A 72,089-nucleotide genomic window follows, 5' to 3' on the forward strand; every position below is an offset into this window, starting at 1 on the left:
TCATGAGATGCTGCTTCTGATGTCTTACCTCAACCCGGAGCGGACCGAGAGGGTGGTCTTTAATGCTCCTGCCATGTTCTGTGCTGGCCTTGCCTTGATGGCTACTTCCACTACCCGGTACTTGAGTTGTGGTGCTATCGCCACTCGGCTAGTTGAAAAGCTCGCCTCCTTTGAGGCTTCTTCTGAGTATGTTCCTCTGGCTACACCGGTGCCTATTATGAACCGAGACTACTACCTCGACCTGAAATGGTTGAGAACTTTAGCTGATGGCAGCCTAGCTTGGAGGGTGTGGGGCATGAGCTGGATGAAGATTCCGGCTCCTGAGCACCTTCCACCGACAGAGCCCTTAGACCCGGTGGTTGTAGTTGTGGACTCCGATGAGGAGGAGGAGGATGATGATGGACCTCGACAGTTGAGGACGTACCTCATTGATGACACAATCCTCCAGGTGATGCCCGAGCCCAAGAAGGGGGAGAACGCGACGGTAGTGGAGGAGAGGCCCAGGTTGGGGAGAGGACCCCGTCGAGTGAGGGAGAGGACCACTGATACTAGACCACGACCGACAGCACCACCGCAGCAGCACCCTTTTCCTTGTTACCCCTACCTCGACACCCCGGAGACGCGTTCGAGCTACTTGGCAGAGAGAGTGTCATCCACCTTGACACTCCAGAACATGCATAAGATGGCGTATGCTCAGGGGATTGGCACCGAGGGACCGCATCCGGTGTGGTGGAGCGGAGTTGGGGACTATAGTGGGGTTTTCCACTCTTACGGGGTGGATTAGTCAGCTTAGGGGACACCTCAGTCCTTTGCTTTTGGTGGCTTGACCCCATGGTATGTGAGTCCTGGAGCTGGAGCGGGGGTTGATGCGGGTATTGGGTCATCGGGAGCGGGCACCTCGGGAGGAGGTGGTGGTGGAGATGAGCTGATGGAGGAGCAGCAGCAGCAGGAGTGATACTCCTATTATTTATCCTTGTTTTTAGTCGATGGTGTTGGATGTTGGTAGTTGTTGTTGGTTAGAACTTTTATTTTGGATCTGTATGGATGGCCATAAGACCGGATTTGCTAGTTTGACTTTATTGCAGGGTTTTGGGAGTCGGGAAGACATCCCGACTCACGTTATGTGACATTTATATATACATATATGTGGGTTATGACAGGTATTTTCCAAGATTTTGACCTGTAGGTACTCGACATAGTACCCCATACTCGGTCGAGTAGCTGCAGGTGTGACAGAAATAAGGCATTCTGATCTCAGGGCTACTCGATCGAGTAGCCATGACACTCGATCGAGTAGCGGGCACTCGATCGAGTACCACTGCATACTCGATCGAGTACCACTGTTACAGGAACTTTTCACGAATTAAAATTGTTTGATGATTATATAGTTACATGTTTTGATGTTTAACATGGTTGTTGATGATTAGTAGCATGTTTGAACTGTTAATATCATATGTTGGAGGTCGTGCTTGGTTTTTAGAGGCGTATTTGTAACGAATCGTGAAGTTGTAATTGTTTCATTGCATTCATTTTACATCCGTAGTGTCTACTAGTTATATTTCACCGGGAGTGCGTCCTTCCATATATATACAAATGCAAATGATACACACATTCCTTCTTTATGGTGGCTAGTTATTCGAATATGGCTGCATATATCTTTATGGTTTACTGGTTGACTGAGTAATATGAGTAATGTCAATAATGAATAATATGGTTTGGATATATGTCAAGATGTAAGTAGTAAGTAAAATATGTGTAGTAATTTGATGGTGAACTTCGGGGACGAAGTTTCTTTTTAGAGGGGAAGAGTAATGTCGCAAAATAAAAAGACCGATTTTGAAATTATGTTGTTGTTTATTTATACCGTTTCCTATGACTTTAGTCACATCTCTGGTATGGAAGTATAATTTTTTGCACTTGTTAGTGGAAGTAACTTGTATGTTGAAGTAAAGTTGAATAGTATACTTAAAAGGCGGTCATAGAAAGATAGTCATGAGGTCGTGTGTTGGAATAGAATTATATTGTTGAATACATTAGTGGTGCTAAAGTGACATGTTTCGCGTTGTTGGTTATTGCTAGTGAAAGTGTAACCTCGTAGTGTGTTGGGTATTTCAAGTAATATTTTGTAGGAGTGGGTCTATATGGAGTGTTAGACAGTTGATGATAATGACATGGGGGAGGGTATTTCCGGGGAGTGGTAACCTTGGTTGGGTGAGTTGAACTTCGGGGACGAAGTTCTTTTTAAGGGGGGAAGACTGTAATACCCGCCCTTTTAGAGACCCTTTGACCAGCATTGACTGACCTTGGGAGCGGTAATAGTCCTTAGAAGTGCGTGCCAAAGTTACCTTGGGTTGCGAGTTATGTGTGGTACTCGATAGAGTAGAGGCTACTCGATCGAGTAGCTTGGATACTCGATCGAGTAGGGGGACACTCGATCGAGTATGTGGGCGACTCGATCGAGTAACGGGTTTTCAGCGAGGGTTTATAATCGCGTTTTGTTAAATCCGCAAATCATTTCCGCCTCATTCCTTCAGATCCTTAGGTCACCTCTTTCCCTTCCCTTCACCATATAACCTCCATGGAAGCCTTTGAAGGTTCTTGTGCCTTAGGAGAGCATAACGTGAGTCGGGTAGCGGTCTTTTGCCAGGTTCCTTCTTGTAGGTATGTCGTCATCATCATCCGTATCCTTGTCTTTGCAGTTAGGGTTTGCTTGTTAGTGATAGATGATTGTGTTATGGATATAGGTGTTGCTTGATTGCTGGATATTTCGTATGTTGGCATGGAGTGGTTGCAGTTGCTTAAAGGTAGGTTCGCCTACTCAGTTTCAGTGGATAGTCTAGTGTGTCGATCGTCGTGTCATTATTATTGTATTGTGGTTGTGTTTGTGTGGCAGCGTATATATGTAGTCGGTTGGTATATACATTTGTTGGTTGTGGTTGTATTGCAAATGCCTGATTGTTTGTTTGTCTCTGGTTCTCCCGGTGCGTCCTCGGCTGAGTGGAGTCACTTGCGGGAGTGGCTTCACGCCCTAGTTTCGCCCTCCGTGGAACCCGCCACGGGAGGGGATGTGCACATTAATGGGACAGGGTTATCGCTCGGTATGATGAGCGGGGATTTGGTGGGTACGGCTGCGGTCCCCCATCGCGTGGGTGTCCAAAGGACGATCGGTGACGGAGATTGATTGGAGTGGGTGTGCTTGTGTGTGTGACTGATTGTGTTGTGTCGTGTTGATAGATGTTGTTGGTTTTGTCATTTTTTATCTCAGTACTGACCTTGTGTGGTTGTCTTGTTGTTTTATGTGTCTGCCGTGATCCCTTATGGTGAGCAGTCTGTCTTAGCAGGTGTTGATGTCGTTGATAGCTGGAGTCCGGGCAGGGATGAGTCTTCACGAGATTTGATAGTAATAGAGTGTAGCCAATGAGTTGTATCTTTATTTTGTTAAGTTGGTTGTAACGCTTGTAATATAAGTATAAGTGTTCTTTTATCGACTTTTGATGATTACTTACCTCGGGCAACCGAGATGGTAACGCCCTTATTTGCTAAGGAAGGCCTAGTTAAGGCTCCTCTGAATATGGGGGTGTTACAGGGAGCTTCTCCACAAGAGCCTTCCTTGTCCAAAGCTTGGACGATCTCTCCAAGCACCAACCATGATGGATCTCTACCATGCTCCATTTGCTCGACCACGTGAACAAGGGTCATACTACCATAACATTTCGGCCCCTCCTCCTTCAAAGAATCAACAAAGAGGTACACATGGACAAGGCAAAAGGCAAGAGCCCTTCTCCTAGCCACCTCCGAAACATTGGCATCTAATCGATTGGAGAAGATGTTGATGAGAGCCAACATGTCCACACCATGTGGAGCAAGAAGGAAGCTGACTTGACTTGTCGACAAACCCAACATGGAACGGAATTTCTCCTTGTAGCACAACCGAGTCGGAGGAAGCACCGAAACACAACCCGGCCACCCACCAATGGCTCCAACTTATTCGGCAAGAGGACAAATTTCACCTTTCGGGAAAACGAAAACATGGTGTTTCGAATCCCAAAACCGAGAACATGCTTCGAGGAATGAGGATTGCACCTTGACCTGACGGAGCACCAACAATTGATCAACTCCCATGCAAATGAGTTGATACTTTTCGGGAGGCGACGAATTCCGGTACCATTGTCGCAACGCATTCTCAAAAGCATTCATAAAATATTTTTGTGGAGGAGGAATAAGAAGTTTTATAGAGACGTTTTTATGTTTCGGATGATGAAACAATGAAGCGCAAACATCACTATTTATACAAAAATGATCAGCGCGTTTTTCAGAAAAAGGGGAGAGCTTGCTCCCATCGCCAGGCTGCTCGCGCCTCTCTAGGCCCTCTCCCAGGATTCCCGCTTTGACTTGTCTCTTTCAGCATGTGTTTTCTCCTGACACCTCAAACCTCCCGCCAGAATGCTCGCGTCTCTTCGGGATGATCCAGGACATTTTGTGTTTCCTCACACTCACATTTCCTTGTTTTTGCGTTTTACGAAATCCAACACGGTTTCCACGACGCAGCTTTAAACATACAGATTTTTTCTTTCATTTTTTTTAAGGGGGGAAGGGCTAGTCGCCCCGATCCGCGACGGATCATTTCCATGTCAATCAAAATTCGAAAATTTTTCGGAATTTCGCAATAAAATCGAAAATTGATAACACGACATCAATTTTCCTCAAAACTCAAGCACTCACAAATTCGAGTCTTGACCTCAAAAAATCAAATCAAATACACTCGTAAAAATCTTTTCTAAAATTCATTCCCTGACGGTTTGAGTTTGGATTTTTCGAGTCACAAATCAATTTCAACAATTTCAATGCAATTTAATTCACGACACGAGTTAATTGCTCAATTTTCAAATTAATTCCTTTTGGGAATCCAAACGTGACGACTTGTCGCAAAAATTTTCAAAATTCATTTCAATTTTCAAAATTCAATTTTAACTTCAAGTCATCTTGGTCAATTTTGTTTTCAATCAAATGCTTTTACGTGTTACGTTTATGCATATGTGCTACCTGTTGCCTGTTTTCTACACTAACGATGCAGGAACTGATGCAAAGTAAAAGGAGAATTGACAGCCGACAGCGCTCCTCCGAAACACGACACAAAAAGCCAAAAAATCACAAAATAAACCGCAATCCAAAAACACATATATACAAACCACCTGAAGCAAAATACATCGACACACGTTTGATACGGAAAACTGACCGTACAAACAGGATCCAGTACAGACATCTATCATACAGACACTGGCCTAAAACAACTATCTATCATACAGGCACTGGACTAAGACAACGAACTGGGGGCTATCCGCCACCCACCGAACTAAGCACTCTCTATCCTCTCAAACGGAAAAGAAAGGGAGCAACACAAGAAATAGAGGAGCAACAACGGAAGCAGAGGTGGTTACCATGACGGTAATAACTCGTTCCTGCTCCACGACAAAAAAGAAGACAGTGTCTCGCAGACTTTGGATGATAAGGAGGCCAAGAACCATGATGCGGCGCACTACCCCGGTACTGACCTCCAATCATCAGCTGTCCTGTCTATGAGCCACAACGAAAAGGACAAACCGGCTACAACAGCCGCTTCCCCTCCTCCACGGATGCATCCTCTACCACCACCTCAGCTTCAGCGGCTTCCCCGGTCACTTCAGCTCCTCCTGGATCATCCTCCTCCTCCAATGCCTCAACAACAGATCCCATAGGGCCCGATCGCTCCCTTGCAATCAAAGAATAAACAAAAAACGTCAGCCGAAATTTCGGCATTATGACGGCGTAAATCGGACAAACCCAGAATAAACAAACAACCTGCAAAGCAAAGCAAGGGCAACCCCGCTCGAATCGAACAAACAAAAAAATAACTCCTCCCAAAAACGCACAAAAAACGACTCGCCCTTCTTTTCAAGCAAAAGACGAGTCAAAACAACAAACAAAAATGGCATCTCAAGACCCACACAAGGTCCGCCAACAACCCAAAATACATTCCCAATGCAATGAGGAATTTTTCTACGGCTCAAAAAGGCAATTTATATGCCAATTTCATCACAAACCGGTCGAAAATTCAAAATACGACCGCAAAGAGGCAAACGTGATTTTATCACACCTCAAGGCGACCTAAACTACCAGTAAGGTCCATTTCAAGGCAAACTGACTCAATTCAAGCTCAAACAGGCGCTTATTTGGTCAGACATAAGACCGTCACAAAAGGCAAAAATTCCAATTTTGCCCACAATACCCAACAAAGGTCCAAAATGGCAAATACGGTCTTTCTCGACTACAATGCAACCTAGTGGGACCCATTACCCAAGCAAATAAACTTGGCATTGTGAGATGAGATAGTTTCCGCACCTCACTCACGTTTTTCGAGCATAAGGAGCGAGAACGGGGACCAAAATGCAAACTAAAAGCACCCCTATACTCCTAAACGGGTTTCTAACCTAATGGAATCATCAATTTCACTCGAAATGGGCTCAATCAAAAACGCCCAAATCGATTTTTTAGGGTAAACATCTCGCCCTAATTCAATTCAACTAAAAAAACAAACAAATTCGAATGGATTCAAGAGGAAATACATACCATGAGATGACATTATTGTTGATAGCACGAATGGAAGCAAACAAAGGTCCAACAATGGCGATTTAAGTTTGTTTTGTCGAAATTTGGGGAAGACGAAGGGATGAATGACAAGCACCCAAGCCTCGCGTCTTTTACAGAAAAATAGGAGAGCCCCCTTCTATCGCCAAGGGGCTCGCGCCTCAATGAGGCTTCCCTTTGCTTTATTCAGCGAAATTTAAGTTTTGGCCCAATTTCCTGCTCAAATTCTTCAAAATTCAACGACGGCAATTAAAACCGTCATTTCAAAATAATAGTGAAATCAAAATTCACAATTTCCTCAAATTTTAAACAAACGGCGATCAAAACCGCCATTTTCCCTTCAAAAATTGTGAAAAATTCAAAATTCACTATTCCTTCAAATTACCATGACGGCAATTAAACCGTCAATTTCAAAAAACAAAATAATAGTGAAAAATTCAAAAATTCACAATTTCGCCAAAATACAATGACAGCACATAAACCGTCACTTCAAAAATAATAGTGAGGATTCCAAATTCACTATTTCCTTCACATGTCAACGACGGCACATAAACCGTCACTTCAAAAATAATAGTGAAGATTCCAAATTCACTATTTCCTTCACATGTCAACGGCGGCACATAAACCGTCACTTGAAACATAATAGTGAAGATTCCAAATTCACTATTTCTATCACATGTCAACGGCGGCACATAAACCGTCACTTCAGTCGTAATAGCGAAATTTAAAATTTGCTATTTCCTTCAAAAAATTCAAACAAACGGGTAGTGGAAGTTCAAATTCACTATTCCTTCAAATGTCAACAGGGGGCTTCCTCGCAGAACCCGCTTATTTCAGAAACGTTGATAGTGAAATTCAAAATTCACTATTTTCACAGCGCCATCATGAGTTCGCTACTTTCAAAACACGCCCATCAGACGCGGCTATTCTCACAGTCAATTAACCGACACCCCATGGCTGGCGAGCCTTACAACGCATCGTGGCTGGCGAGCCCTCCTCAGGTACCACCATGGCTGGCGAGCCTTACTACGCGTCGCGGCTGGCGAGCCCTCCTTATGTACGCCCCATGGCTGGCGAGCCTTACTACGCGTCGCGGCTGGCGAGCCCTCCTCTTGTACGCCTCATGGCTAGCGAGCCTTACAACGCGTCGTGGCTGGCGAGCCCTCCTTATATACGCACCATGGCTGGCGAGCCTTACAATGCGTCGCGGCTGGCGAGCCCTCCTCATGTACGCCCCATGGCTGGCGAGCCTTACTACGCGTCGCGGCTGGCGAGACCTCCTCATGTATGCCCCATGGCTGGCGAGCCTTACTACGCGTCGCGGCTGGCGAGCCCTCCTCATATACGCACCATGGCTGGCGAGCCTTACTACGGGTCGCGGCTGGCGAGCCCTCCTCACATACGCACCACAGCTGGCGAGCCTTTGTCCGAAAACGCGCAAGGATATATCCGAAGATGCCTCAGGTATGACTCCTTCTTATGGCTGGCGAGCCTTTGTACATTGTCTAACGGACTTTAAACGACCCGCGCAGATAGTCGACAGACTCTAAACTGTTTTCGACGACAGGTCCTTGGCTCGTACCCTCGAGTCGTCTTGGCGTCGCCCTTCCCGACGGCAGGTCCTTGGCCCGTATCCTTTCGAGCCGCCTCGACGTCGCTTGGGTCTCCAGGTTGTAATCTTCGATTGACCTGGGGGCTCTACTTTGACTTTCGCCCTGTCCAAGCCTCAGTCAAAGTGGAGGCTCTATAGATACCCAGTATCTGCTGAGACTCCAACAAACACCCGATGATTATCGGACTACAACATGTTTTGGAATCGCGGCGTTTGATCGACAGTTTGTGTACAACTTTACGTCGGAAAACTTAAAATGATTTCAAAAATAAAACATTTCAAAAATACCTAGAGTGTTTAATGCACGACAACGGGGTCGTAATGACACTAACTAGAGTCAAAACCGACACAAGACCAAAAACCGACTCAAAAATTTAAATCCCGACTCCAACAACGAGTCAAACCGAGTCAAACACAAAAAACAAAACTTTCAAAGCCTTCTATGTTAAGGTTTCCCGGAATCTTACATAGTCAAATATCAAACATGTTCATCCAAAAACTAGGATAGAACAAATCATGATTGCACTTGTGTGAAAGTGACAGGACAACTCGAAGACCCACGACGTAGCTCGCGCCTCTTTGAGGAGTCCAGGTGGCCATGTCGCACAAAACTCACACAACCACTCATTTCATATAAATACCAAGTCACAATCCGACGCGTATTTACGATCTACCGATCGTAAATACAAGCCTTACACATTGTTTGGTACCGTTATCGTGCATTAAATCACTTGACCGACCACTTCGACCACTACACCATCACTAATCTTAAAACACTCTTTTTACTTACCAAAACGGTTTTAAACCGAGTCTTTTCCGACCAAACGAGTTGTTACACTTACGTCGGTTTCTCGCCATAACCAAACATGTAAGTATGAGGGTGTAAAAATCCTTCTTTTATCATGTCTTCATTTGTTTCATGACTATAACATGCTAAAACATGCATAACATGATCCAAAACATGGGATAAACGAGCCAAAACTGAGTTTTGGCCTGAGGCAGAAGCCCCTTAATGTGCACAAGGACTCGCGCCTTAATGGGGGTGCCCAGTTCAGAACTCAACCGTGTTTATTCTCGTCTTTCCCCTTTAATCCACTTTCATATTTGTAATCGGTTTTTACCATTCCAAATATTTTCAAACCCTTTTTTATTTTATTTCATTTGTTTTAACCATAAAACATTTTTCACCCTTGGTTCCTCATACCATGACGGTTAAATCCGTGTTTCGGTGATAATATTTGGTTAATAACATTCAAAAGGTATTTTAAAGCCTTTTATTTCATTTTTGGGAGGTATTTTAAAGCCTTTCATCATTTCTTTACATTTTCAAAACAAGCATATTAGTCACCAACACAAAGTCATCCTTGGTTCTACAAACCATGCCGGATTTTAACCCGGGTACGATGATGAGCATCGACTAATTATATTCAAGTGAACTTAAAATAATTAGTTCATAATTATTTTCAAAACTATTCATGTCAAGCTTGTCAAGTCGAACCCGACACCGAATGTCATCAAAATAATGATGATTATTCGAGTCTCGTTCCTCAAATCAACAAATGCGGTCTAAACGACTCTTTCAAACCAAATCGGGTCAAATACCCATTTTTCAATACGTTTTATAAACGTTTTTCAAAAGGTCAGAACACGGCATATAACCGTTGGTCGACCCGCGCCTAAACAGGCCCCTTCTTTCTTATTTCTAAAACCAGGGGAGACCCCCTTGCACTGCCAACAGGCTCGCGCATCATGTGGCCGCCTGGTGTAGGGTCTGTTCCCTTTCCAGCATCAGTCTAGGACGATCTCGACTCCAGTTAGCCCAGATATAGGACGGATCAGACGACTATTTTCTCATCCAAAATCATATTTGCAAAATACTCTACTAAGACAAATGGATCATGTTATGCACCATAAACCTAATACGGTAAATGGATGTTTAATTTCCGTCTTGCATGCAAATCAACCATAAATCCAACTAGACATCTTATACTTGATACTTGGATTAAATCAACCGATAGGTTTAAATTATTGGATGCGCATTCATGCATTTAAACCGTTTTATCAACTTTTGCATTCAACCAACCAAGATCGATCAGTAGAGGCCGCTACCGCGGGCGGGATTGGGTGTCTGATTAAAGGGCTTCCCAATACGTACCTTCACCTCTTACTCAGAAACTTTGGATAGTGGACGACCTTATCCAGGGCGTACGAGAGTCATTCTAGAGATAAGATGCTAAAGAGGGACGATTTCCTTATCTTTAGTACCTATCTCAAACGCTGCTTTGTGCTTCGATTTGACCGAGGTATAAAGTCGATTTCGAACGGGTTCCAAGCATCCCACAAATGCTTGGTGGCGAATCCGAACATCTCTAATCGTTTCGAGACCCTTACCGAGGCGAAACCGACTGATCCAAAACGATCCGGTCGAAAGCATTTTTACGCCGCCGAGCGTGGTCTTTCAAAAGACCGCTGCACGTCCGCAGATTGAACTGGACCTGCAGGTGGGCCATGTCCACAACTTGTTATTTATTTAATAAAGTTTCTTAATTGTAATTCCGATTTCACTGCCTTGGGAAACCGATATGGTAACATCTCCCAGTTACCTTGCCGATTAAGAAGGGGGTGTTACAAAGTGGTATCAGAGCGACGATTTTGGAACCTAAACCAATGAACCAAAATGAACATTGGAGTGTCTGATAAAATGAACCCGACACGAGTACATTAGGAGTTCGGTTTTGGGTGAGAAGGATCCCTTATTTCAAAACTAGATCCTATTATTTCGGTTGGTCACTATGTGGGTGGTTATGAGTCGGGAAGTGTGAATTAAAATGTTGCATGATTATACTTGTGTTACAATTTTGTTGAGCATCTTGCATGATTTACTCACTCAAATGAAATATGACCATGTTTAGAAGTTGGATGAAATAATCGAGGAGCGTGGCATATTTTGGATCGGTTGTTATGTGTCGATGTGTGAAAACTACGTGATATGTGGTGTGATTACATGTATTCTATAACAAGTTGATATGATTGTCTTATGTGAAATGCAATTGTTTGCATGATTGTTGCGTGTTTGAATATGATGAGTGAAAAACCATAAATTGCATAGTTGATAGGATTCTTGCATGATATAATTGTTCATATGGTATGTGATAACATGTAGAAGTTGGATGAAAGTAATGATACATATGTCATGTTTTGAGAATGGTTGTTACGAGTTGGTGTGTAAGGGGCAGTAGCCCCGTCCTTTGGCATGCTAATACCGCATATATGTTTGAATGTCACTAATACTATAGTTAGAGTGTGATTAGTAATGGTTGTTAGTAAAATAGTTGCTAGTGTAAGAAAAGTATTCCTTAGTCGGAAATTGCAAACCATAGAGAGGCACTTAACCGATTGCGAGTTAGTATTCGACCGAGTACCAGTCACATGACCGAGTGAACCCTATCACTCGACCGAGTGGAACAATTTCTAGAAACTTGAAAATTTCTGGAAGTGAGTCACTTGACCGAGTGAAGAGGGCACCCGATCGAGTGGACGACACTCGACCGAGTGGACTCAGCACTCGACCAAGTGCCATCTTATGGGTTGTGAAATTCACGAGATTTGCATTATTACTTTATTTCTTGCATTTCTTTATCGTTTCTCATAACAAAAGTACCAAAATATCTTTAGGATTTTACCAAAACTCCATTGTTGATGTCGGTTGCTTGGACTTAAGCTTTCTATTCCATTTTGTTCTTTTAATTCTTGCTAGTTAAACATTGTGAGTGGTTTTCTCATTGTTCTTAATCTGTTCCAATTTAATTTTGTTTAAATCTACGCTTATTCCTCCAATTTTGTCAATTAATGGCATGTTTTATTGGATTCATGATATTTGTCATCTTTTTACATCATTTATGATGTCAATTATAAAATTCTCATGTCCAATTTTTGCCCAATTTTTTTTATGAACTTGAAAATACATGCTCTTAAATCAATAAGTTGATTTGGTGTTTGATAAACGGTTGATTGTTAACAAGGGCTAGAGTTTGATTATTATTGCTGTTGTATATGTTTGAAATCCTGTCTTGAAAATTTTGTTCCGAAAATTTAATCTTAAGATGTGGCTCAAAATATTTCAAAAAATTCATTTTTAAAATGAATGATTTTGATATTTGTGCTCAGAACATGATTCAATTGTTTCTTGCTACGTAGTTCTTATTGATATTGCATTGTGTTACATTAAACCAGTAGTTTTGCTTTACAAATAGCCTCAAGTTTTGACATCTATATTAGTTATACCGACAAATCCGATTTTTATATACTCCATTTATTTTTGGTTTAGTTATGTCATAAAGATTTAAATGTTGCTTAATGATGTTAGGTATGGTCTTAAAATTTGAAAATTTTGTCCTAAAGTTTTCTTGAATTAATTGAGTAGTAATACTTCAATTTCCGTTAGTAATGCTATGTATTGTCTTAAGTTGGTATTTCCGCCTTAAAATCTTGACCAAATTTTGACTTCCTTCTTTTATCTTAAACTTGGCTTAACGGTGTTTTAAGACAATAATCTTTATGTGTATCACTGTAATAACATGGTTTAAATAAAAAAAATTCCGTTTTAAAAGTGGACCAAATTCCTTTTGAGAGTTCATGATGAGTCATGTAATTGGTGTTGTGTTGCATTTTCCATGTGTGGTTATTGTTGTGTTGTGTTCGAGATCATTAGTGGTGTTACTTGGTGATTGAGGAGATGTAAGACGGTTGGGAGACCGTCTTACACTTGAGTCGTCTCTTGGAGCTTCCCACTCCAAGAGGGATGTGCACATTAATGGCTTGAGTTACGGAGGGACTCGTGTGGTTGAGACACGACATCTGGTAAGGGATCCGGTTGGCTTTTGGACCTGGTACGTCTGGGCGTGTCCCGGTACCTATTTTTGGTTGTTGGCATGTCTGGGCGTGTCCCGATACCAGTGTGGTTGTCGGTATGTCTGGGGGTGTCCCGGTACCGTGGTGGTTGTGGGTACGTCTAGGCGTGTCCCGGTATCGGAGTGGTTGTTGTTTGATATCGTCTCATTCATGTTTTAGTCATGTACACTGTATTTATTTATTGAAACTGACGTTTGTCTGTCTGTGTAATTGTCACCTATTTTCGGGGTGGCGTGTGTCGATTCATATGATATTTCTGATCATATGGGGAGTAGGTAAGTACAGGTTTGCTTGTTGACGTGATCAGGATTCGGGCCGCGCTACGGACTTTGTAGTCGAGTACATAGTCACTAGGTAGATGACATAGTCATAGACGAGTTGTATTTCATTTATTCATTAGTTTATGTTTGTAATAACTAAATTTGTTATTTATTTAATAAAGTTTCTTAATTGTAATTCCTATTTCACTGCCTCGGAAAACCGAGATGGTAACATCTCCCAATTACCTTGGCCATGTAAGAAGGGGGTGTTACATCTTTAGTCCTCTGTGAGTCGTCTGTAGGGATTTCAGGTCATAGTTATATCACTTGTTCAATCACAATCACAACACAATTCACCTCAGTCAATCTGTCAGGATATTCATCTGTCAGGCTACTTTGTTGAATTTATTAAAAATACTTAGAGTGCTTCTAAAATCCTGAAACTTGGCTCAGATTAAGTCACTTATTAAAGAATCTTTCCACAAATTTTCATGAATTTAGGAGATCATTTACTATTTTTACCAAATTACCGAGTTTATTGCATTAACACCTTATCAGTCAATTATCAGTCTAATTTCTTCAAAATAATGACTGTCCTGGGGTTATACACTGCAAAATGGTACCAAGAGCCAGGTTATAACTCAATTCCACCTTTGTGTTAGTCTTGGGTTGAGAGTATTATGAGTTCATTATCCCTAACTACATTAAAAACACAAAATAACCATGAGTGAAGAGAGACTTGTTGGAATAGAGCAGAAAGTAGATCAGTTAGCAGGAACTGTCAATGTGATGGTTAATGCTATGAATGCTGTCATGGAGAGGATCCCAAACCCTGATCCTATAAAACCACCACCAGTCAGAGGCAGAGGCAGGGGTAGGCTTCCAAGTAGGAGCAGGAAGACCACAACAACCACATCATGAGCAAGAAGAATGGTCTGATTCAGATGAGAGCAACATGACTCATGAGGAGATTCCGGAGTACACAGACAAGCATCTAAAGGTAGAATTTCCTGAGTTTCTGGTAATCTCAATCCTGATGATTTCTTAGAATGGATTAGGAATATTGAGAAAGCCTTTGAGTATAAAGGTTATAATGATGTTAAGGCCTTTAAAGTTGCTGTTTTAAAACTAAAAGGGTATGCTTCTCTATGGTTTGATAACCTGAAACACCAAAGACTTAGAGAAGGTAAGAAACCCCTTAGATCTTAGTCTAAACTGAAGAAGAAAATGCTGAGTAAATTTGTCACCAAAGACTACACTCAGGATTTGTTTATTAAACTGTCAAAGCTTAGACAAGATGAGAAGTCTGTTAAGTCTTACTTGAGAGAGTTTGAACAATTGACCTTGCAATGTGAGATAACTGAGAAGCCTGAGCAAAGGATTGCTAAGTTCTTGAAAGGCTTAGATAAGAAGATGGCTAGCAAGGTTAGGATGCAATCCTTATGGTCTTATGATGATGTTGTTAACCTCTCATTGAGAGTTGAGAAAATGGGAAAGACCAAACCAACAATGTCTAAACCTGCTGCTAGGTTTGTGTATAAGCCTTACACTAGTGTCAAGATTGGTAAGACACCTAAACCAGCAACACAACCCACCTCTAATAAAAGAAAAGGGGTCCTGAACCAAACGCCTAACCCAAACCCCAGTGAGAATAAGATCAAATGCTTCCAATGTCAGGGTTATGGTCATTTAAGGAAGGATTGTCCTTCTAAGAGGGTTATAACATCAATGGAAGTGGAAGAATGGGAAAGGGAAGGAATGGTTGAATATGAGCAAGAAGATCCTATGGTGGAAGAGACAGTTTTTGAAGAAGGGATAAGCCAGGATGTGGTCATGGCTCACCCTGATACATGCCATAGTCTGGTTTTATGGAGAGTTATGCATTCCCAGCAAGCACCTTTGGAAAAGGACCAAAGGTCCCTTATTTTCAGGAGCATATGTACCATTCAAGGGAGGGTTTGCAAATTAATCATTGATTGGGGGGAGCTGCAATAATGTGGCATCTGTCACCCTAGTTGAGAAACTGAATCTTAGCACACAAGAGCACCCACACCCTTACAAGCTCAGGTGGTTAAACAAATGAGCTGAGGTCAGAGTTGATAAGCAATGTCTGGTTCCATTCTCAATTAGACATGTGTACAAGGATGAGATCCTATATGATGTGGTGCCTATAGATGCCTGTCACCTACTGTTAGGTAGGCCATCAGAGTTTGACAAGAATTCAGTCTACCATGGAAGAAGCAATACTTAGTCTTTCAAGCAAGGTAGTAGGAAAATTACTCTGACTCCTCTACCTCCTAATCAGAAGAGCTATGGGAATTCCAGTATGACCGAGGGACTTAATTCAAGAGTCTATCACACCCGAAATACTCGAGAGGGGGGGGGGGGGGTGAATTGAGTATTTAAAAACTTATGCCTACTTTTTATTTTATATCAATGATTAATTACTTAAAGTTTATTGATTAAACTTTAACTAATTAACTAAGTGATTATGAACGTAATGAAATGAACGAAAAGAAAAACTGCAAGGACACACGATATTTGAAGTGGTTCAGCTTCACACGTCGAAGCCTACGTCCACTATTCTCGATTAATAATTTAAGTACCTCTCTCCGGATTACAAAATTATCAACCCACTCGTATAACTAACTCTAACTATAACTCAATTTGAATATCACTAGATATTCGGTTTTGACTATCTTAAGTTACTAAGAAAGCACTTGATTGTTCTTCTAAGTGTTCACACAATTGAACGAGTAAGAAACAATATGAAGTACTATTATCTTATGACCTAACCTTAAGAAAAATAAGCAAATTAAAGAACACGACTTTTCGCAAGATTTTCCAAACGCAAAACAATAAGAATAACCAATTAAAAATTAAACTCAATTTTGTTTGCAAGGGATTTTTTAATATTTCGAAAAGCTTAACTTGAATAAAGAATGATCATATGTATTTATAGAAGAGGAGAGAACTAGGTTTTGCACGAAACCCTAGGATGCCGTGAGATAGGCGGTTTATCTCGCAAGAGATAAATCTCTATCTCTTTCCTAATTCAATCCAAGATATATTAGTTTAGGTAAATAAGATAAAAGTGAATCTTATATTTCTATAACTATATCTTTAAGATTTTCAGATAAGTAAACAAATTAAATTATGTATATATTTAAGATAAGAATATATCTTATAAAAAATATAAGCTAGATTTAATTAGATAGGTTACTTGTACTGGAGGACTTGTAAAACCTAAAGGTTCAAAGCCAGCGGCCAAAACCCTAGGCCCGTGTCCATCTAGACGAAAATCCCTCTTCTTGGATTAGGGTTAGGTTAAATAAACTAGCAAATCCTAGGTAGCATGACGACCCATAAGTCGTTTTACTAAGCAATAGAGACATGCAAGTTATCCATTATAACAACCCATAATTCATCTCTACTATATACACATATGATTTCGAAATATGTTTAAACAATTTTATCCTTTGAAAAATGATTTTAAAACTATTAAAATCGTGCTATTAAAATGCTACCCAAAGTTATAGTAGAAACAACTATAACTTTAAGTTTGGTAAGTAAAGTTATAGGTGAAATAGCTATAACTTTACCTTTCCAATATTCTTTTCTTAAGATACCGTCATTATATGAAGACCTATACTAGCTAATCTTCCTGGAGATCTTCAGTGATAGGATCTTCTCTTTATCTTGACCAAAAGCTCTTCATCTTGAACTTATTAAAGACTTGATCTAGCCTTTTGCTTGAGTGATCATCATACTTGAAACTTGTTACAGTTACTATGGCGCTTTAAGAATCTTCAATGTTATATCTTTAAGCTGCTATAACATTACTTGAATGATGCCTCACAAATCTTCAATGTTATAGCTAAGAATGCTATAACATTACTTGCTTAATCTTGTAAACCTAAGTCAATCTTAACAAAGACTAAACAAACGATTACGAGCAAGAGTATATATAATATAAAGCACACACTTGTCATTATCAAAACTTAACATATATCTATATGGTCCAACAAATCCCCCATTTTTGATGATGACAAGTCTCTTATGATTTGTGACTAAGTGAACGTCCCCCCTCAACAAAATTGATCGGTCCGTTTCGTGTTCACAATTAAATAGATGTGGTCGTTGGGTCACGTCCGAATCAAAACACAATTTATAGCTTCACAAACAACTCTACAATTAGTAAAGAGGCAAGTAAAGGTCGGATCCCAAGGGACGGGAATTGAGATGAGATTTCTATTGAAACTAGTGGTGTCTTAGGGGTGTCACAATTTGGGTTGATGTAGAAGGTCACTAACTAGAATAGCAATGGAAATAAACAAGCAAGATGAATAAAAAGGGTTGTAAACAATTGATAAAAAGCAGTAGGGTGTCATGGGGTCATAGGGGATTCATGGGAATTGATCATACAAACATGTTCTCAAATTATAAGAAAGCAATTATTGTTGTGACGGATTGAGTTGGGTTATATCTTACAATCCTAGGAAAGTTTGGGTCCCGGAACCGAATCGATTAGATTGTACAACACCTACAAGTCGACTTAGTCTTCCCTACTCAACAACATGCATGGTCTAATGAGACTCGAGTTGGTTTATGTCTTACAAGTCTCATTGAAAAGATAGGTGATGAGTAAAAAATGCAAGGATTCATAGGCTCACATTTCATCAAACATAACATGTGCATGAGTTGAGATCAAAACAAGCAAGCAAATAAACCATGAAAGCATATTAATTTAAGCATGAATCATTCCCCATGTTGGTTTCCCCTAATTACCCATTAACCCTAGCTAGGTCACTACTCACTCATTATCATGTTGATCATGCTAGCAAGGTTTTCAATCATACCAACAAAAGGAAACATGATGAATAAATGAAAGTAATTAACAATAATTAAAGAGGGATTAAGAGAATTATACCTACTAATGATTCCAATAATAAAGCAAAGAATAAAAGAAGTACTTGATGCTTGATTGAGAGGTTGTCAATCTCCCAATAATAATCCAAATAATCTTCAATTACCCAAAATAAAGGATGAACAAAAGAGAGATTAAGGAAATAAAACTTGTATTAGAACTTGATTAATTGTTGATTACAATACTAAAGAGAGATTTGATTGATATTAACTACTCTAATTATTGATAAGAAGAACATGCTCTTCTAATTAGACTAATGGGGTATTTATAGTGGAAATTAGGTGGATGCATTAGGGTTAACTAAGGGCTAAACTAGTAATTACACTTTTTAGATTGAGCAGGGAGGAGCCGGTATTTTTCGAAGGAAGGGCTTCTTTCTTTGTAGCTTGAGAAGACGAAATTGCGCTTGCATCTTTGGAATCCGTGCGTTTTGGAGTCGGGACGGGCGGATTCTGGCGGTGGAACACGGGCGTCTTTGGAGGAATCCGGGCGGATTGTGGTGGCTGCTAACCCGAGCGTCTTTGGAGGAAAACGCACGGATTGTGCTGTGGAGGACGGGCGGATTTTGGAGAAACCGCACGGATTGTACCTCAGCAACATTTCTTCTTCTTTTCTTCCCTTTTCTTCATAAATTCCTTGGGGATTTCCTTGGGGACTCAAGGATCCTTTCTCAACATTACTCATCTACTATAATATGTACAAAGGCCTTCTAATCTTGTCTCTCCTTGATGCTTGGTCATTGAATTCAATCAATTTAGTCTATTTTTGCCATGAAAATGCAAGATTTGCACTCCTTTCCTACCAAGGGATCAAAATCTCAAAGAATATGCAAAACAAAGAACTAAAGATAATAAATGACCCAAATATGCACTAAAAAGCATGGGAACAAGGCTAATTCGGGGGCTAAATATGCGCTAATTATGGTCACATCAAATATCCCCAAACCGAACCTTTGTTCGTCTCGAGTAAAGAGGTGACAAAGACTAGGACCATTATTTAAACTAACCTAATAACATAGCCGATATGAGACAATTAGCGGGTCTCACTCCGCCCCTTCAACTCACAACAAGACAACCATGAGGTAGGATGCCTTCTTGCAAGGCAAGGTGGGTCTTGCCAAAATGGCGACACATCCAAACATTAAGCACACAAAATCAAATAATTGATGCATCTACAAAAGGAATAGCCACTTCCTCATCAAGTGGCGGAGGCAACTAAAAGAGAGCAAATTTAAGAGCATGTAATCCTTCATAAATATTAGTTCAACAAATTACTAAGGCTAAGAGGATGGCACTAAATCACCTCCAAATGGTGTTAAACTAGACTACTTTCGTCCTCAATTTCCAAATGCTTTCGTCAAGGGCGATTGGATGGTGGTGGAATGATGATCCCTATGATGCTAGTAGCATATGACATGACAAATCTCGAATTCTCTACAAAAGTAAAGGTCATGGATCGTCCCAAGCTCGACAAAGTGGCTTGACAAAAAGGCTTTTTGGGAATGAAATGCTCAAATCTTTATAAATAAGGGTGGATATGACTAGTATTCAAAATTGTCCTCATTTCACTTTCGCATTTCAAAAATTTTAAGATGGGGTTTGTCCCTTCCGGGCTAGTGTCCTTTGCTTTCGCCAATCGCTTATTAGGCAACCGGTTAACCTCTAGACAATAGCTTTTCGGGGTGATAGTCACTCTGTCTCTGGGCGGCCGAATTCACAACCGTGTGGGGGCCCAATTCAATGGATCCCGCTCCAAAGCACATCGAAGTGGTACGCCTCCATCAAAACAGTTAAATTTCTCAACATTTCAACATTTCATAACATTTGAGGTTTCCTTGGCAATAAATTACTTCCACACGACAAAATTCTTGAAATGAGCACTTCAAACTTATTGATAGAAAGTATTTTTGGGTTGCCTTACCACAAGGTCAATCAAGGTGACCTAGACAAGTTAACCAAGTCCACATCGCATCACGGGGTTGGATAGGTGACTCACATGCAAACCCTTGACTAGGCTTTGGGTCATGGGTCAAAAGACACTAGTATGACACTATCTAGGGTGTTTTACAACCATTCTAGTAGGCAAAGTCTTAAGTTGAAAAAGTATTTGTAATGGCTTAGTTGCTCTTGTCAAAGTTCTCAATTAGGCACTTTTCAAAAATGTTTTATCTAAATGCAACTACATGCAATGATGCAACTAATATATACATCCTAATGCAAGTGATTCTATCAACTAATATGACATATAAACTAAATGCAAGTCCTAAATTCACATTGTTATACCGTATTAATCAAAATAAAGCCACATAGTCATTAACATAAAGAGGAAAAAGGAGATTGGAAAGATCATACCATGCGGTCTTCATGATCCTCATGTCTCGGATGTGGCATAGTCAATCAATATGAACAAGGATAGAACAAACACAATATATACAATATATATAATATAACTACACTACAAAAGGAATAAACATGTTTTTGGGTTTTTCAATTTTCAAATTTTTATGGTTTTTCGAAATTTTTCAATTTTTTTGGATTTTTGAATAAAAGTTAAGTTAGAATTCCCCATCCCCACACTAATATGGGCATTGTCCTCAATGGCCAAAATGATGGGAAATTATGCAAAGATGATGCATGATTTCTACACTAAATGCAAGCTACACTAGTCTACACTACATGATGCATGGTTTTTGTTTATGACGGAGAGGAGAATTTAGATTACCTCCCGTTGTGTATGCATTAACTTCCCCAAACCGATCTAGACATTATTGCTAATGTCCAAGGATGGGTGTAGTTCATGCATACACTATGCAATGCATGAAACTAATTTGTCATTTTGGATTTTGAAAGTGGGAACAATAAAATGAGAACACCTCAAAAAGTACCGAGGTGTGAGTCCTCTATGGTGCTAGGACTACTCCAACAATGATCAAGAAAAATAAATAAATAGAACAAAGAGAGAAATAGACAAACCTTGAGAGGGTAGGAGCCTCCAAAGCTTGCTAATCTTCCATCATATCATCACTATCATCATCTTCCTCATTAGAAGTGGTCTCATTGCCACTTCCCTCTTCACTTGCTTCTTCACCTTCTTCTTCACCTTGCTCATCATCCTCTTCTCCTTCTCCACTAGCTTCTTCATCAATGTTATCATCAACTTCTTCATTACCAACAACCTCATTATCACCCGGAACAACCCTAGATGCACTCGGAAATAGGACTTCCTTATCCGCCCAACTAGGCAAAGGACATGATGGGTCAAGTAGTCCTTGCCTAGCTAAGTGTAAGAGGGGTGTATATTGAGCTAAGTAAGCATTTTTCCGATCCTCAAAGGCTTGCTTGTGCATTGCTTGCATGAGAAGAGTCAAATAATCATTTCTTGCTTCAACACCCTCCGGCTTGAACTCTTGGTACTCAAAAGGGTAAGGTGGTGTGAAAATGGAAGATGAGGGTATTTCAAGTTCACCCTTTTGTTGTTGGATAATATACTCGGCCTCTTTTGAAAGGGGAAGTAGATAATTGGTCCGCTGGACACTCAATCGGCAAATCTTTGAAGGCAAAGTGAAAGAACTAGCCTCACTAGTGAGCCATCCATACTTGGTGTCAAGAGGGTTATGGGCAACCCACTTGTACTTGTGTATCATAGTATACAAATCAACGAGATGACCACCTTCTTTCACCTCATACTTGTTATCTTTGTTGAAGTTAGGATAAAAGTATTTAGCTAAGATAGTGACTAGGCCTCCATTCACAATAACGGTAGTGCCTTTATTCCCACAATCAATATTTAACCATATATCCACCAAGAGCCTTAGAAAGTTAAAAGGCTTGGTGAATTTCCTACCAACGTTCAAAGCCGACTCAAGAAGAACAAAATCGAGTTTGGTGAAATGGTTGGTGTCTTTTCTTGCATTGATGGTGTTCCCTACGACCTTGTGCCATACTCTTATGCCCGGATGGTGGACTAAAAGAGCACGACTCGCATGAAAGTCTTCAAATTTCCTTCCGGAAATCGCCTCCCAAAGAGGGTCGGGGTCATATTTTCCAACATTCTTAAAATAACTCGGTTCATCACTAAGACCCAAAGCTTCACCCAATTCCTTAATGGAGATGCGTCTACTAACATTAGCTAGACAAAACTCGAGGTTCTCCATAGTCTCAACCTTGTTAACTTTCAAAGAACTCAAAAATTCTAAGGTAAGGGAGGGGTATGTCAATTCTTTCGATTCAAACAATTTCTCCAACCCCATGGCTTTGAAAAAGGCTATAGTTTGCTCAAGGACACCCAACTTATTTAAGGTATCTTCACAAATAAACTTGGTGGATTGAAATGATTTTCTAGCAAACTTAGCAAAAGTGTCCCTATGGGTTTTGGAAATGAAAATTACCTCCGGGTAGTTTTCAAGTTGATCAATTTCCGGAGTAGTAGATGTTGTTGCACCCATGGGAGGTTGTTGTTGTTGTTGCACTTCCAAGTTTGGGTTTGCTACCACCATAGCCAATGCTTTCTTTGCTTGAAGAGTCTTTTGCCTTAATGAAAGTGTCTTTGCCTTTGGTGCCTTTGCCTTTGTTGCCTTTGTTGCTCCCTTAGTCCTTGCCATTGATGAATTAACCAAGAAAGAGTGAAAAATCTTCAATTTCTAGTGCACCCAAATCGATTTAAAGATGAAAGGCTTTGCCTTTATGAATTCAAAAATCGACTCAAAGGTTGAAGATTTTTTGCTTGGTTTTGATTTTTATTGAAAAAGGAGTGATTGATTTGTTATTAAAAGGACGTTTTGATTTGATTTTGGTGAATGTAGTTGAGGAATTTTGTTTTTGTGATGGAGAGGATGAGGGTTTTGAGGGTTTTGAGTAGTGTTATGAATGAAGGAATTAAGAAATGAATGTGGGAGGGGTTTTATAAAGCCCGCAAAAATTTGAACTACAGGGGCAATCCGTGCGGATTCTGCTCGGTACGGGCGGATTCTGCCTTTTCTGGGTTGGGAAAAACTCGCCTAAAGACGGGCGTATTTAAGGGAAGACGCTCGGATTTGCAAACACGGGACGGGCGTCTTCTGTAGAAGACGGGCGGATTTCAGTCCAGGAATTTTTCTTGTTTTCCTCAGCCAAGAAGACGAGCATCTTCCTTTCAGGACGGGCGGCTTTTTGAAGACGGGCGGATTAGGATGTAGGACGCCCGGATTCACTGACAGTCAAAAATTTCAAAACTTCAGCTCATTTCAGGACGTGCGTCTTCTACCCAACACGCCCGGATTGCTTGAAAACGGGCGGATTCTCCTGAATCCGCTCGGATTCGTCCTCTTTGTACCCGGATTCAGTTTCATCCGTGTACAACGCATATCTCTTGTCATTCTTCCATTCTTCTTCATATCTTGTGTTCTTCATTGTGGGGGCACTACTAAAGCATGGATAGCCTAGGCAATTGACATCCCCACACTAAGCTAAAGCACTACACATTAATTGAAATTATTAATCCCTCCCTCACTTCTCTCAAACATGATAATTATCTTGATCAAAGTATAAAAATCCAAAAATAACAAAAATGCAATACAAGAATTGAAATGCAAGTTAAGGAGTTAGAAATATTTACAAATGGTGGTTTAGGGAGGACTCCACCAAACTCTCATTCTTGATGAGATGTCAAGGGGGCATGTTCAAGGTGTTGTTGATGTTGCTCAACACCTTGAAAAAGTAATCAAAAGCTTGTTCATTATCATGGTAGAGGTCTTGAATTGACCTTGGCCCTTGTTGTCGGTCTTGATCGATGGCATTACCAATGTAGGGATTAAAAATCCCTTCAAATTCGTCGTCCCAAAGACCACAAACTTCATTAAGTTGATCATTTAAAATCTCTTGATTTGATGGAGACAACTTTCCCATTTCCTTTTCTTGGCCAATGAGGCCATCTTCTTCATTGCTTGTCTTTGATGAGCTTCGCAAGCTCTCTTTGTCACAATTCACTTGCTCTTTGAATGGAGCATCTTCAATTTTCTTCTTCCATTGGAGTTCCGACTTCTTCCTTTCATCCTTCCGACTATAACGATCGATCATAAAACACGGTTCATGTAAACGGGGAGCTCTCATAGTCTTGTCAAGATTAAAAGTTATACTCTCATCTCCCACTTCTAGAGTGAGCTCACCATGTTTTACATCAATCACCGCACCCGCGGTGTGTAAGAAGGGTCTTCCAAGAATGATTGGAATGTTGGAGTCTTCCTCCATATCAACAATGACAAAGTCCACCGGGATGAAAAACTTCCCAATTCGCACGGGGACATCTTCCCATATCCCTAATGGTGTCTTCGTCGATCTATCGGCCATTTGGAGTGTGATATTGGTGCATTTAAGCTCTCCTATCCCCAACCTTTTACTTACCGAGTACGGCATAACACTCACACTAGCCCCTAGATCACATAAGGCTTTGTTGATCGTGGTGTCGCCAATGGTACACGGTATTGAGAAGCTTCCTGGATCCTTTAGTTTTGGAGGTGAACTCCCTTGAAGTATTGCACTACTCACCTTAGTGAAGGCGATAGTCTCAAGTTTCCGGATCGACTTCTTCTTTGTGAGGATGTCTTTCATGTATTTCGCATAGGCCGGCACGTGATTGATTAATTCCGTGAAAGGAATTGAGACTTCCAAATTCTTCACAATTTCCATAAACTTTACAAGTTGGTCATCAAATTTGGGCTTGGCTTGACGACTTGGAAAAGGAAGTCTAATCACAATGGGCTCCTTCTCCTTGACCTTGTCTTCATTTTTCTTTGAAATTTCTTCTTTTGATGATTCTCCATCTTTGGAGTTTTGCACAATTTCTTCCTTATCACTAGCTTCCACAACCTCATCCTCAACTTGCGTCTTCGGTGCTTCATACCTTGTACCACTTCTCAAGTGAATGGCATTAACCGTTTCATGTCTTGGGGGATTACTTTGAGGTGGTAATTGACCCTTTTGTCTTTGTGAGCTTGAAGATGCTAGTTGAGTCAATTGTGTTTCCAACATCTTGGTGTGAGCTAGAATGTTGTTGATGGTGGTTTCCTTTGCTTGACTATCTTTTTGCATTTGAGTGAAAAACTCGTTGATTCTTTTGCATTTGGAGGACCGCTTTTTGAACATCAAAACCTTGGTCATTTTGGTGATTGTATGGATTTTGATTTTGGTAACCTTGGTTTTGGTTGTAAAAGGGTCTTTGATTTTGGTTTCTCATGGGAGGTGGGGTGTAAGTTGTTTGAGGATTTTGAACATTTTGGCTTTTGTATGAGAGATTTGGATAAAACTTGGTGTTTTCATTGTAATAATTGGAATAAAGGGTACCACTCTTGTATGCTTGGAAAGCATTCACTTGTTCATTTGTTACCCTACATTCACTTTGGTCATGTCCCAAAGTTCCACAATTCTCACATATCCCACTTGGGATTGATGAGGATGCCGTCATGGCATTAGCATGATGCTTTGGTGATTTTGAGGCTTCTTCAAGTCTAGCCATAGCTTGTTCAAACTTCAAATTGATTGTGTCAATGTGAGCACTAAGTTGAGCATCCAATTGAGTAACGGAGTCCACTTCATGCCTTCCTCCTCTAGTAGCCTTGCGAGGTCTACTATATTGTGAGTTATGGACCGCCATTTCCTCAATCTTGTTCCATGTTTGATTGTCATCAACTTCGGTGAACATTCCATTTGAACCCATGTTGAGAATGTTCCTTGAATCTTCATATAAACCGTTCCAAAATTGTTGTACCAAGAACCATTCGCTAAGTCCATGGTGAGGACATGAGCGACAAATTCCCTTAAACCGCTCCCAAGCTTCATACAAAGATTCTTCATCCCTTTGCTTAAAACCCGTAATTTGAGCTCTTAGCATGTTAGTCTTTTCCGGTGGGTAGAACTTTTTGTAGAAAGCTAGAGCCAACTTCTTCCAAGAATCTATTCCGAGAGTGGCCTTGTCAAGGCCCTTCAACCATTGTTTCGCGGTGCCGATTAGAGAAAAAGGAAATAAGACCCATCGAATTTGGTCTTGAGTCACACCGGTTTGAGAAATCGCATCACAATAGTCACAAAAGGTTTCCATATGAGAATAAGGGTCTTCACTAGGCATCCCCCCAAATTGGCTCCTTTCGACTAATTGGATAAAGGCGGATTTGGCAATAAAATTTCCGGTTAGATGTTGTGGTGTGGGAGTACCATTGGGTAGGTTCTCCTCGGTGGGTAAGGAATGCGATGAAAATTTAGGCATTGTAGGTTGATTTTGTGGGGTATTTTATAATGGGTTCTCCTCACCTTCTCTTGCAAAAGGGTTGATGAACTCAATAGTTGGTTGAACAAGCTCACTAATACCTCTCAAATTCCTCCTAGCAAATCTCCTATTGTTTGTCAAGGTTCTTTCAATTTCACGGTCAAAAGGTAACAAATCACCTTGTGACCTTATAGACATGCAAAATATCAAACAACTCGAAAACAATTAAAACAAACCTTGAGGAGTTTTACTTCCCCAAGGCAAAGAAAGACACAACTAATAACAATAAAAGAAAATCTAAATCAAGTTAACACCGTCCCCGGCAACGGCGCCATTTTTGATCGGTCCGTTTCGTGTTCACAATTAAATAGATGCGGTCGTTGGGTCACGTCCGAATCAAAACACAATTTATAGCTTCAAAAACAACTCTACAATTAGTAAAGAGGCAAGTAAAGGTCGGATCCCAAGGGACGGGAATTGAGATGAGATTTCTATTGAAACTAGTGGTGTCTTAGGGGTGTCACAATTTGGGTTGATGTAGAAGGTCACTAACTAGAATAGCAATGGAAATAAACAAGCAAGATGAATAAAAAGGGTTGTAAACAATTGATAAAAAGCACTAGGGTGTCATGGGGTCATAGGGGATTCATGGGAATTGATCATACAAACATGTTCTCAAATTATAAGCAAGCAATTATTGTTGTGATGGATTGAGTTGGGTTATATCTTAGAATCCTAGGAAAGTTTGGGTCCCGGAGCCGAATCGATTAGATTGTACAACACCTACAAGTCGACTTAGTCTTCCCTACTCAACAACATGCATGGTCTAATGAGACTCGAGTTGGTTTATGTCTTACAAGTCTCATTGAAAAGATAGGTGATGGGTAAAAAATGCAAGGATTCGTAGGCTCACATTTCATCAAACATAACATGTGCATGAGTTGAGATCAAAACAAGCAAGCAAATAAACCATGAAAGCATATTAATTTAAGCATGAATCATTCCCCATGTTGGTTTCCCCTAATTACCCATTAACCCTAGCTAGGTCACTACTCACTCATTATCATGTTGATCATGCTAGCAAGGTTGTCAATCATACCAACAAAAGGAAACATGATGAATAAATGAAAGTAATTAACAATAATTAAAGAGGGATTAAGAGAATTATACCTACTAATGATTCCAATAATAAAGCAAAGAATAAAAGAAGTACTTGATGCTTGATTGAGAGGTTGTCAATCTCCCAATAATAACCCAAATAATCTTCAATTACCAAAAATAAAGGATGAACAAAAGAGAGATTAAGGAAATAAAACTTGTATTAGAACTTGATTAATTGTTGATTACAATACTAAAGAGAGATTTGATTGATATTAACTACTCTAATTATTGATAAGAAGAACATGCTCTTCTAATTAGAATAATGGGGTATTTATAGTGGAAATTAGGTGGATGCATTAGGGTTAACTAAGGGCTAAACTAGTAATTACACTTTTTAGATTGAGCAGGGAGGAGCCGGTATTTTTTGAAGGAAGGGCTTCTTTCTTTGTAGCTTGGAGAAGACGAAATTGCGCTGTATGGAATCCGTGCGTTTTGGAGTCGGGACGGGCGGATTCTGGCGGTGGAACACGGGCGTCTTTGGAGGAATCCGGGCGGATTGTGGTGGCTGCTAACCCGAGCGTCTTTGGAGGAAAACGCACGGATTGTGCTGTGGAGGACGGGCGGATTGTGGAGAAACCGCACGGATTGTACCTCAGCAACATTTCTTCTTCTTTTCTTCCCTTTTCTTCATAAATTCCTTGGGGATTTCCTTGGGGACTCAAGGATCTTTTCTCAACATTGCTCAACTACTATAATATGTACAAATGCCTTCTAATCTTGTCTCTCCTTGATGCTTGGTCATTGAATTCAATCAATTTAGTCTCGTTTTGCCATGAAAATGCAAGATTTGCACTCCTTTCCTACCAAGGGATCAAAATCTCAAAGAATATGCAAAACAAAGAACTAAAGATAATAAATGACCCAAATATGCACTAAAAAGCATGGGAACAAGGCTAATTCGGGGGCTAAATATGCGCTAATTATGGTCACATCAAAAATACTATAAAAGTCATAGTCAGTCGAACGCAAGAACAATCCACTAATATACAAAGTATAGAATCTAAGGACCTTAAGAGATTAAAGGTTCTGACAAGGAGCAAGCTTAGGCAAATACTTAAGTCACGATAATTTTCTTCCCCCTCTTGACATCATTGAAAAGACGAGAAAAGACATAAAACAACTAGAATGATATAGATCGAGACACGTATTAATCATGCAAAGAAAGATTATAAAACGAGAAAATAATCTACATTAAGCATGCCAAATATAAAATAAGAGTACTACAAACCAAAGTAGTCTAATTGCCAATGGGCCGAATAAGGAGACAAGTGATAAAGCCAAATGGGCCGAATGGAAGAGCAAGCCAAAATGGGCCGAATTAGATAATTATTCAAAATAGAAAGTCTAATAAAAAGAAAAGCAAGGTAAGGATGATGACGGGTTAAGGGTAGTCGCGTTCACGACATTTGGGTTCACATAACCGGAACGGGTCCTAAACTCAAGAGAGTCAAGACGATCAAAGCATGAGCGGACATGGTTAGCTTGTGCCGTGAGACACGTCTCGAAATTGAGCACTTTCAATGACAAGGCTTTAGTAGCCTCGTAAACAACCGCATATCCTCATGCATAGCCTTCCCTTCACGCCATATTGCCCCTCCTTGACTAGCTAAGTTAGCCAATGACCCGGAATGACGGACACACTCCTTAGCCGCCCTAGCCGCATCCTTAGCCATAGCATCAACCCGAGCTTCCAACCCATGCAAATAAGACAAGACCTCGGCAAGATCTGAACCCTTCGAACCCGAAGCCCCATTCCTGTCTTGACCCAAACTCGAGACCAATTCCGCAACCATCTTATTTTGTGCATCCATTTTCTCACAAATACTTGCCATAAACGAGTCCAACTTTTGTTCAACAACCGAGACCACATTCGACGATTTCTCCACCACATTCCCTTTCGTCAAAAACACCATAGCTAGAAGACCTAATTATCCCTTTTTGTTCCAAAAGTCGAGAGACCCACATACCATATGGCAAATCCAAAGTAGTATAAAACTTTTCCTCGGTGACGGAAATACTTGTTTGGACGATTTTATGAAACACGAGACGAGGAAGACTAACTTTGGACCCTTCAAGCCACTTAGACATCAATACCATCTTATAACTCGACAATTTATCACGACCACCCCTCCTCGGGACAACCGTGTTCCAAAGAAAATTGAGAAAGAATTTCAATTTTGGAGTGAACGAACCCGCAAGCATATTACTCGACCTCATAGCATCAATATCAAAAGACTTATTAATTTTAAGCTTTTCTTCCTCCGTCACATCTCCCCATTCCGCACTCGGATATATTTCGATCCCATCATCAGGGACCGAAAACAGAGTACAAAAATCGGCAAGGGAGATTTTGACTTCGGATTCATTCACCATAGCATGCAACACGTTATTTCTTACGGAGACAGAAGAATAAAACTGGATTACCTCTATAGGATAAACCGGACCAACAAAGGAACTAACTTTCTTCCATTCTTGAAAATTCAAGAAATCCTTAAAAAATTGTAAAGCTTCAATTTTCCCATACCATTTTTCGGAGTAAGAACGACCACCATGAATACCATACCGCATAACATTGTTGACTCGGGTTCTTTCGTCCGCGGTAAGTCGAAGCTTATCAAGCCCCGATGATGTTGCATTCGGCATATACTCTCAGAACATTGCTCTTTGATGACCTTCTTGAGTAGCTACGATCTCGGTTTCCTCCACCGAGCCTTCAAACCCCACGACCTTCTTCTTCCCCTTATTCAGCTTCCGTCTTTTCCCTTCTAAGTGAGGATCAACCCGGTTATGATCGGGATTAGTTGGTTTTTGGTTTGATGAAGGTGAGGAAGTTTTGAGAAGGGCATAGGTTTTGTTGCAAGGAGATTTGGAGGACCCGGTCCGAGTTGTGGACCGAGTTGAGGGTGAGTGAAGGCGAGTTGAGGAAGGAGTCATGATGATGATTTGATTTTGGAGGTTGAGTGTGGAAAGGTGTAGAATGAAAAAGCAATTATTTAGAGTTGTGTGTTGATGGTGACGGTAGAGGGTGGGGTATTTATGGGGAGTGTTAATTGTGAATTATGGTAAAAGAAGTTGAGTAAGGTAAGGAAAGTGGAGGTGACGTGTGGAATTAGGTAGGTAAATATTCTCTCCTTTTTTTGTTAATTATTTACTTACCATAAAATAATATAAGTGGTTAGGGTAGATAATTTATAAGATATGATAAGATAAGATATGGCAAGTGATAAAATTTTGGTAGAGAATTTCGGTTAAGGAAAAATAAGGAAGCACTTTGTTACGACTTTATGGTTCGTAATAAAACTTAAAATATACATGACTAGCAAATGGAATATTCTCATATTATAAAATAACATTTGACATAAATAAACTTGCAACGAAAAATACGGACACAGTCATACAATCTCGTCAAATCTAGTCAGTCATACGGAGAGTAGAATATTTGTGTAAAGGTTAGTTGCCACCAATTAAACCAATTTCCAACCGTAAAATCTCAAAACGTTCTCTAGCCAATGCTTTGGTAAAAATGTCAGCCCATTGTTTTTCTGTACTACAAAATTCCAGTCTTATGTTGCCCTTATCTACATGATCACGTAGAAAATGGTGTCTAATGTCTATATGCTTAGTTCGTGAGTGGTGCGCAGGGTTCTTAGATATAATTATAGCACTCGTGTTATCACATAAAATAGGTATACACACAACATTAACACCGTAATGACATAACTGTTGCTTAAGCCATAAAAGTTGAGAACATACCAGCCCAGCGGCAATGTATTCGGCTTCAGCAGTAGATAACGCAATGGAATTTTGCTTCTTTGACCCCCACGTGATAATACACGGTCCAACAAACGTGGCTATGCCGGAAGTACTTTTTCTGTCAAGTGAACAGCCTGCATAATCTGCATCTGAATACCCTATGAGATCGAAATTACACTCAAGAGGATACCACAGATATAATTTAGATGTATAGATTAAATATTTCAATATTCTCTTAACTGCAATCATATGCGATTCTTTAGGGAATGATTGGAATCGAGCACATATGCATACACTAAACATAATATCCGGACGACTTGCAGTTAAATAAAGAAGTGAGCCAATCATACCTCGATAAGTCGTCTCATCGACAGACTTACCGTTTTCATCCAAAGTCAACTTCTTCTCAGTACCCATAGAAGTTGGCTTAGAATTATAATTTTCTATACCGAATTTCTTGATTAGCTCCTTGATGTATTTTTGTTGGTGTATCATAATTCCTTAGAATTTTGTTGAATCTGGAGTCCAAGGAAGAACTTGAGTTCTCCCATCATGCTCATCTCGAATTCTGAGGTAATTAAATCTGAAAAGTACTTACATAAACGATTATTAGTTGAACCAAAAATAATATCGTCAACGTATATTTGTACAACTAATAAATCGGAATCCTCAGTTTTTAGAAATAGAGTTTTATCGACAGATCCTCTTTTAAAACCACTTTCAAGAAGATATTTTGACAATCTGTCGTACCATGACCTCGGAGCTTGTTTCAACCATACAAAGCTTTATCTAGTTTAAAAACGTGGTTTTGAAACTTGCTATCGAGAAATCCTGGAGGTTGTTCGACGAAGACCTCCTCATTGAAATAACCGTTAAGAAATGCTGTCTTAACGTCCATTTGATAAAGTTTAATTCCTTTATGAGCAGCAAATGCTATTAATAGTCTAATAGCTTCAAGTCTGGCTACAGGAGCGAAGGTCTCATCATAGTCAATTACTTCTTGTTGATTATACCCTTGTACAACCAATCTAGCTTTATTTCGTTAAAAAACTCCTGTATCGTCCAGCTTGTTTCTAAAAACCCATCTTGTACCAATAACCGTTCGGTCTTTAGGTCTTGGAACCAAATGCAAAATTTTGTTCCGTTCGAACTGTTGAAGCTCTTCTTGCATAGCAACGATCCAATCTGGTTCGACAAGTGCTTCTTTGATATTTGTTGGCTCAATGGTTGAGAGAAAGGAGTAGAACGAATAAAAGTTGTTAAGTCTTCTACGAGTTCGAACACCTTCATTCAAATTTACTAGGATGGTTTCCATTGGATGAGAATCCTTATATTTCCATTTCTTAGAAACAGGAGGCACATCTTCATCTGAACTAGTCTCGCCTTCTTCGAATCAATGGGGTTCAAGCCTTCTTCCCCCTGAATCCAATCCTGGAGTTATAACATTGGATCTAATTCGTTGATTTGGAGTTGAAGTTATAGCTTCATCAGTTATAACTTTATCCTCCAATTGCTTAGATTGAGAAGAGGTTATAGTATCATTAACTAAACTCTCAGTTCTCTTTCCTTTATCATTCGAAGGGGTTCCTTGTTCATCATTTGTGCCCTCAATTTCTTTACCTACTTCATCCAATTCTGGAAGTTCATCCCTGGATAGTCGGAAATCAGGTTCGTTTAAATCTTCTTCCTCATCTTGTTCAGCTTTGTCAAACATATTATTCTCATCAAAAACAAGATGAACCCTTTCTTCGATGCATATGGTTCTTTTATTGAAAACCTTATATGCTTTACTATGGTTAGAATAACCGACAAACACCGCTTCGTCACTTCTGGGATCGAATTTGCTTAACCTATTTTTGCCATTATTATGGACAAAACATTTACTCCTGAAGCAACGTAGATGTGATATGTTAGGTTTACGTCCCCTAAGAAGCTCATAAGGAGTCTTCTTGAGAATGGGTCTAATTAAAGCTCGATTATGAACATAGCATGCAGTAGTAATAGCCGCGGCCCAGAAATTTCGAGGTAGGCCGCTACACAACAACATCGTGCGTGCCATAGCTTCCAATGTTCTATTCATACGTTCAAGAACACCGTTTTGCTGTGGGGTTCGTGGTGCTGAGAAGTTATGCCCAACACCATTCTCTCTACAGTATTCTATAAAAGCATGGTTATCAAATTTGGTGCCATGATCCGTACGAATGGAAACTAATTTTGATTTATACTTATTTTGGGCAAGCTTCATTAGAACTGCAAACTCTTCGAAAGTTTCATCCTTTGAAGTGAGAAATATAGGCTAAACATATCTAGAGTAATCATCAACTAGAACGAAGACATACCTGGATCCACCTCTACTTCTTACCTTCATTGGGCCACAAAGATCCATATGCACGAGTTCTAGTGGTTCCTTGGTACTTACCATTCTCTTGGTTTGAACGATGATCTCACATGTTTGCAACGAGCACACGAGTCGCATAATGTTTGTTGAACAAATTTGATTGAGGGAACTCCTTCAACCAAATCCCATTTCTTTAGTTTATTCAACATTGTTGAATTTATGTGAGCAAATCTTTTATGCCAAAGGCACGGATCATATGTCGTTACTTTCATACACGTGAATGAATTAGTAGGAATATTATTTAGATCCATCATATAAACATTCCTTCTACGATGTCCTTCAAGCACAACACTACTTGTTCCTTCAATTATTATTCGACAAGAATCTGAATGAAAGACAACTTTATTTCCTTTGTCGCATAATTGAGAGATACTCAGTAAATTGTGTTTGAGACCACTAACAAGATAAACATCACTAATAGCATGAGAAGAGGATATTCCAACTTTACCAACACCGATAATCTTACCCTTCTTGTTATCACCAAATGTGACCTTACCTCCATCGAAGGGTTCAAGTGAAAGAAATAAATTTACATCTCCAGTAATCTGCCTTGAGCATCCACTATCAAGGTACCATAAGCTATTTTCTTTCACCACAACCTGCAAAATAATTAGATACAGGTTTTAGGTATCCAAGCTAAGTTGGGTCCTTTGACGTTAGTCACTCTAAAAACTAGATCTTTTCTAACCCAAACCTTTTTTATGACTTTACGTTTTGGAGGCGAATGGGTTTGTTTAGGAACCGTCTTAGGTTGAGTTGTGGGTTCCTTATGTCGTGGTCTTTCAGGTTGTTTTGGAGGAGCTTTAGTTTTGAAGGGCTCTTTAGGTTTAGGTATTTGTTTTGATTTGGTAGCCTTCTTGAAATCAAAGCTCATATCGTAGAACCAACGATGATCATTGTTGCGTTCTTCATTGGTACTTGGTACAGATGGGGTATAATCACTTTCCTCGAAAACAGTGTCAGATACTTTAACAAAGTTGATTCCTTATCTTAAATCTTGAGCATATTTGACACAATTTTCTTGGATATGTCCAGTATGACCACAGTAATTGCAAATCAAATATTCTGGTAAATTTGTATATTTTCTCCATCTGAAATCTCGTTCAGAAGGGGTTGATTTGCATTTAGAGTGATCTCTACGACCATAGCACTCATGCCCTAATCCCATTTTCAAGTTGTTATCTGATTTCTCAGTTAGGAAATTTAGAACACGCGTGCTACCTTCCCATTTTTCGTGAACCTTTCTAGCGTGCAAGAGTAATTGTTTTAAGGACTGCATTTCTTTGTTACATTTGGAATGGTTTGACTCTATGACTTTGGGAGGATGAGTCTCTTCATAATTGTCCTGAAAGTTCTGGAATCTATCATTAAGAACCTGTACCGTATCTGTATGCGTTCTTTTAGTATTTGAAAGAACGGTTTTAGATTCTTTTAATTGCTGAGTTAGAGTCTCAATCTCCTTCTTTTGATCTGAGATCATGGCTTCTCAAGCCGTAGCCTTGGACTCAAGAAGCTCTTTGACTTTCCTCAATTCCAATGTTATAGCTTCACTAGCTATAACTTTAGCTTGAAGATGCTTAATGTTGAGTTTCAAGTCTGAGGTTATAACTTCATTAGCTATAACTTTAGACTCAAGAGCCTTCTTCTCAGCATTTGTCTTATCTGAAGTTGTAGCCATATTAGCTGTAACTTTAGATTTGAGCTTTTTGGCCTTTGCTTTAAGGAGATGATTCTCTTCAGCAATATCGAGAATTTGTTCTTTCATGTCTTTCAATTCCATCTCTTGTTTGTGACACTTATCAAGAGATTGCTCAAAATATTCAATTAAAGCATTCTTAGGCAATTTCTTAACACTTTTCTTAAGTTCAAGATAACTTACCTCTTCTTCTTCTTCTTCTTCTTCTTCTTCTTCTTCTTCTTCTTCTTCTTCTTCTTCTTCTTCTTCTTCTTCTTCTTCTTCTTCTTCTTCTTCTTCTTCTTCTTCTTCTTCTTCTTCTTCTTCTTCTTCTTCTTCTGAATCAGAGTCTCCTAAGAAGCAGCAGTAGGAGTCCACGCTATCTTTATCATTGTCTGAAAAGAGGTCAAGACTAACGTTGCTTAGACATAGGTTAGCAACTTCTTCTTCTTCTTCTGATGTTTCGTCGTCCTCAGGGTCAAGATCTCCCCAGCATGATTCCATCATCACTTGCTTGAATTCCTTGTTGGTCTTCTCACGTTTTGCTTTGTCTATAATTTTCTCCCATGTGGGACAATCCTTAATCATATGACTGGATTCTCCACACTTGAAGCATCCTCTATTCGCAAACGTATTCTTTGACTCAGAAGTTTTCTTATTAGAGAACTTGTTGTTATTGTTGTTGAACGATTTTGCTTGCTTATTTCTGAAGATGCTTTTGTTAAATCGTTTAGCAAACAAGACCGTTTCGTCCTCTATTTCAACATCTTCTTCTTCCTTAGAAGAAGCATGTAGAGCCATGCTCTTAGTGTTACTGGCCTCGGCCTCATCGTCTTCCAAGACGAGTTCATGAGCCATGAGAGCACCAATAAGTTCTGCATAAGGAAGAGAAGTGAGATCTCTGCCTTCTTCTATGACCGTGACCTTGGGACGCCATTTCTTGGTTAGACTCCTAAGTACTTTTCTAGCAATATCCTCGGAGTCAAAAGTTTTACCAAGATTTTTGAGCTCATTGACTAGTAGAAAATCGTGTTGACATGCTATCAAGTGATTCATTCTTTTCCATTCTAAAAAGTTCATATTTTTGAATCAGCAGGTCAATGCGATATTTCCTTACAGCCGACGTTCCTTCATAGGCCAACTCAAGACCATCCCATATTTCCTTGGCCGAAATGCAAGAGGAAAAACGATCGAATTCAGTCGATGTCATGCCGTTTTGTAACAGGCTTATCGCTTTCGAGTTTTTCTCAGCCTTCTTGTAATCTGCCTCAATATAGTCTTCTTCCCTTTTCTCATGGGTAGTGCCTTCCGAAGATGCAACCAAAATTTTGTTTGGTCCATTCTTGATAATCGTCCAACACTCCCAATCATGTCCTTTTTTATAGTGTGTCATCATGTTTTTCCAAAGTCCATAATTCTTCCCATCAAAGACGGGACACTTAAGATACTTGGAATCCATTTCACACTTGTAAGGCAGCGGAATAAAAATAAAATAAAAAGATAAAAAGATAGACGGATCTAGCCTCTTTGCGGTTAGGGAATCAAGAGCACGAGGCTCTGATACCAATTGAAGAGTCTATCACACCCGAAATACTCGTGAGGGGGGGGGGGGGGTGAATTGAGTATTTAAAAACTTATGCCTACTTTTTATTTTATATCAATGATTAATTAATTAAAGTTTATTGATTAAACTTTAACTAATTAACTAAGTGATTATGAACATAATGAAATGAACAAAAAGAAAAACTGCAAGGCCACACGATATTTGAAGTGGTTCAGCTTCACACGTCGAAGTCTACGTCCACTATTCTCGATTAATAATTTTAGTACCTCTCTCCGGATTACAAAATTATCAACCCACTCGTATAGCTAACTCTAACTATAACTCAATTTGAATATCACTAGATATTCGGTTTTGACTATCTTAAGTTACTAAGAAAGCACTTGATTGTTCTTCTAAGTGTTCACACAATTGAACGAGTAAGAAACAATATGAAGTACTATTATCTTATGACGTAACCTTAAGAAAAATAAGCAAATTAAAGAGCACGACTTTTCGCAAGATTTTCCAAACGCAAAACAATAAGAATAGCCAATTAAAATGTAAACTCAATTTTGTTTGCAAGGGATTTTTAATATTTCGAAAAGCTTAACTAGAATAAAGAATGATCATATGTATTTATAGTAGAGCAGAGAACTAGGGTTTGCACGAAACCCTAGGATGCCGTGAGATAGACGGTTTATCTCGCAAGAGATAAATCTCTATCTGTTTCCTAATTCAATCCAAGATATATTAGTTTAGGTAAATAAGATAAAAGTGAATCTTATTTTTCTATAACTATATCTTTAAGATTTTCAGAAAAGTAAACAAATTAAATCATGTATATATTTAAGATAAGAAAATATCATATAAAAAATATAAGCTAGATTTAATTAGATAGGTTACTTGTACTAGAGGACTTGTAAAACCTAAAGGTTCAAAGCCAGCGGCCGAAACCTTAGGCTCGTGTCCATCTAGACGAAAATCCCTCTTCTTGGATTAGGGTTAGGTTAAAATAAACTAGCAAACCCTAGGTAGCATGACGACCCATAAGTCGTTTTACTAACCAATAGAGACATGCAAGTTATCCATTATAACAACCCATAGTTCATCTCTACTATATACACATATGATTTCGAAATATGTTTATAGAATTTTATCCTTTGAAAAATGATTTTAAAACTATTAAAATCGTGCTATTAAAATGCTACCCAAAGTTATAGTAGAAACAGCTATAACTTTAAGTTTGGTAAGTAAAGTTATAGGTGAAATAGCTATAACTTTACCTTCCCAATATTCTTTTCTTAAGATACCGTCATTAGATGAAGACCTATACTAGCTAATCTTCCTGGAGATCTACATTGATAGGATCTTCTCTTTATCTTGACCAAAAGCTCTTCATCTTGACCTTGTTAAAGACTTGATCTAGCCTTTTGCATGAGTGATCATCATAATTGAAACTTGTTACAGTTACTATGTGATGCGATCCCGCTCGGTGTTCACAAATTAAGATGTGGTCGTTGGTCACGGTCGAATCAAAACACAATTTATAGCTTAACAAGCAACTCTACAATTAGTAAAGAGGCAAGTAAAGGTCGGATCCCAAGGGACAGGAGTTGAAATGAGATTTCTATTGTAACTAGTGGTGTCTAAGGGGTGTCACAAATTGGGTTGATGTAGAAGGTTACTAAACTAGAGTAACAATGAAAATAAACAAGCAAGATGAATAAAAAGGGGTGTAAACAATTGATTAAAGGCACTAGGGTGTCATGGGATCATAGGGGAATCATGGGATATGATCATACAAACATGTTCTCAAATTATAAGCAAGCAATTATTGTTGTGATGGATTGAGTTGGGTTATATCTTACAATCCTAGGAAAGTTTGGGTCCCGGAGCCGAATCGATTAGATTGTACAACACCTACAACTCGACTTAATCTTCCCTACTCAACAACATGCATGGTCTAATGAGACTCGAGTTGGGTTATGTCTTACAAGTCTCATTGAAAAGATAGGAGATGATAGTAAATGCAAGGATTCATAGGCTTAGCATTTCATCAAATATAACATGTGCATGAGTTGAGATCAAAACAAGCAAGCAAATAAAACATGAAAGCATATTAATTTAAGCATGAATCATTCCCCATGTTGGTTTCCCCTAATCACCCATTAACCCTAGCTAAGAGACTACTCACTCATTATCATGTTGATCATGCTAGCAAGGTTGTCAATCATACCAACAATATGAAACATGATGAATAAATGAAAGTAATTAACAATAATTAAAAAGGGATTAAGAGATTATACCTACTAATGATTTCAATAATAAAGCAAGAATAATAGAAGTACTTGAATGCTAGATTGAGAGGTTGTCAATCTCCCAATAATAACCCAAATAATCTTCAATTACCCAAAATAAAGGATGAACAAAAGAGAGATTAAAGAACTAAAACTTGGATTAAAACTTGATTAATACTTGATTACAATATTGAAGAGAGATTTGATTGATATTAACTACACTAATTATTGACAAGAAGAACATGCTCCTCTAATTAGCCTAATGGGGTATTTATAGTGAAAATTAGGGAGGATGCATTAGGGTTAACTAAGGGCTAAACTAGTAATTACACTTTTTAAGTTGAGCAAGGAGGACCCGGTATTTTCTGAGAGAAGGGCTTCTCTTTTCGTAGCTTGAAGAAGACAATCCGTGCTGTGAAGAAATCCGGGCGGAATAAGGTCGGGACGGCCGGATTTGGGCGATGAAATCCGAGCGGATTCTGAGGAATCCGGACGGATTGTTGAGGGGGAATCCGAGCGGATTCAGGCACGGGACGCTCGGATTGTGCAGAGGCTGGACGGGCGGATTGCTGGCAATCCGCTCGGATTGTCAGTCAGCATAGTAACTTCTTCTTTTCCTCCCTTTTCTTCATAAATTCCTTGGGGATTTCCTTTGGGACTCAAGGATCTTTCGTCAACATTGCTCTTCTACTATGATATGTACAAAGGCCTTCTAATCTTGTCTCTCCTTGATGCTTGGTCATTGGATTCGATCAATTTAGTCTCATTTTGCCATGAAAATGCAAGATTCTTACTTCTTTCCTACCAAGGGATCAAAATCTCAAAGAATATGCAAAACAAAGAACTAAAGATAAGAAATTTAGTCTCGTTTTGCCATGAAGATGCTTGATCAAAATCTCAAAGAATATGCAAAACAAGGCTAATTCGGGGGCTAAATATGCGCCAATTATGGTCACATCAAATATCCCCAAACCGAACCTTTGCTCGTCCCGAGTAAAGAGGTGACAAAGACTAGGACCAGTACTAACCTATCCTAATAATATAGCCGATATGAGACAATTAGCGGGTCTCACTCCGCCCCTTCAACTCACAACAAGACAACCATGAGGTAGGATGCCTTCTTGCAAGGCAAGGTGGGTCTTGCCAAAATGGCGACACATCCAAACATTAAGCACACAAAAACACATAATGGATGCATCTACAAAAAGAATAGCCACTTTCCTCATCTAAGTGGCATAAATTATCTACAAGGGAAGCAATTCAAGGGTACACAATCCTTCATAGATGCAATTTGTTCAAACTACTAAGCCTAGAAGGATACCAATAAATCACCTCCAAATTGTGTCAAGCTAGAGTACCTTTGTCCTCAATCGTTAAATGCTTTTGTCAAGAGTAGACTCCCTATGGTGTTAGAAACACTGGAGGATCGCGGAATTCCCCCTCTTGCCTAGACAAGAAGAAGGGTCGTCCCCTCTCTACCATGCACAAAAATGGATACGATGGATAAAGGGATCAATAGATATTTAAGTTTTATTTTGGGAGTTTGCTTTTGTTTTTGTTTTCCCCCCAATTTCTTGTGGCATTTGACATTTGAGAACACTTTCTTTGCCATTTCTTTTTGATTTTTGGCATTTCAACACTTGACAATTTTTTTACATTTCTTTTTGAACATTTTCAAAGTCACCCCAATTAGTAACGAGGGTGCCTTGTATTTGAAGCTTAGGAGTTCTATTTTTGCTCCTCTCTTTTTTTTCATTTGATGCAATTTTGCAAACTTTCTTTCACTTTTCATTTCATTGAACTCAAATTGATTTCTTTTTGTGCCCATTCCCTTTGATGACAAAAATGTATGGTAGAACATGGATGATGGATGTATGGGTGCATGGTTTCAAGGGTCACCTGGGAATAAACGGTAGCCAAGAAGTTATCACACCACAAGGTACTCTTGACTCGGCCTTAAACCATGGGTCAAAGGATACTAGCATGACACATCCTAGGGTGTTTTACAAGCATTCTAACAAGCAAAGTCTAAAGAACAAAAGGCATCTACTAGGGCCTATATACACTAGTCAAGTTTCCCAAGTAGACGGTTTCGCAAAATTTTCTAACATGCAAACTACATGCCATGATGCAACTACCATATAAACATCCTAATGCATATGATTCTACCAACTAATATGACAAATAATCTAAATGCAATCCTAAATTCACATTGTTATACCGCATCAATCAAAATAAAGCCACATAGTCATTAACATAAAGAGGAAAAAGGAGATTGGAAAGATCATATCATGCGGTCTTCAATATCCTCATGTCTCGGATGTGGCGTAGTCAATCAATGTGAACAAGGATAAAACAAACACAATATATATACAAGACAATATATACAAAGGAAATGAACTTGTTTTTGGGTTTTCAATTTTTTCAATTTTTTATGATTTTTGAAATTTTTCAATTTTTTTGGATTTTTAAATAAGAGTTAAATGTTAGAATTCCCATCCCCACACTAACATGGGCATTGTCCTCAATGGCCAAAATGATGGAAATTATGCGAAGATGATGCATGATTTCTATACTAAATGCAATTCTATACTAAGCTATACTACATGATGCATGGTTTTTGTTATGACGGAGAGGATAATTTAGATTACCTCCCGTTGTGTATGCATTAACTTCCCCAAACCGAGTAAGACACTATTGCTAATGTCAAAGGATGGGTATAGTTCATGTACACACTATGCTATGCATGAAACTAGTTTGTCATTTTGGATTTTACAAATGGGAACAATAGAATAAGAACACCTCAATGGTACCGAGGTGTGAGTCCTTTGATGTTGCTAGGACTAAACCAACAATGATCAAAATGAAATAAAAATACAAAGAGATATTGACAAACCATGGGAGTGTAGGAGTCTCCAAGGCTTGCTAGTCTTCCATCATGTTATCACCATCATCACTTCCCTCATGAGAAGTGGTCACATTGCCACTTTCCTTGTCATTTGCTTCTTCACTTTCATCTTCATCTTCACCATTTCTTTCTCCATCTCCACTTGCATCTTCCTCAATATTATCATCAACTTCTTCATCATTTCCAACAACCTCATTGTCTCCCACCACGTCCCTAGATGCACCCGGAAATAAGACTTCTCTATCTGCCCAACTAGGCAAAGGACAAGATGGATCAAGGAGTCCTTGCCTAGCTAGATGTAGGAGGGGTGGATATTGAGCCAAATACGCATTTTTCCGATCTTCATGGGCTTGCTTGTGCATTGCTTGCATGAGAAGAGTCACATAGTCTTTCCCAATTTCAATTCCTTCCGGTTTGAACTCTTCATACTCAAAGGGGTAAGGTGGTATGACAATGGAAGAGGAGGGAGCTTCAAGATCACCCTTTTGTTGTTGAATGATATACTCGGCTTCTTCGGAAAGGGGAAGTAGATAATTGGTCCGGTGGACGCTTAGGCGACAAATCTTCGAGGGCAAGGTGAACGATCTAGCTTCACTAGTTAGCCATCCATATTTAGTATCAAGGGGTTATGGGCAACCCACTTGAACTTGTGAATCATAATATGCATATCAATAAGATGGCCACCTTCCTTTGCTTTGTACTTGCTATCCTTATTGAAGTTAGGATCAAAGTGCTTAGCTAGGACCGTGACTAGGCCGCCATTGACAATAACGGTCGTGCCCTTCTTCCCATTATCAACATTAAGCCATCTATCTACCAAGAGCCTCAAAGAATTGTAAGGCTTGGTATGAATTCTTCCGATATTCAAAGCCGATTCAAGGAGAATAAAATCAAGTCTTGTGAAATGATTGGTGTCTTTCCTAGCAATTATGGTATTTCCCACAACCTTGTGCCATACTCTTATGCCCGGATGATGGACCAAAAGAGCACGACATGCATGAAAATCCTCAAATTTCTTCCCGGAGATTGCCTCCCAAAGAGGCTCGGGGTCATACTTTCCATAATGCTTAAGATAACTCGATTCATCACTAAGACCCAAAATTTCACCTAATTCCGTAAAGGTAATGCGTCTACTAACATTAACTAGACGAAACTCGAGATTTTCTCTATTCTCAACTTTGGTGACTTTCAAAGAACTTAAAAATTCCAAGACAAGGGAGGGGTATGTCAATTCCTTTGTTTCAAACAATTTCTTCAACCCCATGGCTTTGAAAAAGGCTTTTGTTTGTTCAAGAACACCCAATTTTTCCAAGGCATCTTTACATATGAATTTGGTGGATTGAATTGATTTCATAGCAAACTTGACAAAGGTATTTCTATGGGTATCGGAAATAAAAGTTACCTCCGGATAATGCAAAAGTTGATTAATTACCGGAGTAGAAGGTGTTGATGGTCCCATAGAAGGTTGTTGTTGTTGTTGTTGCACTTCCATGTTTGGTGTTGCCACCACCATAGCCAAAGCTTTCTTTGTTTGAAGAGCCTTTTGCCTTTGTGAGAGTGCCTTAGCCTTTGGTGCCTTTGTTGCCTTTGTTGCACCCTTAGTCCTTGCCATTGATGAGCTTAACCAAGAAAAGAGTGAAAAATCTTCAATTTGTAGGATGCCCAAATCGATTTGAAGGTGAAAGGCTTTGCCTTTATGAAAACAAAAATCGACTCAAAGGTTGAAGATTTTGTTCTTGGTTTTGATTTTTGTTGAAGAAGGAGTGATTAAATTGTTGTTGGAAGGATGGTTTGATTTGATTTTGGTGAATGTTGTTGAGGGTTTTTGTTTTTATGATGGAGAGGATGAGGGTTTTGATATTGTGGGTAGTGTTTATGAATGAATGAATGAATGAATGAAGGTGGGAGGGGTTTTAAAGAGACCGAAAATTTCAAAACTGCAGGGGCAATCCGTGCGGATTCTGCTTCTTCTACCTTTGCAAAAGCTCGCCTAAAGACGGGCGGATTTGGTACAATCCGCTCGGATTTGCTGAACACGGGACGGGCGGATTTGCTCAAGGACGGACGAATTTCTGTCCAGAGAAATTTGCTTGTTTTTCTCAACAAAAAGACGGGCGTCTTTCTCACAAGACAGACGGATTCTTCAAGACGGGCGGATTTTCGAAAATCCGCTCGGTTTCTTTAACATCAAGAAAATTTCAAAATTCAGCTCGATTCAAGACGGGCGTCTTTTCGCAGACGCTCGGATTGCATAAGACGGGCGGATTCTTGGGAATCCACTCGGATTCTTCCCCTATGTACACGGATTCAGTTCCACCCGTGCACAGCGCATTCCCTTTATCATTCTTCCATTCTTTCTTTCAAGTCTTGTGTTCTTAATTGTGGGGGCACTACTAAGGCATGGATAGCCTAGGCAATTGCCATCCCCACACTAAGGTAAAGCACTACACATTAATTGAAATTGTTAGTCCCTCCCTCACTTCTCTTTTACATGACAATTATTTTGATCAAAGTAAATAAAAATCCAAAGATGACAAAAATGCAATACAAGAATTGAAATGTAAGTTAGGGAGTTAGAAATATTTACAAGTGGTGGTTTAGGGAGGACTCCACCAAACTCTCATTCTTGATGAGATGTCAAGGGGGCATGTTCAAGGTGTTGTTGATGTTGCTCAACACCTTGAAGAAGTAATCAAAAGCTTGTTCATTATTATGGTAGAGGTCCTCAATAGACCGTGGCCCTTGTTGTTGATCATGATCGATGGCATGCCCAATGTAGGGATTAAAAATCCCTTCAAATTCGTCGTCCCAAAGACCACAAACTTCATTGAGTTGATCATTGAAAATCTCTTGCTTAGATGGAGACAACTCTCCCAATTTCTTCTCTTGGCCAATGAGGCCATCCTCTTCTTCCTTGGTTGATTTTGATGAACTTTGCAAGCTCTCCTTGTTACTATTCACTAGCTCTTTGAATGGAGCATCTTCAACTTTCTTCCTCCATTGGAGTTCCGATTTCTTCCTTTCATCTTTTCGGCTATAATGATCAATCATGAAACATGGCTCATGCAAACGAGGAGCTCTCATGGTTTTGTCAAGATTAAAAGTTATGCTTTCATCTCCCACTTCTAGAGTGAGCTCTCCATGTTTCACATCAATCACCGCACCGGCGGTGTGTAGGAAAGGTCTTCCTAGGATGATTGGAATGTTGGAATCTTCCTCCATATCAACAATGACAAAGTCCACCGGGATGAAAAACTTCCCAATTCGCACGGGGACATCTTCCCATATCCCTAACGGTGTCTTCGTCGATCTATCGGCCATTTGGAGTGTGATGTTGGTGCATTTAAGCTCTCCCATCCCCAACCTTTTACTTACCGAGTACGGCATGACACTCACACTAGCCCCTAGATCACATAAGGCTTTGTTGATCGTCGTGTCGCCAATGGTACACGGTATTGAGAAGCTTCCCGGATCCTTTAACTTTGGAGGTGAAGTCCCTTGAAGTATTGCACTACTCACCTTAGTGAAGGCGATAGTCTCAAGTTTCCGGATCGACTTCTTCTTTGTGAGGATATCTTTCATGTACTTCGCATAGGCCGGAACGTGATTGATTAATTCCGTGAAAGGAATTGAGACTTCTAGATTCTTCACAATTTCCATGAACTTTCCAAGTTAATCATCAAATTTGGGCTTGGCTTGACGACTTGGAAAAGGAAGTCTAATCACAATAGGCTCCTTCTCTTTGGCCTTGTCTTCATTTTTCTTTGAACTTTCTTCTTTTGATGATTCTCCATCTTTGGAGTTTTGCACAATTTCTTCCTTTTCACTAGCTTCCACAACTTCATCCTCAACTTGCTTCTTCGGTGCTTCATACCTTGTACCACTTCTCAAGTGAATGGCACTAACCGTTTCATGTCTAGGGGGATTACATTGAGGTGGTAATTGCCCCTTTTGTCTTTGTGAGCTTGAAGATGCTAGTTGAGTCAATTGTGTTTCCAACATCTTGGTGTGAGCTAGAATGTTGTTGATGGTGGTTTCTTTTGCTTGGCTATCTTTTTGCATTTGGGTGAAAAATTCTTGTTGATTCTTTTGCATTTGGAGGACCGCTTTTTGGACATCAAAACCTTGGTCATTTTGGTGATTGTATGGATTTTGATTTTGGTAACCTTGGTTTTGATTGTAAAAGGGTCTTTGATTTTGGTTTCTCATGGGTGGTGGAGTGTATGTTGTTTGAGGGTTTTGAACATTTTGGCTTTTGTATGAGAGATTTGGATGGAACTTGGTGTTTTCATTGTAAAAATTTGAATAAGGGGTACCACTCTTGTAAGCTTGGAAAGCATTAACTTGTTCGGTTGTTCCCCTACACTCACTTGGGTCATGACCCAAAGTTCCACAATTCTCACATATCCCACTTGGGATTGATGAGGATGACGTCAGGGCATTAACATGATGCTTCGATGATTTTTCCTCAAGTCTAGCCATAGCTTGTTCAAACTTCAAGTTGATTGTATCAATGTGAGCACTAAGTTGAGCACCCAATTGAGTAACGGAGTCCACTTCATGCTTTCCTCCTCTAGTAGCCTTGCGAGGTCTACTATATTGTGAGTTATGGACCGCCATTTCCTCAATCTTGTTCCATGTTTGATTGTCATCAACTTCGGTGAACATCCCATTCGATCCCATATTGAGAATGTTCCTAGAATCTTCATATAAACCATTCCAAAATTGTTGCACCAAAAACCATTCGCTAAGTCCATGGTGAGGACATGAGCGACAAATACCTTTAAACCGCTCCCAAGCTTCATACAAAGACTCTTCATCCCTTTGCTTAAAACCCGTAATTTGAGCTCTTAGCATGTTGGTCTTTTCCGGTGGGTAGAATTTTTTTGTAGAAAGCTAGAGCCAACTTCTTCCAAGAATCTATTCCAAGGGTGGCCTTATCAAGGCCCTTCAACCATTGCTTTGCGGTGCCGATTAAGGAAAAAGGAAATAAGACCCATCTTATTTGGTCTTGAGTCACGCCCGTTTGAGAGATAGTGATACGTGCCTAATGTACGGTCTTTTTGGCCTATTTCAGCACGTATTTCCATGCATTTATGTACTGTTTTTATAGTATTTTGCCCCGAATTGGCTACTTTGGTGTATTTTGTCCTTTTTGTAGGGATAATCGCGAAAGAAGCGAAACCACGCTCCATTTCGTCCTTTTTGCATGCATTTAGAGGAGACGGGATTGTCCCAGAGTAAGATGCTGCACTTGAAGTGTCGTTGCACGCATTACGAAGCATTTGGGTGAAGACGTGAGCTGAATTGAAGACCCAAGTGGTCTATCGAGTTAACAGGTGGTCTATCGAGCAGTTATAGGACGATCGAGTGGTCCCTAAGCTGCCCAAGTCCTCGATCGAGTTACCCCTTACTCGATCGAGTAAGCTGCCTTTGATCAAGTCCTCGATCGAGAACCCTGTTGGTCGATCGAGGGACTTCTGCTGAAGAACGTGGTCGATCGAGTGGGTTTGCCTACTCGATCGAGAAGATTTCGTCTGTGGGCTTTAATTAGTCCATGTTTTAGTATTTACCGTATAAACACTTAGGCTTTTCGGCTATATAACCTATGTTTAACTAGGTTATTAGTCATCCTTTTTACTATCTTTTACACTCTTATCATCGGTTTTACTCTCTTTTTCCTTCACGTTAGCCTACTGTTACTTTTCAACGTTGGATTGCTTTTTCGGATTTCGTTCTTTACGCCGGAATTTCTCGGATTGTAATTCTCTTTCCCTTTCTAATAATAATTAACCTTCCTTGTTGTTTTAATTCCTGTTTTATGTTATTGTTTTCATTCCTTCTTGCCCTAATTATTATCATTGCTTTTTATTGTTATTTCGCTATGTTCTCTGCTGGAAATTTACATGCTGTTAGATTAGTTATGAATATGAGTAGCTAATTCCCCTTCATGTTGGGATTAGGGGATCTGCGGTAGAATAATGACGACGTAGTAAATGAATTAGACGAACCGATTTAAGAGACTCTGTCACTATAGCAATATAACTGTAATCACCGACCTAGTTGAGTGCACGCTTCTATGTCACCTATTAAACTGGCTACAATTAACCCTGGATCGAAAGATTGGATTAAATAGGCCTGCTATAAACAGTAGACTACCCTAATGAGGACGAAAGTTAAGTTAGTGGTATTTTAGGGTGGGAAGTGGACCGAAAGGACCTTCTAATGTCCGTCTCACAGTTAGTTCGTCTGAGTCATTTACTGCTAAGTTGTTGTACTACCGTAGTGAACCGAATTCCCGACATGCCTCTCTCTTATTGATAGTTAATTCATTTTCCTGCTTATCTGCTTCCTCTTTATTTCTCTTCCTTCAACTCCGTAGTTAGAAACCAAAAATTAATCAAACCCAATTGTTACCATAGGATTAGAAATAGATAGCTGTAATTACATTCCTCCCTGTGGATTCGATACTCGACTGCCTCTGCTACATAATTAGTTGAGACCGTTAGGTTTTATTTTTGACAGGTACGCGACAGACGTGTCAAATTTTGGCGCCGTTGCCGGGGAGGCAATTGTTCCAATTACTAGCTGTTTTATTTTTAATTCTCCTTTTTAGTTTAAGGAACATCGTTCCTTAAACTATTCTCATATCTTGTCGTTAGTTTCGTCTTATGCGCAGGTCGCAGGGTGGTCCACTACTACCTTTTGATCCCGAGATTGAGAGATCTCTACGCGTAAAAAGGAGACTATTATTCGAGCAACAGGCTGAGGAAGAGTCTAGTTCTCGCAGTAGCTTTTACGAGAACGAGCTTTTCGTGGCCAATCCACCATCTTCTCCAGTTTCTAATTCATCAGCTGAATCTACCACTTTCCCAGAATTTCCCGAAATGGCCGAGGAAGCTACCATTGCTAGTCACTCCGAGCCCACCGCCGACAATCTTTATAAGGGGTTCGAATCGCCGGAGATGCTAGGAAGTTCGAGCCTAAGCCTTCTTACATTAGCATGGTCGAGAAAAATCGGTTCGGGAGCCGCGAAGGAAGACGCGGCTCGGATATGGAGACCTTCATAGATTACTGCTGCTCCATACCTCCTCCCACCGGCGTGACGTGATCGATCGATCAAAGAAACGATGTTCATTTTCTCACTCCGCGATCTTTGCGCGGAGTGGTACGGATTTGGACAAAGCCGCTCACGGCATAACAGATTGGAATTCGCTAGCATTGGCGTTTTATAAGAAATATTTCTCTGCTTCGAGAACCATAGCCATCAGAGCTCAGATAACCAGTTTCAAGCAGGGACCCGATGAGAACTTCCATAAGGCATGGCTTCGCTTTAAGAAACTAGTGCGTACCATACCACACCACGGTTTCGAGAAATGGAGTTTATGCAACCATTTTTACAATGGTTTATATGACGATCAGAGGGCTATATTAGATGCAGCGGCCAACGGTCGATTTTCTGACAACTTGGGGCCGACGAAGGGATGGAAAATAATAGATGATTTAGCCACTCATAGGGCTGAATACGGGAATTCAAGGGGAACCAAAGGAGAGTCTGCGAGTCCTCTTCGATGGGTCGCGTTAGAGGCCCTTCTCGCTAGGTTCGACAAGTACGAACTAGGGGAGCTCTAAAGCCGAGGATGTACCAGGTTAATGCCATGACAGACGGTCCTTTCGTGCATGCGAGATGTGGGGTAGATGGACATGTCGCTGATTATTGTCCTAGTCCTTATGAGCAATGTGCTGCCTTTCAACACTACAGGCAAAACAACACTCATTATGAGCCGAATATCCACCCCAATTTGAGGTGGAGTAACCAGAACAACGTGCTCAATCCCACCGCTCCTCCAAATCAGCGGCAGCAGCCTATATTCCTCCACACCGGAAAACAAGGCTATCGAAGCCTCCGTCTTTCAACCCTCCTAACCAAGGTGCTTCGTCATCTAGTGGGATGAGCGAGATCGGTGAGTTGAAGTCCATGATGCGATCCATTGCAAAGCAATTACAGCGAAGGACACACGGCATTCAAGGCACTTGAGACTCAAGTTGCCCAATTGGCTGAAAATCAATCCTCGAGAAAACCCGGTCATTTGCCAACTCAAAATGACAAGAATCCAAATGAGACGGTGCATTTGATAGAGTTGAGAAGCGGTCTCTCTTACGAAGGACCGTAAATGAAGAAATCGGACTCGGGAAGTCATTCGATGATGAACAGTGTTCTGTTCAGAGAAAAGGACCTACGACACAGGAATTACTCGATCGACTGAAGTATGGTGCTGAAACAGTTCGATCGAGTGGAATTGGTAAGGAAGCTGGTCGATCGAGTGAGCACAGTGCTCGATCGAATGGAAAGGAAGACGAGGTTGGTCGATCGAGTGGGGATGTTGCTCGATCGACCACAGTTGCTGAAGAAGGAGCTCGATCGAGTGAACACACTGCTCGATCGAGTGATATGAATGACGGGAAGCTTATTCGAGAGCCTGCTAGTGCTCGTTTAAGCGATGAATTACCAGAAAGACCTCGTTCGAGAGGTAAGAAGCGTCCGAAGGATACTGAACTCGCTCCGGAAGATACTTTGGAAGCGAGGAACAAGGGACTTGAAATCCCAATCACGGTTCCCTTCCCGAGGCGGCTGCAGAATACCAAGATTAATCAACAGTTCAGCAAATTTGTTGAGCTTTTGAAGAGTTTGGAGGTTTCCGTGCCGTTCACTGAATTACTTATGAAGGTACCCTCTTATTTACGATTTATGAAAGATATTTTAGCACGTAAGAGGACCATTAATGATAATGAGACTGTCGCTTTGACTGAGATGGGGTCAGCCCTGTCTCAAAATAAGCTACCTCTAAAGCAATCAGACCCGGGTAGTTTTTCGATCCCCTGTCACATAGGTATGAGTTTGATTGATAATGCGCTATGCGATTTAGGCGCTAGCGTAAGTGTACTACCTCTGTCTCTAGCTAAGAGACTTGGTGTGACAAAGCTGAGTTGCACCAATATGACTGTCCAGATGGCCGACCGTAGTTTATCACGGCCACTAGGTGTAGCGGAAGACGTACCTGTTAGGATCGGGAAGTTCTTTATTCCCGTCGATTTTGTCGTCCTAGATATCCCCGAAGATGTGCATACCCCTATCATTTTAGGGAGACCATTTTTGTCCACTGCCCGTGCGGATAGACGTCGGGGAAGACTTTGACCTTCCGGGTAGGGGATGAGGAGTTGACTTTTCGTCAGTCCCAATTCCGGAGGGCTCCCATGCAAGCTCAGCCTTGCAATGCCCTCTCTTCTGTTGACCCTATTATTGACACTCCAGATGAAAGTTTGGAGAATATTGCTATTATTGCTAACCCTCCGCCTCGGTCGAGAGCAACAAGGAGGAAAATTCGTCTCGTTGTCCTTGCTGCAGCAGTGCGATGATGAAGGCAAGAAAGGAGCGATCAAAGGACGGTGGAACCATTGTCATTCAAACTGGGAGCCAAGAAAGCCAAGGAAGCTGACAGAGCGACGAGAACAAACACAGTTCGAACCTACATAGATTCGAACTATGTTCCTCCTCCTCTTAGAAATTCAAGTTCATGGAAGTCAAAAAGGACAACAAGATCGATGTCGCAGGTGACGTCCTCCATCAAGCCCACGAAGGGGCTACTGACAGCTGATGGGAATTAAACGGGGAAATGCCCCGTGTAACAAAGTGTAATAGACAAGTTTTGAATTTCTTTTGAATTCCTTTTATTACGTTTTAATTAGGACAATTAGCTTAGACATTCTTTTTAGCGTAGAATAAGACTATAGACTGTGTTGCTGCATTTTTGGTATTTTTGGGATGTGTTTGGATTTGTTTTACGCAGGTTTGGGGAAATACACGCATTTCGAGGAAGTACAAATGGAAATTCAAAGGAATTCACACGAGGAAGTCCTCGATCGAGTACTTTTGTACTCGATCGAATGGAAATTGGTTCGATCGAGTCTGCTGTCTACTCGATCGAGGAAGGCTAAAGTGGAATTGGTCGATCGAGGGGACTGCTGTTCGATCGAGCAAGGGGACATCAAAAGGTCCTCGATCGAGAGGTTAAAATCACTCGATCGAGTGACATGAACAGGGACACGGGAGTTTTTCTTTCTTAAACTCTTTATTTCCCTAATCTTTTTCATTTAACCCCTAATTCCGTCTAACCTCTCCCTTTTGTGCGATTGATTTTCCCCAAATCCCCATCTCTTGCCCAAAAATCACCTAATCAAACACCTACATTCTATTGCTAGCCAATTAATCTTCAATACCCCCTTATTTTCCCCCTCTTTTATGCTCATTTTCTCGGTTTTCTAAGGGAATTAGGGTTTGCGGTTTTCCAATTGATAATCCGCCTTTGTTGCGTGTTGTTTGGAGTTTAATTGCTAATTTGTAGGTCAATCATCATCAAGTAAGTGTTCATTCAACCTCTTTGCATTTTATCTTCAATTATTTCGAATTTTTATGAGGTGATTTAAGTTAGGGCTCGAAAAATCCATGTATAGTCGACTTGTTTCGATTTTATTGTGTTTATTTGCCCTTGATTAGCTTAATTGATGATGTTTTAGCAACTCCTCGCTGTTCTTGCATGATAAATTCGAATCTTGCGCGATTTTCGCGATTAGGGTTCCTGTGAGTCGGAAATTTCGACTGTCAGACGGTTGCTTTGTAATTGCGATTATCGCCTTCTTATTCTTCGTTATTAACCGCCGTTAATCGCTTTCCCGTCCCCTATCGCCTCTATATCTTGTGAATTCTTTGGGAATCTTGCACCGTGAATGGTTATTTTCGCACGCAAGGAGTGACACATGCCCCCATTTTCGGTTTTCATCTTTGTTTTCACCCTTTTTGCGATCCTTTGTTTTATCATATTATCACCACTCACATTCTGTTTTTCGAAAATTTTTGAGGAATTGCTTGGTTTTGTATCTTTGTCGTCGATTGTTTCGACCGATAGGGCCTCATATTTGCTGTCACATGTTGGTTAGCGGGCTGTTTTAACCACGGTTAGCGGCATCGTCTCTTATTCATGCCCTTTGACACTTTGCGGGATGGACGCGAGTTCCCCTGTCTTCTACTAGCACGTCCTCCGGCTCTTACGTGAGCGAGCAAGTGGCCCCTGCTGCGCCACTAGCTCTACCTTGGTCACCACTACGGCACTGTTTTACTTGTCTCACCGGCAGGATATCTACGGCGCACCCACTCACTGGGAGCTCGGTTCGACTTCACCACCATCACTCCCCTGTGCCTTTCTCTTTGCTTGGCTTGCGGCTTGCACCCCGTTTTCCGCAGCTCGGTATGGTGCCACCGAGGACCCACAGCAAAGCTAGCAGCTAGCCCTCACTTCCACCCGTCCGAGGTCAAGTTTATTCGGAGAGGGCGCTATCGCGCCTGTACCGAAGATGCCCACGGTACGTTTCACTTCGGAGGCTCACCGGACACGGTTAGTTTCTTTACTTCGTTGCCCCCTCTCCTCTACCCGTTTCCTTGCGCGGACTGACCTAGAGACCTTAGGCATTTACGAGGAGGTCTGTAGTTTGTTGAACGGGACGGGTATGTCGGGTTTGATTACCATGCAGGAGGCTACCATTCGTACCCTTACGTACGAGTTCTTTAGCTCCTATTCCTTCGACACCGACTCTTACGCCGCCGACCACTCCGCCTCCTGTATTTACTTTCGACTCCGCAACGAGTCACATCACCGGACTTTGGCTCGGTTTGGGCGGTTTTAGGCCTAGTTAGTGACGGCCTCACTGCCCCACCTCGAGACCTCCTTCAGCCACTCTGGGCTGCTCTGTCTCACACTCCCTTCCACTCACGGAAGGGAGCTCACGTTCACTTACCTGCGCCCCGTTACTACTTGCGTCTGTTAGGAGAGACCATTTTTGGGCGCCCTGAGCCCAATAACTTGACCAACACTGAGCTAGCGATTCTCGCGGGGTACCTCAACATTGACTCCGGTTCCCCGTTTGTTCTAAACATTGCCTATCTGGTAGCTCAAAGATTGAACGGTATTGGGACTCGGGTCAAGACCGTTGTTGTCTGTGGCGGGCTTGTTACTAGGATCGCCCGCCACCTTTACCCTACGACCCTTCACTCACCGCACCGATGAGGTGGCTTACCTTGACCTCGATGCCATGGTCGTCTTGACCTGGTTCCCAAAGGCGAAGGGGAGTGCGAGGACGTGGAAGATCTGTAGTTCCACGTCTGTTACCTTGCCGTGCTCTACCCTTCCCCCACTCTCACCGCTCCCTACTGCTGCTGAGGGAGCGAGGCCACCTCCACCTACCTACCACCTTACCTTCACCCCTCCCTCTTCTTCCTCTAAGAAGAGGAAGCGGAGGCCGGAGCGTCTTCTAGCTCCCGTGCCCCGACTCGAGCTCAGCCGGACCGACACCCACGCCTCGCCCTACACCTTCACTCACTCCACCCCCACTTGACCCTCCTTCCGGTTCGGCTTTTCCGCCAATTTTGTCCGCCCTCCCGCTTTAGAGGCGCCCGAGGATATGTGCAGGTACCTTACTGAGATGAGGCGGGATATGGCTTTAGCTGTATTCCCGCTTTACGAGTTCCATATCCGAGCCCGGCGACCGATCCCAGAGGGGTGGCCGCATCCTTCCTTCTACCGATACCCAGCGGACGGGTACCCTCCGTCTTCTTCTGACTCAGAGGAGGAGCCGGAGGAGACAGCGGTAGCTCGAGAGGTGCGGCTACGGGCAGAGCAGGCAGCGGCGAGAGCTGCCAGAGAGGAGGCGAGTGATCTCCCGTTCGTACCCAACCCGGAGGACCTGGTTGGAGGTGACAACTGAGTCTCCCCCTTGTTTGTTGCTGGTTTGGGGAGACTGTTTTGTTGAGTCGGAGTCCCTGAGAGACGGCGGTGCCGACGACGAGTAGCTATATCGGTCTACTCACTTCCCGCCTAAGGCTGGTTTGGGGAAGTTCGTGTTTTGTATGTCTTCTTACTCTTTTATTTTCGTCTCCTTTATTTTTATTTTATCGGTTGTATACCCCCATCCCCCATTTTTCTGCTGGTGTATGCTGGAGGACAACGAGGGCGTTGTCCGTTTTGGTTTGGGGAGGGTATTGCATCCTTTTGAGTCTGCATCTGCATTTGTTTTGCATTCACGTTTCATTTCTCAGTTTGCATTTGTTGTTTATTTTCAAAAATCAAAAAATCAAAAATCCAAAAAAAATTAGAAAATTTCAAAAAGTTCAAAAAATTTCACGTTTATTTTTGCATTTAGGTTGAGTCGGAACGGTAGATTCCCGTGATGAAATTGCACTTAACTTGTCAATTCACTTGAGCCTTGCACTTTATTGATGGTTTTTAGCTTTGTCATACGCATAGTCTACGAATTTCTGTTCAAATAATAGCCGATCGATTTAGACTTGACTGATAAACTGGCAAACTACTTAAAAATTCTGAGTTTTAGAGCCATAACTGGTGACATTCATGACCAGTTCATTAGGAATTTTGAGAGTAGTACTCCTTGCATAGCATGTTTGTCTCATTTGCACATTTATGACATTCAATTTCTCGTCAAATGCACATATTCGGGTTTGTGGTTGGTGTCACATGCAGGGAGGGTCTTGCAATTCCCCTTCTTTATATATCTTCACCCATTTAGCTCCACTTTAGCCAAAACTTGCCTTTTTGACCCACTAGCTACACTCCAAACTAAGCCTGCCCAGTCAAGCTAGTTAGTTTGTCCTTTTGTGGTACGTTTTTCCATTGCAGTTTGGCCTGTCTCTCTTGTTGGAGTTGGTGTTGTATTAAGGAAGGAGGAAAGAAAGAAAAAGAAAAAAAGTATTGAAAAGAAAAAAAAAGTGAAACGTGAAGTAAAAAAAAAAAAAAAAAAAAAAAAAAAAAAAAAGAAAAGAAAATGAAAAAAACATGAGATTCACGTGAACAAAAGAAAAAGAGAAAAATTGTGAAAAAATGATTGTCCCCTCTTGTCAGAGTTGAGAAGATGTTCGAAGATGTACAATCGACAAGAGGGTTGGTTGTTTCAGTTAGTTGTTTCAGACGATATGTTTAAAAAAGGGAACTTTGTGACCGTCTAGCTCCTCCACTCTTATTCCATATCTTTTTTGAGGAGATTGTGCTTCCAGTCTAGTGAGTTTTGTGCCATGAAGGGCACCTGTGTTAGTCTTTCAGTCAGTTTGAGATCCGGATGATTTACTATGGTCCTGTTAGGAACTAGCTTGACGCTTTTACCTCCACATTTCCATAACTTGTTTTGCCTTTTCTCACCTGAACCTCACTATTCCCATATTATTTGCAAACCCTCGGCTGTGACGGACATTATTGGTTGGAGTGTGTGCATTAGTACTTGAATTGTCTTTCATTTTTGTTGCATGCATGCTATGTAGGTCGCAGTTAGGCGAGTGACTGTCTTTCTTCTCTCTTTTACATATAACATTTGCCCTTTGCTTCATGAGAGAAGAGTGACCACGTGAGAGTCCGGTTTTGTTGGTCTTGCAAGGTCGATAGGTCAGCTTTATTTCTCGAATGACTTATAATTCGTTTGCGTATTGATGCCTAGCTTTAATCGTTGATTTCTCGTTGCATTAAAGTGGTTCAAGTAGACAAGTTAAGCTAGCTACGAGTTATCATTTCCGTTCCATTAGTTTAGTTTTGAGTTTACTCGAGGGCGAGTAAAGGTTTGGTTTGGGAGATTTGATACGTGCCTAATGTACGGTCTTTTTGGCCTATTTCAAAGACGTATTTCCATGCATTTATGTACTGTTTTTATAGTATTTTGCCCCGAATTGGCTACTTTGGTGTATTTTGTCCTTTTTGTAGGGATAATCGCGAAAGAAGCGAAACCACGCTCCATTTCGTCCTTTTTGCATGCATTTAGAGGAGACGGGATTGTCCCGCAGTAAGATGTCTGCACTTGAAGTGTCGTTGCACGCATTACGAAGCATTTGGGTGAAGACGTGAGCTGAATTGAAGACCCAAGTGGTCTATCGAGTTAACAGGTGGTCTATCGAGCAGTTATAGGACGATCGAGTGGTCCCTAAGCTGCCCAAGTCCTCGATCGAGTTACCCCTTACTCGATCGAGTAAGTCGCTTGATCAAGTCCTCGATCGAGAACCCTGTTGGTCGATCGAGGGACTTCTGCTGAAGAACGTGGTCGATCGAGTGGGTTTGCCTACTCGATCGAGAAGATTTCGTCTGTGGGCTTTAATTAGTCCATGTTTTAGTATTTACCGTATAAACACTTAGGCTTTTCGGCTATATAACCTATGTTTAACTAGGTTATTAGTCATCCTTTTTACTATCTTTTACACTCTTATCATCGGTTTTACTCTCTTTTTCCTTCACGTTAGCCTACTGTTACTTTTCAACGTTGGATTGCTTTTTCGGATTTCGTTCTTTACGCCGGAATTTCTCGGATTGTAATTCTCTTTCCCTTTCTAATAATAATTAACCTTCCTTGTTGTTTTAATTCTTGTTTTATGTTATTGTTTTCATTCCTTCTTGCCCTAATTATTATCATTGCTTTTTATTGTTATTTCGCTATGTTCTCTGCTGGAAATTTACATGCTGTTAGATTAGTTATGAATATGAGTAGCTAATTCCCCTTCATGTTGGGATTAGGGGATCTGCGGTAGAATAATGACGACGTAGTAAATGAATTAGACGAACCGATTTAAGAGACTCTGTCACTATAGCAATATAACTGTAATCACCGACCTAGTTGAGTGCACGCTTCTATGTCACCTATTAAATCGGCTACAATTAACCCTGGATCGAAAGATTGGATTAAATAGGCCTGCTATAAACAGTAGACTACCCTAATGAGGACGAAAGTTAAGTTAGTGGTATTTTAGGGTGGGAAGTGGACCGAAAGGACCTTCTAATGTCCGTCTCACAGTTAGTTCGTCTGAGTCATTTACTGCTAAGTTGTTGTACTACCGTAGTGAACCGAATTCCCGACATGCCTCTCTCTTATTGATAGTTAATTCATTTTCCTGCTTATCTGCTTCCTCTTTATTTCTCTTCCTTCAACTCCGTAGTTAGAAACCAAAAATTAATCAAACCCAATTGTTACCATAGGATTAGAAATAGATAGCTGTAATTACATTCCTCCCTGTGGATTCGATACTCGACTGCCTCTGCTACATAATTAGTTGAGACCGTTAGGTTTTATTTTTGACAGGTACGCGACAGACGTGTCAGATAGCATCACAATAATCGCAAAAGGTTTCCATATGAGAATGAGGATCCTCACTAGGCATCCCCCCAAATTGGCTCCTCTCAACTAGTTGGATGAAGGCGGACTTGGCAATAAAATTTCCGGTGAGATGTTGCGGTGTAGGAGTACCATTTGGTAGATTCTCCTCGGTGGGTACGGAGTGTGACGAGAATTTTGGCATTGTAGGTGGATTTTGTGGGGTATTGTGTAATGGGTTTTCTTCTCCTTCTATTGCGAAAGGATTGACAAACTCACTAGTGGGTTGAACAACTTCACCAACACCTCTCAAATTCCTCCTAACAAGTCTCCTATTGTTCGTCAAGGTTCTTTCGATTTCACGGTCAAAAGGTAACAAATCACTTTGTAACCTTCTAGACATGCAAAATATCAAACAACTCAAAAACAATTAGAACAAACCTTGAGGAGTTTTACTTCCTCAAGGCGAATAAAGACACAACTAATAACAATAAAAAGAAATCTAAGTCAAACAAACACCGTCCCCGGCAACGGCGCCATTTTTTGATGCGATCCCGCTCGGTGTTCACAAATTAAGATGTGGTCGTTGGTCACGGTCGAATCAAAACACAATTTATAGCTTAACAAGCAACTCTACAATTAGTAAAGAGGCAAGTAAAGGTCGGATCCCAAGGGACGGGAGTTGAAATGAGATTTCTATTGTAACTAGTGGTGTCTAAGGGGTGTCACAAATTGGGTTGATGTAGAAGGTTACTAAACTAGAATAACAATGAAAATAAACAAGCAAGATGAATAAAAAGGGGTGTAAACAATTGATTAAAGGCACTAGGGTGTCATGGGATCATAGGGGAATCATGGGATATGATCATACAAACATGTTCTCAAATTATAAGCAAGCAATTATTGTTGTGATGGATTGAGTTGGGTTATATCTTACAATCCTAGGAAAGTTTGGGTCCCGGAGCCGAATCGATTAGATTGTACAACACCTACAAGTCGACTTAATCTTCCCTACTCAACAACATGCATGGTCTAATGAGACTCGAGTTGGGTTATGTTTTACAAGTCTCATTGAAAAGATAGGAGATGATAGTAAATGCAAGGATTCATAGGCTTAGCATTTCATCAAATATAACATGTGCATGAGTTGAGATCAAAACAAGCAAGCAAATAAAACATGAAAGCATATTAATTTAAGCATGAATCATTCCCCATGTTGGTTTCCCCTAATCACCCATTAACCCTAGCTAAGAGACTACTCACTCATTATCATGTTGATCATGCTAGCAAGGTTGTCAATCATACCAACAATATGAAACATGATGAATAAATGAAAGTAATTAACAATAATTAAAAAGGGATTAAGAGATTATACCTACTAATGATTCCAATAATAAAGCAAGAATAATAGAAGTACTTGAATGCTAGATTGAGAGGTTGTCAATCTCCCAATAATAACCCAAATAATCTTCAATTACCCAAAATAAAGGATGAACAAAAGAGAGATTAAAGAACTAAAACTTGGATTAAAACTTGATTAATACTTGATTACAATATTGAAGAGAGATTTGATTGATATTAACTACACTAATTATTGATAAGAAGAACATGCTCCTCTAATTAGCCTAATGGGGTATTTATAGTGAAAATTAGGGAGGATGCATTAGGGTTAACTAAGGGCTAAACTAGTAATTACACTTTTTAAGTTGAGCAAGGAGGACCCGGTATTTTCTGAAAGAAGGGCTTCTCTTTTCGTAGCTTGAAGAAGACAATCCGTGCTGTGAAGAAATCCGGGCGGAATAAGGTCGGGACGGCCGGATTTGGGCGATGGAATCCGAGCGGATTCTGAGGAATCCGGACGGATTGTTGAGGGGAATCCGAGCGGATTCGAGCACGGGACGCTCGGATTGTGCAGAGGCTGGACGGGCGGATTACTGGCAATCCGCTCGGATTGTCAGTCAGCATAGTAACTTCTTCTTTTCTTCCCTTTTCTTCATAAATTCCTTGGGGATTTCCTTTGGGACTCAAGGATCTTTCGTCAACATTGCTCTTCTACTATGATATGTACAAAGGCCTTCTAATCTTGTCTCTCCTTGATGCTTGGTCATTGGATTCGATCAATTTAGTCTCGTTTTGCCATGAAAATGCAAGATTCTTACTTCTTTCCTACCAAGGGATCAAAATCTCAAAGAATATGCAAAACAAAGAACTAAAGATAAGAAATGACCCAAATAAGCACTAAAAAGCATGGAAACAAGGCTAATTCGGGGGCTAAATATGCGCCAATTATGGTCACATCACTATGACGCTTTAAGAATCTTCAATGTATAGCTCAAGCTGCTATAACATTACTTGAATGATGCCTCACAAATCTTCAATGTTATAGCTAAGAATGCTATAACATTACTTGCTAAACTTGTAAACCTAAGTCAATCTAAGAAAGACTAAACAAACGATTACGAGCAAGAGTACATATAAAACGAAGCACACACTTGTCATTATCAAAACTTAATCATATATCTATATGGTCCAACAAATTTCTCCTTTTTGATGATGACAAGTCTCTTATGATTTGTGACTAAGTAAACGTTCCCCCTTAACATAATACTGTAAAAGTTATAGTCAGTCAAACGCAAGAACAATCCACTAGTATACAAAGTATAGCATCTAAGGACCTTAAGAGATTAAAGGTTCTGATAAGGAGCAAGCTTAGGCAAATACTTAAGTCACGATAATTTTCTTCCCCCTCTTGACATCATCGAAAAGACGAGAAAAGACATAAAACAACTAGAATGATATAGATCGAGACACGTATTAATCATTAAAGAAAGATTATAAAACGAGAAAATAATCTACATTAAGCATGCCAAATATAAAATAAGAGTACTACAAACCAAAGTAGTCTAATTGCCAATGGGCCGAATAAGGAGACAAGTGATAAAGCCAAATGGGCCGAATGGAAGAGCAAGCCAAAATGGGCCGAATTAGACAATTATTCAAAATAGAAAGTCTAATAAAAACAAAAGCAAGGTAAGGATGATGACGGGTTAAGGGTAGTCACGTTTCACAACATTTGGGTTCACATAACCGGGACGGGTCCTAAACTCAAGAGAGTCAAGACGATCAAAGCATGAGCGGACATGGTTAGCTTGTGCCGTGAGACACATCTCGAAATTGAGCACTTTCAATGACAAGGCTTTAGTAGCCTCGTAAACAACCCGCATATCCTCATGCATAGCCTTCCCTTCACACCATATTGCCCCTCCTTGACTAGCTAAGTTAGCCAATGACCCGGAATAACGAACACACTCTATAGCCGCCCTAGCCGCATCCTTAGCCATAGCATCAACCCGAGCTTCCAACCCATGCAAATAAGACAAGACCTCGGCAAGATCCGAACCCTTCGAACTCGAAGCCCCATTCCTGTCTTGACCCAAACCCGAGACCAATTCCGCAACCATCTTATTTTGTGCATCCATTTTCTCATAAATACTCGCCATAAACGAGTCCAACTTTTGTTCAACAACCGAGACCACATCCGACGATTTCTCCACCACATTCATTCGAAAAGTGTCACACATCTCCATGAATTTAAAATGAGTGTCACACATCTCATCTTTGACAATTACACCATAGCTAGAAGACCCAATTACCCCTTTTTGTTCCAAAAGTCGAGAGACCCACATACCATACGGCAAATCCAAAGTAGTATAAAACTTTTTCTCGGTGACGAAAATACTTGTTTGGACGATTTTATGAAACACGGGACAAGGAAGACTTACTTTGCACCCTTTAAGACACTTAGACATCAATACCATCTCATAACTCAACAATTTATCACGACCACCCCTCCTCGGGACAACCGTGTTCCAAAGAAAATTGAGAAAGAATTTCAATTTTGGAGTGAACGACCCCGCAAACATATTACTCGACCCTGTAGCATCAACATCAAAAGACTTCTTAATTTTAAGCTTTTCTTCCTCCGTCACATCTCCCCATTCCGCACTCGGATTTATTTCGATCCCATCATCAGGGACCGAAAACAGAGTACAAAAATCAGCAAGGGAGATTTTGACTTCGGATTCATTCACCATAGCATGCAACACATTATTTCTTACGGAGACAGAAGAATAAAACTGGATTACCTCAATAGGATAAACCGGACCAACAAAGGAACTAACTTTCTTCCATTCTTGAAAATTCAACAAATCCTTAAAAAATTGTAAAGCTTCAATTTTCCCATACCATTTTTCGGAGTAAGAACGACCACCATGAATACCATACCGCATAACATTGTTGACTCAGGTTCTTTCGTCCGCGGTAAGTCGAAGCTTATCAAGCCCCGATGATATTGCATTCGGCATATACTCTCGGAAAATTGCTCTTTGATGACCTTCTTGAGTAGCTATGACCTCGGTTTCCTCCATCGAGCCTTCAAACCCCACGACCTTCTTCTTCCCCTTATTCTACTTCCGTCTTTTCCCTTCTAAGTGAGGATCAACCCGGTTATGATCGGGATTAGTTGGTTTTTGGTTTGATGAAGGTGAAGAAGTTTTGAGAGGGACATAGGTTTTGTTGCAAGGAGATTTGGAGGACCCGGTCCGAGTTGTGGACCGAGTTGAGGGTGAGTGAAGGCGAGTTGAGGGAGGAGTCATGATGATGATTTGATTCTGGAGGTTGAGCGTGGAAAGGTGTAGAAAGAAAAAGGAATTATTGAGAGTTGTGTGTTGATGGTGACGGTAGAGGGTGGGGTATTTATGGGGAGTGTTAATTGTGAATTATGGTAAAAGAGGTTGAGTAAGGTAAGGAAAGTGGAGGGGAGGTGACGTGTGGAATTAGGTAGGTAAATATTCCCTCCTTTTTTTGTTGTTAATTATTTACTTACCATAAAATAATATAAGTGGTTAGGGTAGATAATTTATAAGATATGATAAGATAAAATATGGCAAGAGATAAAATTTTGGTAGAGAATTTCGGTTAAGGGAAAAATAAGGAAGCAATTTGTTATGACTTTATGATTCGTAATAAAACTCAAAATAACATGACTACCAAATGGAATATTCTCATATTATAAAATAACATTTGACATAAATAAACTTGCAACGAAAAATACGGACACAGTCATACAATCTCGTCAAATCTAGTCAGTCATACGAAGAGTACTATATTTGTGACAAGTTTAGTTGCCACCAATTAAACCAATTTCTAACCGTAAAATTACAAAACGTTCTCTAGCCAATGCTTTGGTAAAAATGTCAGCCCATTGTTTTTCTATACTACAAAATTCCAGTCTTATATTGCCCTTATCTACATGATCACGTAGAAAATGGTGTCTAATGTCTATATGCTTAGTTCGTGAGTGTTGCGCAGGGTTCTTAGATATAATTATAACACTCGTGTTATCATATAAAATAGGTATACACCCAACATTAACACCGTAATCACATAACTGTTGCTTAAGCCATAAAAGTTGAGAACATACCAGCCCAGCGGCAATGTATTCGGCTTCAGCAGTAGATAACGCAACGGAATTTTGCTTCTTTGACCCCCATGATAATACACGGTCCAACAAATGTGGCTATGCCGGAAGTACTTTTTCTGTCAAGTGAACAGCCTGCATAATCTGCATCTGAATACCCTATGAGATCGAAATTACACTCAAGAGGATACCAGAGATATAATTTATATGTACCGATTAAATATTTCAAGATTCTCTTAACTGCAATCATATGCGATTCTTTAGGGCACAATTGGAATCGAGCACATACGCATACACTAAACATAATATCCGGACGACTTGCAGTTAAATAAAAAAGTGAGCCAATCATACCTCGATAAGTCGTCTCATCCACAGACTTACCGTTTTCATCCAAAGTCAACTTCATCTCAGTACCCATAGGAGTTAGCTTAGAATTAGAATTTTCCATACCGAATTTCTTGATTAGCTCCTTTATGTATTTTTGTTGGTGTATCATAATTCCTTCAGAAGTTTGTTGAATCTGGAGTCCAAGGAAGAACTTGAGTTCTCCCATCATGCTCATCTCAAATTCTGAGGTCATTAAATCTGAAAAGTACTTACATAAACGATTATTAGTTGAACCAAAAATAATATCGTCAACGTATATTTGTACAACTAATAAATCGGAATCCTCAGTTTTCAGAAATAGGGTTTTGTCGACAGATCCTCTTTTAAAACCACTTTCAATAAGATATTTTGATAATCTGTCGTACCATGACCTCGGAGCTTGTTTCAAAACCATACAAATCTTTATCTAGTTTAAAAACGTGGTTTTGAAACTTGCTATCGAGAAATCCTGGAGGTTCTTCGACGAAGACCTCCTCATTCAAATAACCGTTAAGAAATGCTGTCTTAACATCCATTTGATAAAGTTTAATTCCTTTATGAGCAACAAATGATATTAATAGTCTAATAGCTTCAAGTCTGGCTACAGGAGCGAAGGTCTCATCATAGTCAATTCCTTTTTGTTGATTATATCCTTGTACAACCAATCTAGCTTTATTTCGTACAATAACTCCTGTATCGTCCAACTTGTTTCTAAAAACCCATCTTGTACCAATAACCGTTCGGTCTTTAGGTCTTGGAACCAAATGCCAAACTTTGTTCCGTTCGAACTGTTGAAGCTCTTCTTGTATGGCAACGATCCAATCTGGTTCGGCAAGTGCTTCTTTGATATTTGTTGGCTCAATGGTTGAGAGAAAGGAGTAGAACGAACAAAAGTTGTTAAGTCTTCTACGAGTTCGAACACCTTCATTCAAATTTCCTAGGATGGTTTCCATTGGATGAGAATCCTTATATTTCCATTTCATAGAAACAGGAGGCACATCTTCATCTGAACTAGTCTCGCCTTCTTCGAATGATTGGGGTTCAAGCCTTGTTCCCCCTAAATCCAATCCGGGTGTTATAACAGAATCAGTTATAACATTGGACCTAGTTCGTTGATTTGGAGTTGAAGTTATAACTTCATCAGTTATAACTTTATCCTCCAATTGCTTAGATTGAGAAGAGGTTTTAGTATCATCAACTAAACTCTCAGATCTCTTTCCTTTATCATTCGAAGGGCTTCTTTGTTCATCATTAGTGCCCTCAATTTCTTTATCTACTTCATCCAGTTCTGGAAGTTCATCCCTGGATAGTCGGAAATCAGGTTCGTTCAAATTTTCTTCCTCATCCTGTTCAGCTTTGTTAAACATATTATTCTCATAAAAACCAACATGAACACTTTCTTCGATGCATAAGGTTCTTTTATTGAAAACCTTATATGCTTTACTATGGTTAGAATAACCGACAAACACCGCTTCGTCACTTCTGGGATCGAATTTGCTTAACCTATTTTTGCCATTATTATGGACAAAACATTTACTCCCGAAGCAACATAGATGTGATATGTTAGGTTTACGTCCCCTAAGAAGCTCATAAGAAGTCTTCTTGAGAATGGGTCTAATCAAAGCTCGATTATGAACATAGCATGCAGTACTAATAGCCTCGGCCCAGAAATTTCGAGGTAGGCCGCTACACAACAACATCGTGCGTGCCATATCCTCCAATGTTCTATTCATACGTTAAACAACACCGTTTTGTTGTGGGGTTCATGGTGCTGAGAAGTTATGCCCAACACCATTCTCTCTACAGTATTCTATAAAAGCATGGTTATCAAATTCAGTGCCATGATCCGTACGAATGGAAACTAATTTTGATTTATACTTATTTTGGGCAAGCTTCATTAGAACTGCAAACTCTTCGAAAGTTTCATCCTTTGAATTGAGAAATATAGGCCAAACATATCTAGAGTAATCATCAACTAGAACGGAGATATACCTGGATCCACCTCTACTTCTTACCTTCATTGGGCCACAAAGATCCATATGCACGAGTTCTAGTGGTTCCTTGGTACTTACCATTCTCTTGGGTTTGAACGATGATCTCACATGTTTGCAACGAGCACACGAGTCGCATAATGTTTCTTGATCAAATTTGATTGAGGGAAGTCCATCAACCAAATCCCATTTCTTTAGTTTATTCAACGTTGTTGAATTTATGTGAGCAAATCTTTTGTGCCAAAGGCACGGATCATCTGTCGTTACTTTCATGCACGTGAATGAATTATTAGGAATATTATTTAGATCTATCATATAAACATTCCTTCTACGATGTCCTTCAAGCACAACACTACTTGTTCCTTCAATTATTATTCGACAAGAATCTGAATGAAAGACAACTTTATTTCCTTTGTCGCATAATTAAGAGACACTCAGTAAATTGAGTTTGAGACCACTAACAAGATAAACATAACTAATAGCATGAGAAGAGGATATTCTAACTTTACCAACACCGATGATCTTACCCTTCTTGTTACCACCAAATGTGTCCTTACCTCCATCGAAGGGTTCAAGTGAAATAAATAAATTTATATCTCCAGTCATGTGCCTTGAGCATCCACTATCAAGGTACCATAAGTTATTTTCTTTCACCACAACCTGCAAAATAATTAGATACAGTTTTTAGGTACCTAAGCTAAGTTGGGTCCTTTGACGTTAGTCACTCTAAAAACTAGATCTTTTCTAACCCAAACCTTTTTTATGACTTTACGTTTTGGAGGCGAATGAGTTTGTTTAGGAACCGTCTTAGGTTGAGTTGTGGGTTCCTTATGTCGTGGTCTTTCATGTTTTTTCGGAGGAGCTTTGGTTTTGAAGGGCTCTTTAGGTTTAGGTGCTTGTTTTGATTTGGTAGCCTTCTTGAAATCAAAGCTCATATCGTAGAACCCACGATGATCGTTGTTGCGTTCTTCATTGGTACAAAGTTGATTCCTTTTCTTAAATCTTGAGCATATTTGACACAATTTTCTTGGATATGTCCAGTATGACCACAGTAATTGCAAATCAAATATTCTGGTAAATTTGTATATTTTTCCTTCTGAAATCTCATTCAGAAGGGGCTGATTTGCATTTAGAGTGATCTCTACGACCATAGCACTCATGCCCTAATCCCATTTTCATGTTGTTATCTGACTGCTCAGTTAGGAAATTTAGAACACGCGTGCTACCTTCCCATTTTTCGTGAACCTGGCGTGCAAGAGTAATTCTTTTAAGGACTGTATTTCTTTGTTACATTTGGAATGGTCTGACTCTAAGACTTTGGGAGGACGAGTCTCTTCATAATTGTCACGAAAGTTCTGGAATCTATCATTAAGAACTCGTACCGTCTCGGTATGCGTTCTTTTAGTATTTGAAAGAACGATTTTAGATTCCTTTAATTGCTGAGTTAGAGATTCAATCTCCTTGTTTTGATCTGAGATCACGGCTTCTCTAGCCGTAGCCTTGGACTCAAGAAGCTCTTTGACTTTCCTCAATTCTAATGTTATAGCTTCACTAGCTATAACGTTGGCTTGAAGATGCTTAATGTTGAGTTTCAGGTCTGAGGTTATAGCTTCATTAGCTATAACTTTAGACTCAAGAGCCTTCTTCTCAGCATTTGTCGTATCTGAAGTTGTAGCCATATTAGCTGTAACTTTAGATTTGAGCTTTTTGGCCTTTGCTTTAAGGAGATGATTCTCTTCAGCAATATCGAGAATTTGTTCTTTCAAGTCTTTCAGTTCCATCTCTTGTTCGTGACACTTATCAAGAGATTGCTCAAAATATTCAATTAAAGCATTCTTAGGCAATTTCTTAACACTTTTCTTAAGTTCAAGATAACTTACCTCTTCTTCTTCTTCTGAATCGGAATCTCCTAGGAAGCAGCAGTAGGAGTCCACGCTATCTTTATCATTGTCTAAGAAGAGGTCAAGACTGACGTTGCTTAGACATAGGCTAGCAACTTCTTCTTCTTCTGATGCTTCGTCGTCCTCAGGGTCGAGATCTCCCCAACATGATGCCATCATCACTTGCTTGAATTCCTTCTTGGTCTTCTCACGTTTTGCTTTGTCATTAATTTTCTCCCATGTGGGACAATCCTTAATCATATGACTGGATTCTCCACACTTGAAGCATCCTCTATTAGCAAACGTATTCTTTGACTCAGAAGTTTTCTTATTGGAGAACTTGTTGTTATTGTTGTTGAACGATTTTGCTTGCTTATTTCTGAAGATGCGTTTGTTAAATCGTTTATCAAACAAGACCGTTTTGTCCTCTATTTCAACATCTTCTTCTTCCTTAGCAGAAGCTTGTAGAGTCATGCTCTTAGTGTTACTGGCCTCGGCCTTATCGTCTTCCAAGACGAGTTCATGAGCCATGAGAGCACCAATAAGTTCTGCATAAGGAAGAGAAGTGAGATCTCTGATTTCTTCCATATCCGCGACCTTGGGACGCCATTTCTTGGTTAGACTCCTAAGTACTTTTCTAGCAATATCCTCAGAGTCAAAAGTTTTACCAAGATTTTTTAGCTCATTGACTATAGTAGAAAATCGTGCTGACATGCTATCAAGTGATTCATTCTTTTCCATTCTAAAAATTTCATATTTTTGAATCAGCAGGTCAATGCGATATTTCCTTACAGCCGACGTTCCTTCATAGGCCAACTCAAGACCATCCCATATTTCCTTGGTCGAAGTGAAAGAAGAAAAACGATCGAATTCAGTCGATGTCATGCCGTTTTGAAACTGGCTTATCGCTTTCGAGTTTTTCTCAACCTTCTTGTAATCAGCCTCAATATAGTCTTCTTCTTTTTTCTCACAGGTAGTGCCTTCCGAAGATGCAACCAAAATTTTGTTTGGTCCATTCTTGATGATCGTCCAGCACTCCCAATCATGTCCTTTTATATAGTGTGTCATCATGTTTTTCCAAAGTCCATAATTCTTCCCATCAAAGACGGGACACTTAAGATACTTGGAATCCATTTCACACGTGTAAGGCAGCGGATAAAAAATAAAATAAAAAGATAAAAAGATAGACGGATCTAGCCTCTTTGCGGTTAGGAAATCAAGAGCACGAGGCTCTGATACCAATTGAAGAGTCTATCACACCCGAAATACTCGATAGGGGGGTGGGAGTGAATTGAGTATTTAAAAACTTATACCTACATTTTATTTTTTATCAATGATTAATTACTTAAAGTTTATTGATTAAACTTTAACTAATTAACTAAGTGATTATGAACGGAATGAAATGAACGAAAAGAAAAACTGCAAGGACACACGATATTTGAAGTGGTGAAGCTTCACACGTCGAAGCCTACGTCCTCTATTCTCGATTAATAATTTTAGTACCTCTCTCCGGATTACAAAATTATCAACCCACTCGTATAGCTAACTCTAACTATAACTCAATTTTAATATCACTAGATATTCGGTTTTGACTATCTTAAGTTACTAAGAAAGCACTTGATTGTTCTTCTAAGTGTTCACACAATTGAACGAGTAAGAAACAATATGAAGTACTACTATCTTATGACGTAACCTTAAGAAAAATAAGCAAATTAAAGAGCACGACTTTTCGCAAGATTTTCCAAACGCAAAACAATAAGAATAGCCAATTAAAAATTAAACTCAATTTTGTTTGCAAGGGATTTTTAGTATCTCAAAAAGCTTAACTAGAATAAAGAATGATCATATGTATTTATAGTAGAGGAGAGAACGAGGGTTTGCACGAAACCCTAGGATGCCGTGAGATAGACGGTTTATCTCGCAAGAGATAAATCTCTATCTCTTTCCTAATTCAATCCAAGATATATTAGTTTAGGTAAATAAGATAAAAGTGAAACTTATTTTTCTATAACTATATCTTGAAGATTTTCAGATAAGTAAACAAATTAAATCATGTATATATTTAAGATAAGAAAATATCTTATAAAAAATATAAGCTAGATTTAATTAGATAGGTTACTTTTACTAGAGGACTTGTAAAACCTAAAGGTTCAAAGCCAGCGGCCGAAACCCTAGGCCCGTGTCCATCTAGACGAAAATCCCTCTTCTTGGATTAGGGTTAGGTTAAAATAAACTAGCAAACCCTAGGTAGCATGACGACCCATAAGTCGTTTTACTAACCAATAGAGATATGCAAGTTATCCATTATAACAACCCATATATCTACTCCACTATAGATACATATGATTTCGAAATATGTTTAAAGAATTTTATCCTTTGAAAAATGATTTTAAAACTATTAAAATCGTGCTATTAAAATGCTACCCAAAGTTATAGTAGAAACAGCTATAACTTTAAGTTTGGTAAGTAAAGTTATAGGTGAAATAGCTATAACTTTACCTTCCCAATATTCTTTTCTTAAGATACCGTCATTAGATGAAGACCAATACTAGCTAATCTTCCTGGAGATCTTCAGTGATAGGATCTTCTCTTTATCTTGACCAAAAGCTCTTCATCTTGAGCTTGTTAAATACTTGATCTAGCCTTTTGGTTGAGTGATCATCATACTTGAAACTTGTTACAGTTACTATGACGCTTTAAGAATCTTCAATGTTATAGCTCAAGCTGCTATAACATTACTTGAATGATGCCTCACAAATCTTCAATGTTATAGCTAAGAATACTATAACATTACTTGCTAAACTTGTAAACCTAAATCAATCTAACAAAGACTAAACAAATGATTACGAGCAAGAGTATATATAAAACGAAGCACACACTTGTCATTATCAAAACTTAATCATATATCTATATGGTCCAACAAATTGGTATCAGGGCATTTAATGGAGTCTTATTCTTGTCTGAGGCATGGATGATCAAAGAACTACAACAAGAGAAACCTGTTCTTGTCTTATTGTCAAAAGAAATTGAAGAAAAGGAGGAACTTCAGGTACCTACAGAGGTTAAGCCTTTGATTGAACAATATCAGGATGTGTTTCCTGCTGAATTAGCAAGTGGATTGCCACCACTGAGAGGCATTGAGCACCAGATTGACCTTATGCCAGGATCTATTGATAGGCTTTGTCACACACCTAATCAAAGATAAATACCCTAGACACAAATGAATGTAGTAATAGGGCCGATGTCGAACACAAGAAGACGGGAGTTGCTAAACAAGTTGTTTTGGAGTGAATTCTATCAAGGTCTGTTAACATATGTTTGATTGATTGGATAATGGAAGAAAACAATAATGATAAAGAAATAGTCTAGGGAGGTCGGGGGACACATGCAAATTATGTAAATGCTGAAGTTAAACATAGGGGTTAATAAATCGTTAATTGTTTAGGCTTAAAGACAACCACCTCTCGGCCTTATTGTCAACCATAGATCGGGTCATAGCGAACTCTCGTTATGACTACGTCGTTTTACTAACATATGTTTAGTCTAATTCAATTTCGTGCCTCTCGACTTATAAAAGTGAATTAACAAATTTAATCTAAGATAGTGATCATTTATCAAAGACTAACAATACAATGCAAACATATGAAAGAAACAATGAAATGATATTACAACATCCTAGTTCAAAAATTGCAAGAACTACTCATGCATGGTTTCCCTTATTCCCTAGACTAGTGAATTACTCATGCATAATGTAGACTAAACTAATGATAAATGATAAAGTAAATATAACAACTAATTGATAATGGAAATGACAAGGGAGATAATAGAACAACACAAGAAATAAAATTACCATAATAATTTGAATTGAAACTTGGAATTGA

At 40.0% G+C, this 72,089-nt stretch overlaps 2 non-coding genes across 2 annotated transcripts; both read left to right on the forward strand.

Moving 5' to 3' along the window:
• The first annotated feature begins 26,090 nt into the window (after nt 1–26,090).
• LOC141610050 (small nucleolar RNA R71) lies at nt 26,091–26,197 on the forward strand. Its single transcript, XR_012527944.1, has one exon. It is a non-coding gene; the product is annotated as a small nucleolar RNA R71 (small nucleolar RNA).
• Nucleotides 26,198–47,054: 20,857 nt separating this feature from the next.
• On the forward strand, nt 47,055–47,161 carry LOC141610130 (small nucleolar RNA R71). The gene has a single exon (XR_012528026.1). It is a non-coding gene; the product is annotated as a small nucleolar RNA R71 (small nucleolar RNA).
• Nucleotides 47,162–72,089: the final 24,928 nt, after the last annotated feature.

The sequence above is a fragment of the Silene latifolia genome, chromosome 10, assembly GCF_048544455.1.
Source record: "Silene latifolia isolate original U9 population chromosome 10, ASM4854445v1, whole genome shotgun sequence".
NCBI classification, from domain to species: domain Eukaryota; kingdom Viridiplantae; phylum Streptophyta; class Magnoliopsida; order Caryophyllales; family Caryophyllaceae; genus Silene; species Silene latifolia.